At 43.6% G+C, this 70,353-nt stretch overlaps 6 protein-coding genes and 2 long non-coding RNA genes across 16 annotated transcripts; 1 reads left to right on the top strand and 7 right to left on the bottom strand.

The window, feature by feature from the left end:
- Window positions 1-14,464: 14,464 nt before the first annotated feature.
- On the bottom strand, window positions 14,465-16,580 carry LOC115140785 (zinc finger protein 37 homolog). Its single transcript, XM_029679127.2, has 2 exons — window positions 16,301-16,580; window positions 14,465-16,134 (listed from the first exon to the last, which is right to left on the bottom strand). The coding sequence occupies exons 1-2, from the start codon at window positions 16,494-16,496 to the stop codon at window positions 14,987-14,989; spliced, it is 1,344 nt and encodes a 447-aa protein (XP_029534987.2). The 5' UTR covers window positions 16,497-16,580; the 3' UTR covers window positions 14,465-14,986.
- Window positions 16,581-19,675: 3,095 nt separating this feature from the next.
- LOC135563869 (uncharacterized) lies at window positions 19,676-21,517 on the bottom strand. Its single transcript, XR_010460612.1, has 3 exons — window positions 21,196-21,517; window positions 20,728-20,791; window positions 19,676-20,411 (listed from the first exon to the last, which is right to left on the bottom strand). It is a non-coding gene; the product is annotated as an uncharacterized LOC135563869 (long non-coding RNA).
- An 854-nt stretch (window positions 21,518-22,371) lies between these two features.
- Window positions 22,372-26,539, bottom strand: LOC135559467 (zinc finger protein 426-like). The gene is made up of 2 exons (XM_029679131.2): window positions 26,170-26,539; window positions 22,372-23,754 (listed from the first exon to the last, which is right to left on the bottom strand). Exons 1-2 carry the CDS (start codon window positions 26,360-26,362, stop codon window positions 22,736-22,738), a joined length of 1,212 nt encoding a protein of 403 aa, XP_029534991.1. The 5' UTR covers window positions 26,363-26,539; the 3' UTR covers window positions 22,372-22,735.
- Window positions 26,540-26,998: 459 nt separating this feature from the next.
- LOC115140786 (zinc finger protein 37 homolog) lies at window positions 26,999-29,147 on the bottom strand. Its single transcript, XM_029679129.2, has 2 exons — window positions 28,865-29,147; window positions 26,999-28,681 (listed from the first exon to the last, which is right to left on the bottom strand). The coding sequence occupies exons 1-2, from the start codon at window positions 29,058-29,060 to the stop codon at window positions 27,537-27,539; spliced, it is 1,341 nt and encodes a 446-aa protein (XP_029534989.1). The 5' UTR covers window positions 29,061-29,147; the 3' UTR covers window positions 26,999-27,536.
- A 244-nt stretch (window positions 29,148-29,391) lies between these two features.
- LOC115140784 (zinc finger protein 260-like) lies at window positions 29,392-31,738 on the bottom strand. The gene is made up of 2 exons (XM_029679126.2): window positions 31,450-31,738; window positions 29,392-31,251 (listed from the first exon to the last, which is right to left on the bottom strand). The coding sequence occupies exons 1-2, from the start codon at window positions 31,619-31,621 to the stop codon at window positions 29,951-29,953; spliced, it is 1,473 nt and encodes a 490-aa protein (XP_029534986.2). The 5' UTR covers window positions 31,622-31,738; the 3' UTR covers window positions 29,392-29,950.
- Window positions 31,739-32,218: 480 nt separating this feature from the next.
- Window positions 32,219-49,880, top strand: LOC115140782 (DNA-binding death effector domain-containing protein 2-like). Of its 9 annotated transcripts, none has more exons than XR_003865287.2 (10): window positions 32,219-32,317; window positions 33,781-34,637; window positions 34,804-35,810; window positions 36,193-36,286; window positions 37,273-37,811; window positions 37,972-38,100; window positions 38,235-38,381; window positions 47,021-47,408; window positions 47,620-47,732; window positions 47,848-49,880. XR_003865287.2 is itself a non-coding variant. In XM_029679124.2 (9 exons), exons 4-8 carry the CDS (start codon window positions 37,325-37,327, stop codon window positions 47,706-47,708), a joined length of 1,191 nt encoding a protein of 396 aa, XP_029534984.1. In that variant the 5' UTR covers window positions 32,219-32,317; window positions 33,781-34,637; window positions 34,804-36,286; window positions 37,273-37,324; the 3' UTR covers window positions 47,709-47,732; window positions 47,848-49,880. The 9 variants fall into 9 exon arrangements, 2 of the variants coding, with proteins under 2 accessions (XP_029534984.1, XP_029534985.1); XR_003865288.2 differs by having other exon boundaries at window positions 36,196-36,286; XR_010460627.1 differs by having other exon boundaries at window positions 33,781-34,388; window positions 34,538-34,637; window positions 34,804-36,286.
- Window positions 49,881-51,267: 1,387 nt separating this feature from the next.
- LOC115142102 (tyrosine-protein phosphatase non-receptor type 23-like) lies at window positions 51,268-52,790 on the bottom strand. The gene is made up of 4 exons (XM_029681572.2): window positions 52,752-52,790; window positions 52,462-52,668; window positions 52,220-52,327; window positions 51,268-52,073 (listed from the first exon to the last, which is right to left on the bottom strand). Exons 2-4 carry the CDS (start codon window positions 52,665-52,667, stop codon window positions 51,458-51,460), a joined length of 930 nt encoding a protein of 309 aa, XP_029537432.2. The 5' UTR covers window position 52,668; window positions 52,752-52,790; the 3' UTR covers window positions 51,268-51,457.
- A 111-nt stretch (window positions 52,791-52,901) lies between these two features.
- Window positions 52,902-55,457, bottom strand: LOC135563897 (uncharacterized). Its single transcript, XR_010460640.1, has 3 exons — window positions 55,081-55,457; window positions 54,642-54,698; window positions 52,902-53,042 (listed from the first exon to the last, which is right to left on the bottom strand). It is a non-coding gene; the product is annotated as an uncharacterized LOC135563897 (long non-coding RNA).
- Between the last annotated feature and the right edge of the window lie 14,896 nt (window positions 55,458-70,353).

A 70,353-nucleotide genomic window follows, 5' to 3' on the forward strand; every position in this document is an offset into this window, starting at 1 on the left:
ATTACTTTAAGAAATGAAGGTCAGTCAATCCAAAAAATGTCAATAACTTTGAAAGTTTCTTCAAGTGCAATCGTAAAAACTATCAAGTGCTATGATGAAAGTGGCTCTGATGAGGACCAGGAAAGGAAGGGAAGACCCAGGGTTACCTCTGCTGCAGAGGTCCATTAGAGCTAACTGCACCTCAGATTGATCAGCATGGCTACCACAGCATTCTGCAGCGATACGCCATCCCATCTGGTTTGCGCTTAGTGGGATTATCATTTTTTTTTCATCAGGACAATGACTCAAAACACACCTCCAGACTGTGTAGGGGCTATTTGACCAAGAAGGATAGTGAAGGAGGAGAGTGAGTGCTGCATCAGATGACTACAATCACCTGACCTCAACCCAATTGAGAGGGTTTGGGATGAGTTGGACCACAGAGTGAAGGAAAAGCTGCCAACAAGTGCTCACCATATGTGGTGAACTCCTTTAAGGCAAAGCATTCCAGATGAAGCTGGTTGAGAGAATGCCAAGAGTACAAAGCAGTCATCAAGGAAAAGGGTGGCTACTTTGTAGAAATCTAAAATATATTTAGATTTGTTTAACACTTTTTTGGTTACTACATGATTCCATATGTGTTATTTCATAGTTTTGATGTCTTCACTATTTTTCTACAATGTAGAAAATATTTAAAAAATAAAGAAAAAAACTCTTGAATGACTAGGTGTGTTCAAACTTTATATAAAATTCCTCTCTTCTCCCTCACCCAACTGTCTCACTCCCTCTCTCCCTCTCTCTCTCCTTCACTCTCCCTTCCTCTCTCCCTCCCTCTCTCAGTCTCTCCTCCTGCCCTCTTCCTCTCCTCTCTCTCCTTCCCTCGCACCCCACCTTTCCCTTTCTCCCTCTCTCTTCTCCTCTCATCTTTCCTTCCCTCTCCTATCTCCCTCCCTCTCTCTCTCCTTCACTCTCCCTTCTCTCCCTTCCTCTCCCTCCCTCTCTCCTCCTGCCCTCTTCCTCTCCTCTCTCTCCTTCCCTCTCACCCCACCATTCCCTTTCTCCCTCTCTCTTCCCATCTCCTCTCATCTTTCCTTCCCTCTCCTCTCTCCCATCTCCCCTCCCTCTCTCCTCTCTTCTATCCCTCCCTCTCTCCTTCTCATCTCTCCTACACTCTCCCCCTCTCCTCTCCCCACCCTCTCTCCTTCCCTTTTCTCCCTCTCTCTGGGCGAGTGTAGCTAATAGTATACATATGTATGGGATGAGTGTGAGACATGAAAGTTGTGTAGCACCAGTGAGCACCATCCCTGTACAGCCAACATTCCAGACCACACTGTAAAAGAAAGAAGGAAACTAATAGGAGGAGCTGGAATCTTATGATTTATCGATGCAGTTAGAAGCTTAGGGCTGAAAGTTTTTGTAGGCTAAATGTGACAAATGCCTCTGTGCTGTTTAGACTACATGCTCCTATACTTTGTATTAATAATGTTTCAACCACAAATAGGCAACTTCATCCTCTTCATACAGTACATGTGATGGTGTGACTTACGATTCCCTCTTTATACCAAGTGAAGTTAAAACCATACAGTATTTACATGGTAATTGCATATGCAGCTGGACAGTGTGTTAACATGCTACGGTCTGACTGTTCACATAAAACTGTTTTACTTTGATCTCTATTTACAGTTAGAAACTGACAGTGTGGGTATTTGCCTTATAGTCTGTTTATAGTGCTGTATAGTCAGCCATGTTACCATTCAGAACAGCTACTGTACTCTGCATTAACCATAGGAATAACATGCATTCAACAAGAGTTCATTAGTAGTAAAGAAGTAAACAGAGGTATATTAGTGTCACAGTGTTTAACTGGCAAGTGCTATTAGCCTTCTCCTGCCCTCATGTTGAGCTGAGATATTCCATGGTAAGTTGGTTGTGTGGCGTTTAAAGTCACCTTAGATAAGTATGTCGGCAGCATTCTGTATTGTAGCATCTACAGGACGATCCTGAAATTCCATTCTGACATCACATCAGGGAGATATTCTTAAAGCCATCCTTCACCAGTGCGAGTGAGAAGGATGACGTCAAAGACATAGAAATAGGTTGCATAGAGTAAATAGATGTCATGGCCTGTCCATCATTGCAGCTTGGGTAACACACAGAAGTTCTACCAAACAAATTGTTACAGTGTAATTACCATTTTATCACGTAATATCTAAGAAAATTGTTATTTCTGTACCAGGCTTCTCTCGGCTTTCAATCAGGCAAGACTTTCTGTCAATGGTGCTGTCTGTTCTACCGGTAAGTGAACTACTTATGTGATCACAGAGCCATGGACTGACTGACAGGCTGCCTTGATTATATACTAATTGGAGTCACAGGCGTTTCTTGTTTTTGCCAATCTGGTGAAGTATTCTCAGTGTCAGTCAAAGGGGGAGGGCTCAGGCTGCATGACACTGAAATCTAATAACTACTAATAACTACTCCCTTAGTCATAGGAAAACACACATATAAACCCTCACTCATTAACTCACACAAGCTGAGAAATATGCTGACATGGTGCTCCATGTAATTAAGAACACAGACTCACTTGCACGTGCGCACACATAAAAACACACACACACACAGAGCCCTTTGTGTCTGAGAAAACCCGGAAGGCGACCAACACTACCTCCCAGACCAGCGACAGACACACATACCAGCGACAGGCAGAGAGACCAGCGACAGACACACATAGCAGCAACAGACACACATACCAGTGATAGGCACACATACCAGCGACAGGCAGACAGACCAGCGACAGGCAGACAGATCAGCGACAGGCAGACAGATCAGTGACAGACACACATATCAGCGACAGGCAGAGAGATCAGCGAGAGACACACATACCAGTGACAGGCACACATACCAGCGACAGGCAGACAGACCAGCGACAGACACACAGACCAGCGACAGACACACATACCAGTGACAGGCACACATATCAGCGACAGGCAGAGAGACCAGCGAGAGACACACATACCAGCGACAGGCAGACAGACCAGTGACAGGCACACATACCAGCGACAGACACACAGACCAGCGACAGACACACATACCAGCGACAGGCAGACAGACCAGCGACAGACACACATACCAGTGACAGGTAGACAGACCAGCGACAGGCAGACAGACCAGCGACAGGCAGACAGACCAGCGACAGGCAGACAGACCAGCGACAGACACATATACCAGCGACAGGCAGACAGACCAGCGACAGACACACATACCAGCGACAGGCAGACAGATCAGCGACAGACACACATACCAGCGACAGGCAGACATACCAGCGACAGGCAGACAGATCAGCGATAGGCAGACAGATCAGTGACAGACACACATATCAGCGACAGGCAGACAGATCAGCGACAGACACACATTCCAGCGACAGGCAGACAGACCAGCAACAGACACACATACCAGCGACAGGCACACATACCAGCGACAGGCAGACAGACCAGCGACAGACACACATACCAGCGACAGACACACATACCAGCGACAGGCAGACAGACCAGCGACACATACCAGCGACAGGCAGACAGACCAGCGACAGGTAGACAGACCAGCGACAGGCAGACAGACCAGCGACAGGCAGACAGACCAGCAACAGGCACACATACCAGCGACAGGCAGACAGACCAGCGACAGACACACAGACCAGCGACAGGCAGACAGACACACATACCAGCGACAGACACACATACCAGCGACAGGCAGACAGACAGACCAACGACACAGACAAACCAGTGAGCTGTCTTGACAGAGAAACCGCCTCACAGATACCAGTGTACATCGAGTTGACATGGAGCTGTGCAACAAGGTAAGAATCTGTGTCCCCCCTGCTGCCTCACTCTCCATTGAGTGTTAAGAACAAACATGCTAGGACCTTTTCAAATGTTCTGCTTGTAACCGTGGACTGATGTGCATAATGCCAAAGTTGCTTTACTGTGATCAGTGTGATTTTGACGGTTGTATGAAGGGTATTATCTGTGTTACATCGTTATGTGAAGGCTATAGTGTTACATCATAATACAGCCTATATGAAGTCTGTATGTATGGTCTATGAAGGCTATATGAAGTCTGTATGTATGCTATGTGAAGGCTATAGTGTTACATCATAATACAGCCTATATGAAGTCTGTATGTATGGTCTATGAAGGCTATATGAAGTCTGTATGTATGCTATGTGAAGGCTATAGTGTTACATCATAATACAGCCTATATGAAGTCTGTATGTATGGTCTATGAAGGCTATATGAAGTCTGTATGTATGCTATGTGAAGGCTATAGTGTTACATCATAATAGAGCCTATATGAAGTCTTTATGTATGGTCTATGAAGGCTATATGTATGCTCTGTGAAGGCTATAGTGTTACATCATAATAGAGCCTATATGAAGTCTGTATGTATGGTCTATGAAGGCTATATGAAGTCTGTATGTATGCTCTGTGAAGGCTATAGTGTTACATCATAATACAGCCTATATGAAGTCTTTATGTATGGTCTATGAAGGCTATATGAAGTCTGTATGTATGCTCTGTGAAGGTGTTACGTTCCCCAGATTATGTGTTGTAGTTGGTGTATTTGCATGTGTTTATTTCAGGAAATGGCTTCCTGAAATCCCTCAAGCAGCCGATTGGTCGACTCCATGGCTAATTGGAGAGCTGACCCCGCCCCCTCGTCAAGACTCAGCTGTCTCCAATTACCCATTCAATCTGAAGCTATATAAAAGCCAGTGTTCTGTTCAGGAGAGAGAGATTTTCTGGGAGGTCATTGCAGAGAGAGATTTTCTGGGTGGTCATTGCAGAGAGAGATTTTGATAGAGGTTGATTTTGCTGGGAGTTCATTGCTGAGAGTTGGTATGTTTTGTGAGTTTGTTGCTCAGATAGAGCTTATTTGATGTCCTTTGTTTCTTAGTTTGTTTGTGAAATTGTTTAATATTCTGTTTCATTTGTTCCCAGGGGGGAAGGGGAAGGCACCTAGGGAGTGCTTAGGCAAGAGGCCCGCGGGCATACATATACCCGTAGCATATTCGCTGTCTAGGCACACAAGGTAAGACCTGGGCGGACCACCCCCTTGTATTTTGGTTAGGGCACCAGGTGGTGCTAAATTAGGTAAGTATTGGTTAGGCAGGTAAGATAGGAGAGGGGGCTTTGAGATTTACTTTCTTTGCTTTGGTTCCGTCCAGCCCCTTTTCCCCATATTACCGTGTAAAGGAATAAAGTCCTTGTAAACGGTACCACATTCTGCCTGTTGTCATTCTTACTCGCACCTACAGTCCATACCTTTTTCGCTTCATGGAGAGTTTAGTTGTAGCAGGGTGTTGCGTTCCCTCTTCATAGAGGCGTGCGTAACAGAAGGCTATAGTGTTACATCATAATAGAGCCTATATGAAGTCTTTATGTATGGTCTATGAAGGCTATATGTATGCTCTGTGAAGGCTATAGTGTTACATCATAATACAGCCTATATGAAGTCTTTATGTATGGTCTATGAAGGCTATATGAAGTCTGTATGTATGCTCTGTGAAGGCTATAGTGTTACATCATAATACAGCCTATATGAAGTCTTTATGTATGGTCTATGAAGGCTATATGAAGTCTGTATGTATGCTCTGTGAAGGCTATAGTGTTACATCATAATAGAGCCTATATGAAGTCTTTATGTATGGTCTATGAAGGCTATATGAAGTCTGTATGTATGCTCTGTGAAGGCTATAGTGTTACATCATAATAGAGCCTATATGAAGTCTGTATGTATGGTCTATGAAGGCTTTATGTATGCTCTGTGAAGGCTATAGTGTTACATCATAATAGAGCCTATATGAAGTCTTTATGTATGGTCTATGAAGGCTATATGAAGTCTGTATGTATGCTCTGTGAAGGCTATATTGAGTGTATTGTGTGTATTCTCCTCCCAGGGCTCAGTGGCAGATGGAGCTCTACTTCTCCTACATTGAGACCAGTTACAGCGTCTCTGGTGATGAGGTGTGCCCTCCTACTGACCGCCATCACAGCCCTGGCTCTCCACTGTTTGCATTACTACAAATCAAAATCAAATCTAAGTTTATTGGTCGCATCCACAGATTTTAATATGGTATCAAAGGTGCAGCGAAATGCTTGTGTTTTTGGCTCCCAACAGTGCAATTAAAAAATGATGTTTTAAACTATAGGATGCGAGTGTAGAAAACATTAGTAACACCTGCTCTTTCCATGGCAGACTAACCAGGTGAAAGCTATGATCCCTTATTGTCACTTGTTAAATCCACATCAATCAGCGTAGATGAAGGGGAGGAGACAGGTTAAAGAAGTTTGAATGTGTCAAGAACTGCAACACTGCTGGGTTTTTCCCGCTCAACAGTTTCCTGTGTGTATCAAGAATAGTCCAGCACCTAATTGACATCGTGCCAACTGTGGGACACATTGGAGTCAATACGGGCCAGCATCCCTGTGAAACACTTTGACATCTTGAGGCTGTTCTGAGTGCAAAAGGGGGTGCAACACGATAATGTACACTCAGCGTATATTCAGTGTGTTACAACAGTTAAGACATAGTCCTGTGTCTTGGTGAGCATTTAGAATTCAGATAGAAGGCCAGGATCACGCAACACTGCCAGAGAAGATAGACAATAGCAGATAAAGAAACTTTAATAAACATTTTATCAACATGTATTTTTTGACAGTTGGATTGTCTGCAAAGGTGAACTCTTCTAGAATACATTTGGGGGTTTTCTGCAGCTGTATAACAAAGGTAGAGAACTGGGTCGCAGATCGACTGTATGTGGCAAGTTAATGTGTTGACTGACCTGTGACTTCTTTTCACATAAAAGGGTTATAAGGGTTATATTTTTCGTTACTTCGGAATCGGGACCCACAGCAGAAGCTAGCCAGCTGACTAGATTCTAGCTAGTAGTCAGCTAACCACTGCTAGCGGTCATCAGCTAACCTTTAGCTCTGAAAACTCTCGCCAGTTTGCACAACGCAATTATAACCAGAGCATACCGGACCTATTTTCTCTCCATATCCCCGGATTCCCACCGCAAGCCCTGAACATTTTCACTTGGATCATCGCAGCTAGCTAGCTGCAATCCGAGTGTCTACTCCTGTCTATTGTCTCTGTCCTGAAGCAAGCACCAATTAGCCAGGAGCTAGCCCATGTTAGGTCCATCTCCCGGCTGGCTGAAGAGTTCCATCAGCCACTCCTGGGCTACAATATATATTTTGCCAATTGGCCTTGACCCATTTTACTGCCAGTGCAGAGCCCCGCCGGTCCTTCACGACTGGACTACCGACGTAATCTGCCCGAGGGGATTATTCAACTGGCCCCTCCGTCGCGACGTCCCCTGAATGCCCATCTGCTAGCCGCAGCCCGCTAGCTGTCTAGAGCATATAGGCTGTTAGCTGAATCGGTCCATCTTACAATTTCTTGGGCCACTATACCTATTTTTGCCAATTGGACTGGTCCCCTTTACCACACGGAAACCTACTAATCCATCACGACTGGTCTACCAACGTAAATGCACGAGGAGGCTATAAACAGACTTCCTCCGACGCAACGTCCCTCTGAGGCCCTTCTGCTAGCCACGGCCCGCTAGCTGTCTGAATCGCCGTGTCTCCAACCAGCCTCACTACTCACTGGACCCTTATGATCTACGCATTCCTCTCCTTAATGTCAATATGCCTTGTCTTTAGCTGTTCTGGTTAGTGATTGTCTTATTTCACTGTAGAGCCTCTGGCCCTGCTCAATATACCTTATCCAACCCTTTAGTTCCACCACCCACACATGTGATGACATCACCTGGTTTAAAGGATGTTTCTAGAGACAATATCTCTCTCATCATCACTCAATGCCTAGGTTTACCTCCACTGTATTCAAATCCTACCATACCTTTGTTTGTACATTATGCCTTGAATCTATTCTAAGAAACCTGCTCCTTTTATTCCCTTTTCCGGACGTACTCGACAACCAGTTCTTATAGCCTTTAGTCACACCCTTATCCTACTCCTCCTCTGGTGATGTAGAGGTTAACTTCTTATGGCTGGGGGCCAGTATTGAATAACTTGGATGAATAAGGTACCTAAAGTAAACAGCCTGCTCCTCAGTCTCAGTTGCTAATATATGCTTATTATTAGTATTGGATAGAAAACAATCTAAAGTTTCTAAAACTGTTTGAATGATGTCTGTGAGTATAACAGAACTCATATGGCAGGCAAAATCCTGAGTTGAAATCAAAACAGGAAGTCAGAAATCTGAGCTTTGCATGTATTCACCAGAGTCCCCAATGAAATCCCCTTGAGATATTAATGATGTTGCACTGCCTAGGGGTTCCACTAGATGTCAACCATCAATAGAAATTATAATGAGACTTCTATGGTGTTGTGGGAGTGAATGATAGCAGAATTAGTCAGGTGTCTGGCAGTCAGCCATTTTCTGATCATGCTTATTCCTCATGGTAGTCACTTGCGTTCCATTGCTCACGAAGACAAGAAGGAGTACTCCGGTTGGAACTTTATTGAAGCTATATGTTAAAAACATCCTAATGATTGATTCTGTACTTAGTTTGAAATGTTTCTTCGCCCGGTAATATAACGTTTTGAAGTTTTTGTCCGATATAACTCTGACCAGAATTAGCGTTTGGATATGTACATCAAACGCGCTAACAAAAGAAGGTATTTGGATATAAATAACAGACATTTTCGAACAAAACAAACATATATTGTGGACCTGGGATTCCTGGAGTGCTTTCTGATGTCGATCATCAAAGGTAAGGGAATATTTATCATGTAATTTCTTGTTTATGTTGACGTCAACATGGCGGCTATTGTGACAAATATTTCTGAGCGCCGTCTCAGGTTATTGCATGGCTGGTTTATTCCGTAAAGTTTAAAAAAAATCAGACACAGTGGATGCATTAAGGAGAAGTATATCTATAATTCCATGTGTATAACTTGTATTATCATCTACATTTATGTTGAGTATTTCTGTTGAATGATGTGGCTATGCAAAATCACTGGATGTTTTTGGAACTAGTGAATGTAACACGCCAATGTAAACTCATATTTGGATAAATATGAACTTTATCAAACAAAACATACATGTATTGTGTAACATGAAGTCCTATTAGTGTCATCTGATGAAGATCATCAAAGGTTAGTGATTAATTCTATCTCTTTTCTGCTTTTTGAAACTCCTCTCTTTGGCTGAAAAAAATGGCTGTGTTTTTCTGTGGCTATGTGGTGAACTAACATAATCCTTTGTGGTGCTTTTGCTGTAAAGCATATTTGAAATCGGACACTGTGGTGGGATTAGCAATGAGAATAGCCTTAAAATGGTATGAGATACATGTATGTTTGAGGAATGTTAATTATGGGATTTTTGATGTTTTGAAAATGGCGCCCTACACTTTGACTGGCTGTTGTAAAATCGCTCTCGTTAACGGGATTGCAGCCATAAGAAGTTAACCCAGGCCCTGCAGTGCCTAGCTCCACTCCTATTCCCCAGGTGCTCTCATTTGTTGACTTCTGTAACTGTAAAAGACTTGGTCATCCCCCTCTTCAAAAGGGGGAGACACTCTAGACCAGTGGTTCTTAACCTGGGTTCGATCGAATATGGATTCACATGTATAACGGAACGTGATGGGAGTCAGCGTCCTAACTGCATGATTTGCAATGCCAAGTTGAGTAATTCTAGTCTAGCACCGGCAAAACTAAGAACACTTCCTTAAGCTGCATGGAGATGGAAAATACAAGAACACAACGCTCGCTGAATTCAAGGTGAAGAGAGCCAGATTCGATGTAAAAGCTACTCTGCCTGTTCTCGGCTTTGTACCCATCAACAAACTGATCCTCACAGCATCGTACGAAGTTGCTTACCTGATCGCAAAGCAGGGCAAACCACACACCATTGGTGAAACACTCATAAAACCAGCTGTGTTGAAAATGGTAAATATCATGCTGGGAAAAGAGGCTTAAGTTATCCCACATTCCTCTTTCAAATGACACCATCAGCGACAGAATAGAGGACATGAGCAAAGACATCTTGGCTCAAGTAGTTGCAGATCTGATTTCAAGCCCGGCAAAATTCTGCCTTCAACTCAACGAGACCACAGACGTTTCCAATCTAAGCCAGCTTGCTCTATTCGTGCACTATGTGAAAGACGACGTGATAAAGGAAGATTTTTTAATTTTGTAAGCCTCTTACAACAACAACTAAGGCAGCCGATGTGAAGAAACTTGTGGATGACTTCTTCAAAGACAACAATCTTTCGTGGGATATGGTTTCTGCAGTTTGTTCGGACGGAGCTCCAGTCATGCTGGGAAGAAAGTCTGGTTTTGGTGCGCTAGTGAAAGCCGATGTACCACACATCATTATTACGCATTGTATTCAGCACAGGCATGCGTTGGCAACAAAAACCTTGCCTCCAAAACTGGCAGAAGTATTAAATATTGTAGTGGAATGTGTGAACTATGTGCCAACTAGTGCTCTGAGGCACCGCATCTTCAGTGAGCTGTGTAAAGAAATGGGCTCTGAATTCGAGGTACTTCTGTACCATTCTAACGTTCGGTGGTGTCCCGGGGACAGGTGCTGAATCGTGTTTTTGCCGTGCGTGTGGAATTAGCCCTGTTTTTGCAAAAGCACCAACATTGTCATGCAGATTGCTACAAAAATGAGTTCATTCTCATTTTAGCGTACATGGCTGATATCTTCGCAGCTCTCAATCATCTCAATCAAAAGATGCAGGGCGGTGGAGTCAACATCATCGAAGCGGAGGAAAACCTGAAGGCTTTTCAAAAAAAGCTACCGTTATGGAAACGACGAACAGAGAACGATAACTTCGCAAACTTTCCCCTGCTGGACGACTGTGTAAGTAAGATCGAAGATGTATCTGGAATCGGAGACATTTCTGTACCTGCGGAACTGAAGCAAGCAATTGTCACACACTTAGATGAGCTTCCAAAGTCTCTCGACGGATACTTCCCTACAAGAGAGTCATATCCAGCATGGGTGAGACAGCCGTTCACGTTTAGTGTTGAGACAACAGATGTCAATGATGAATACCTCGATGAAATCATTGAAATTCAGCAGAGCCAGGTTCAACAGCAACTCTTCAGAACAACAACGCTTTCAACATTTTGGTGTCAACAAATGGTAACGTACCCTGTTATTGCTAAGAAAGCTCTTGAGAATTTCATACCGTTTGTTACAACATATCTTTGCGAGCAATCCTTTTTGAGGATGCTGGACATAAAAACGAAGAAAAGGAACAGACTTTGTTGCGAAAATGACATGAGAGTGGCACTTGCCAAGGTGAAGCCGCGCATTTCTGAACTGGTCTCTGAAAGGCAACAGCAGAAGTCACACTGATTTGCAGTAAATATTCATTATTATGTTTTTGTTTTTGTGTGAAAATCATGTTTTGATGATTTTGTTCTTTGAACACAGTGATGTTGACGCACGGTTCATTTTGTGCACCAGTAAAATATATACCTATGTTTTGAATTTGAAAAAAATCATAATTTATTTGTCCAATTAAGGGTTCGGTGAATGCGCATATGAAACTGGTGGGGTTCAGTACCTCCAACAAGGTTAAGAACCACTGCTCTAGACCCAAACTGCTACAGACCTATATATATCCTACCCTGCCTTTCTAAGGTCTTCGAAAAGCGAAGTTCACAAACACATTACCGACCATTTCGAATCCCACCGTACTTTCTCCGCTATGCAATCTGGTCTCTATGGGGGTGCCACAGGGTTCAATTCTCAGGCCGACCCTCTTCTCTGTATACATCAATGATGTCGCTCTTGCTGCTGGTGATTCCCTGATCCACCTCTACGCAGACGACACCATTCTGTATACTTCTTTCCATTCTTTGGACACTGTGTTAACTATCCTCCAGACAAGCTTCAATGCCATGCAACTCTCCTTCCGCGGCCTCCAACTGCTCTTAAATGCAAGTAAAACTAAATGCATGCTCTTCAACCGATCGCTGCCCGCACCTGCCCGCCCGTCCAGCATCACTGCTCTGGACGGTTCTGACTTAGAATATGTGGACAACTACAAATACCTAGGTGTCTGGTTTGACTGTAAACTCTCCTTCCAGACATCTCCAATCCAAAATTAAATCTAGAATTGGCTTCCTATTTCGCAAACAAAGCATTTTTCACTCATGCTGCCAGACATACCCTCGTAAAACTGATCATCCTACCGATCTTCGACGATGTAATTTATAACATAGCCGCCAACACTCTACTCAACAAATTGGATGCAGTCTATCACAGTGCCATCCGTTGTGTCACCAAAGCCCCATATACTACCCACCACTGCAACCTGTATGTTCTCGTTGGCTGGCCCTCGCTTCATATTCGTCGCCAAACCCACTGGCTCCAGGTCATCTATAAGTCTTTGCTAGGGAAAGTGCCGCCTTATTTAAATAAAAAAACATGTTCAGCCCAATTTTTCCGTTTTTGATTTGTGAAAAAAGTTTGAAATATCCAATAAATGTCGTTCCACTTTATGATTGTGTCCCACTTGTTGTTGATTCTTCACAAAAAAATACAGTTTTATATCTTTATGTTTGAAGCCTGAAATGTGGCAAAAGGTCGCAAAGTTCAAGGGGGCCGAATACTTTCGCAAGGCACTGTACCTCCTCTATGCAACATCAACAGCCCACGAAGACGTTCGTTCTCCTCTTTCGTACAAAAAACGTCTACCTGGTACTCTGCTATCGTTTTTTCAACGACCCCAAATATCTCCTCAGCAGCCGCTGTTAATTTCTGGTTGAGAAACTCTCTCAACAACTCTATTTTAGACATTTTTATTGTTTATTTGTCTCCATACAAAATTACCCTGCACTTGTGCAGAAGATAAACACAGAAGCGCATGCCCCTCTGTGTAGTGCATAATTTGTGATGCCCTCTGCTGGAGTGGAGTGCGACATCGTATTCTTCTTCTTCTATAATATCATGGCGGTCCGCAAACAAAAGTTTAAAGTGCATATGTCGCTATCTACTGTGCTGGAGAATGCGATCAATCATTTTATGCCTAATTCTGTACTACCAAGCAAATGAAATAAAACAATAAATCCCTACTAACTTCTACCCCCCAAAAAAACTGCCAGGCCACCACAACCCATTTAACTTGATCTATATCATGCTGAAACAATGCACCCTTAAGATTATTCAGCATGTCTACAACCATTTCAAAAGTAACATCTGTTACCCCCAATAACACTTTTGCCGTATCCACAATAACCTTCAACTTGGCATTTCTGCTTTCCACAACCTGAGTCGTGTTGATAACCTTACCAATGAAAGCTATGAAGTTAACTTTATTCACTATCAAAGTGTCCTTTAACACAGCACATTTATGAGCACAAGATTTCTGAACAGGTCTCGAAACCCTGCCAGATTCAGTAGAACCAACCCGACATTAGGTCCACTTAGTACAGTAGCGGCCATGGAAGCGCCATCATTCCGCACTGTAGTTCCACTAATCTGTCCTACAGCCTCTGCATACGATACATCATGACTGATTATATACCTCTGAGCCTCTCTCTGCACCTGGGATCCACCAAATGCTGCACTATGCCTAATCTGGCTAATCTTGACTTCACCCATCTCTTTCTGTACTGCATTGGTTAGTTGGATAGGGTGTAAATGAGGCCCTGTGGTCTCATGAAACATCATCACCACTCACACATTATTACTCTTGTTCCTTACCTTGGCCCTCTGTATGCTTTCTTTACTAGACCATCCACTACTTTCAGTGTCATTATCTTTATTCTTCCGATGTCTTTCCACTACCAACCATTCCATGACCCTCATCCTCCTGCTCCAGACCATCAGAACTGACACCCATTCTGTTTGCATTCCAGCACAGCTGTTGCTTCTCCAACCTTTTCTCCATTTCGTCCACACTACTCGCCTCCATTTCGGCTGTCAGACTTCCAAACTTCTCACGCGTCAGCAACTCATTCACCCAGTTGACTCCACACAGTTCTCTAGGCACAAAGTCATTCAAACAAACCTCAAATCTTGTGCATCACAACCTCCAAGCAAGCCCTTCCTCCTCCAGCTGACCGAACTCCTCTTGGGACGTCCCTACCCCATGGAAGTTCTTTGTTTCGTGCAACAGGGTCTGTGTCCACACCATTATAACTCACTAAATGATTAGTGTGTAGATGCAGCCATTTGATATACTGGTGTGGACACAGACCCTGTCTAATTCACTAAATGATGTGTGTACATGCAGCCATTTTGATAAAGAGCTCAGAGATATTTCCACTGCCTTTACAGAGAATTAAAATAGATTTTATTTAAAGATTGGAGCCTGTGCCCTTTTCCTAACACTTCTATTGATTTCATCAGATAATGTTTGCATGGTTGGTGTTCTCAACATGATTCTGAAACGCTGCCAGAGAAGAGCAAAGCTGGAAAAAAGACAATTCAATTAACACATTATCAGCCATTTATTCTGTAGTACTTAATGTATGTCTGGGAATGTACAATATCTGGGTTGGTTGAAAGAAGCAGCTCTCATTTCAGGTGGTATATTTAGATCCCATTGAACATAGCATAACTGTATCATACCAATTCTCTATACATGTAAATACACATTAAATGTATTTTTTTTCCCCTTGGTGGATTTTGGCATTAGGCTCAGAGGTAAGTACGACATTTGGTGTACGGAAGATCTTGACACATTAAACAGAAGGGAACAAACATTCTGAAAACTAGGCTGTTTGCAACATCAGGGCAGATATATAGTGACATATTACTCTCAAGACCAATGCAAGGTTTATATACAGACATAACAGTGGATCACATCATGTCCTCTGTGTCATCCTATAACTAATGAGCAGGGACTCCTGTTGCTCAGAAACCCACTAACTGCTCTCTGTTAGAACATGCTATTAATCAGAGAGCAGTGTCCTGAGGAGGGCTATGTCCTGATTCTCCTCTCACATGTCTCTCAGTCTGCTGTCCGATTCTCTCCCCCCACACAGGGCACAGTCATTTGTTCTCCTTCTTGTAAACCCTCTTCACGTGGCTCTGTATGGTCTGAAACCATTGTGGCATTGGCCACGTTCAAGACACCTATATGTTTGTGAGCTGTCTGATGCTTCTTTAACATACTTGATGTGGTAAAGCATTTTCTACACACAGGACACATGTATGGCTTCTCCCCTGTGTGAGTCCTCATGTGCACTATCAGAGATGTATTCTGGCTGAAACATTTGCCACAATCCTGGCATTGATGTGGTTTCTCCCCTGTGTGGCTCCTCATATGTAAGTTTAGGTGTCCACGCTGAGTAAATCCTTTGCCACAATCTTGACAGTGAAACGGCTTCTCCCCTGTATGACTCCTCAAATGCCTTTTCAGGAAAGTATCCCAAGCAAAATATTTACCACAAATATGACAACACTTTGCTCCGATGTGAGTTTGTAGGTGATCCATCATACTTTCTGTGGACTGACAGAATTTTCCACACACACCACAAAGATGTTCTTTATCCTGTGTGTGCATTTGCACATGATTTAATAAAGACGCCATGGAGTCAAATTGCTTTCCACATACCTTACAACTAGGAGCAGCATCCCAGCTTACACTGGGTCTCGAGTGTGATTTTAGATGGTTCAATTTCCTGTCCTTAACACTATGAGAACTTTGTCCTTTTACTGTCTTTGTTCTCTTTGATTTGAGTGGCTTTAACATTAGACCTGACAGAGGTCCTCCACACTCCATCCTGTCAATATGTCCTCTGTTTTCACTCTGAGCTGCAGAACACTCTGTATCTACTGCAGAGAAGGGCTGAGACTCTCTGGTTGGTTCTGATACACCATAGTCTTCTACATAAGGTTCTGTTTTGATCTGTTCAGTTGAGGTGCTGGGTAGAGAGTATCTCTCTCCATGTGAGGACTGAGTTGGGTCCTGATAATAGCCACTTGATACACAGCCGTAAGAATTGATAAACTCATTGAAATGATTCTCTTCCTCCTGACTGGTTCTTGGTTCATCCTGTTCATCTTTCATCCGTGTGGGTTCTGGGTCCTTCTGCCCCAGACTGGGGCTCCACTCCTGCTGCTCATCAGACACGGCGACAGTGAGCTGCTGGAGGTCTGGAGATAATGGATAAAAAATAATAAAAACTGACTTGAGGCGTAGCTAGGATTACAATTATTATCTTTTTACAGACCTTGGTTTTGTAAATAGACCCTACAAAATTAATTAAATTGAAAGCTAATCGTAACTCATATGAAATTAACGTTATTAAAACAAACACACCTGCTCGTCTATGTAACTTGATCGGTGGCTTAGAACGAATATCCAGCATGCTCCGTAGACGCCTGTTCTCCTCCTTTGTGTGAGAGACCTCCTCCTGGTACTCTGCTATCGTTTCTTCAACGACACCAAATATCTCTTCCGCTGCAGCTATCAATTTCTGGTTGAGAAACACTCTCAAGAAATCAATTTTAGACATTTTTTAATTAGGAAAGCTGTCAGCCAGCTAAGTCAGCCAGCTAGCTACCAACGTAAACAAAGTCAAGAAGACAAAGAGCGCTGTCAGTATTCGTGCGTGCACGGCATAGTACATTTTGCATTGTCGCCCCCTGCTGTAGCGGAAGACAGGTCTTCGCAATCCTACAGATTGGATAAATATTTCCCAATCTATTCTTGGAGGTCCTCCAGTGTCTGAATATTTTTATTCTAGCCCAGCACATAGACCTACATGTAGTAGACTGCAGAGCTGGTGGCGCTGCTACAGCACTACTGGTGCAAATCTGAAGTTTAGATCAATCATTGTCTCCCTAGATCACTAAAGTGCACCAAAAATAGAATACACCATAATGCTATCACTAATCCAACATTGTCATGTCTGCAATTAATTAAAGGAAGAGGAGATTAATGTACCATGCCTTCAGAAAGTATTCATACCCCTTGACTAATTCCACATTTTGTTGTTAGCCTGAATTCAAAATGTATTACATTTTTGAAATACATTTATTATCTCACCCATCTACACACAGTACCTCATAATGACAAAGTGAAAATATGTTTTTAAATAAGTATTCACACCACTGAGTCAATACGTTGTAGAAGCACCTTTGGAGGCGATTACAGCTTTTTTGGATTTGGGGAGTTTCTCAAGCTCTGTTAAGTTAGATGGGGAGCGGAGATGAACAGCAATCTTCAATTCTTTCCACAGATTTTCAATGGGATTCAAGTTTGGGCTTCGGCTGGGTGACTCAATAACTTCTATTGTTCTGAAGCCATTCCAATGTTGCTGTGGCTGTATGCTTAGGTTCACTGTCCTGTTGGAATGCAAATCTCACCCCAGTCCAAGGTCATTTGCACTCTGATCAGGTTCTCAAGTATTTGCCTCTATTCATTGTTCCCTCTATCCTTACCAGTCTTCCAGTCCCTGCTCCTGAAAAGCATCCCCATAGCATGATGCTGCCTCCACCATGCTTCACGGTAGGGATGGTTTTTGACAGGTGATAAGCTGTGTCTGGTTTTCTCCAGACAAAGCACTTTGCATTCAGGCCAAAGTGTTCAATTTGTCTCATCAGACCACAATTGTTTGCCTTATGATCTCAGTCTGTCACATGCCTTCTTGCAAACTCCAGGCATGCTGTCCTGTGCCTTTTTCTCAGGAGTGGCTATCATCTGGCCACACTCCCATAAATCCCAGATTGGTGAAGTAATGTAGAGACTTCTCCCATCACAGCCAAGGAACTCGGGAGTGTTCATTGCATTCTTGGTCACCTCCCTGACCAAGGTCCTTCTTGCCCGGTTGCGCAGTTTGGTTGGACGGCAAGGTCTAGGCAGAGTCTGGGTCGTTCCATATTTTTTCAATTTCCCAACGATGGAGACCACTGAGCTCTGGGAAACTTTCAACACTCTACATTTACATTTACATTGTTCTATACCCTTCCCCAGCTATATGCCTCATCACAATTTTATCTCAGATCTAGAGAGTTCCTTGGACTTCATGGTCTAGATTCTGCTCTGACGTGCACTTCTACTTAAAGTTTTTATTGGCGAATCGCAACCAGAACCTACTGTTCTGGAGTGTGAGGCCGGTCACGATCTATATATACCACTCTATTCTCTCAACTAACCCTCCTACTGTTCTGGAGTGTGAGGCCGGTCACAACCTATATATACCACTATATTCTCTCAACTAACCCTCCTACTGTTCTGGAGTGTGAGGCCGGTCACGACCTATATATACCACTATATTCTCTCAACTAACCCTCCTACTGTTCTGGAGTGTGAGGCCGGTCACGACCTAACTAACCCTCCTACTGTTCTGGAGTGTGAGGCCGGTCACGACCTATATATACCACTATATTCTCTCAACTAACCCTCCTACTGTTCTGGAGTGTGAGGCCAGTCACGACCTAACTAACCCTCCTACTGTTCTGGAGCGTGAGGCCGGTCACGACCTATATATACCACTATATTCTCTCAACTAACCCTCCTACTGTTCTGGAGTGTGAGGCCGGTCACGACCTAACTAACCCTCCTACTGTTCTGGAGTGTGAGGCCGGTCACGACCTATATATACCACTATATTCTCTCAACTAACCCTCCTACTGTTCTGGAGTGTGAGGCCGGTCACGACCTAACTAACCCTCCTACTGTTCTGGAGTGTGAGGCCGGTCACGACCTATATATACCACTATATTCTCTCAACTAACCCTCCTACTGTTCTGGAGTGTGAGGCCGGTCACGACCTATATATACCACTACTATTCTCTCAACTAACCCTCCTACTGTTCTGGAGTGTGAGGCCGGTCACTCTCAACTAACCCTCCTACTGTTCTGGAGTGTGAGGCCGGTCACGACCTATATATACCACTATATTCTCTCAACTAACCCTCCTACTGTTCTGGAGCGTGAGGCCAGTCACGACCTAACTAACCCTCCTACTGTTCTGGAGCGTGAGGCCAGTCACGACCTAACTAACCCTCCTACTGTTCTGGAGCGTGAGGCCAGTCACGACCTAACTAACCCTCCTACTGTTCTGGAGCGTGAGGCCAGTCACGACCTAACTAACCCTCCTACTGTTCTGGAGCGTGAGGCCAGTCACGACCTAACTAACCCTCCTACTGTTCTGGAGCGTGAGGCCGGTCACGACCTATCTATACCACTATATTCTCTCAACTAACCCAGAATTTCTAATAAAATAATTCCCTACAAACCTCACTACTCCCGTTATCCCCACATAAAATACCACCTACTCCCCATTTCTATCGAACCTCTCTGAACCTGTCAAACAACCTCTCCCTTTCTACATCACACGTACCATACAGCCATTACACATTCCAGTATCATGCTTCCCTATCAATTTCAAAGAGGGATTCAATCCCATATGCCCTAATCTGATCCTACACAACATAACTCTATCCCTTCTGTTCCCATTATAACACTATCTCCCGTACAGATTTCCTTGTAATATAAAAATGTCTGCCCTTACTACTTTCATCCCATTGTCTCTGCCAGCAATCTAACCCATTTTTCAAATCAATGTTTTAATTCTCTCAACCCAACTGCACCTGTATATCCATAATATTATTTTCACTGCTTTTTTTGGCTATTATATCTACTATATAATTTCCATTAACTCCTTTATGAGCTGGAATCCAACAGAACTTAATTTCAATACCATTTATTTGTAAGCCCAACAGCAGCATTATTTCTACCCATAAATCCTCATGTTCTGACTTTCAAAACAAAATCTAATTATGTCTCATACACGTTTAGCACATGTTATTGCAGGTATAGCGAAATGCTTTCCAGATCTTAAACTAAACTGATGCAGTCTGAACATATTGCTACTCTTCTTGGTTGCACCTCCTCTATCCATTGCAATCAAACAACTAATGCAACCATTTGTTGAATCGACAGATAAATAATTTGTTAGTCTCTTGCATAGATTAACATCGAACTCAGGAATAAATGCACCTGCTGCCATCTTCCCATTCATGGGATCCTTTGAACCATCTGTATGCACTGCAAGACAAGAATAAAACTTATTAGTAATATATTGATCCACTATTGTTGCTACATGATCTTCACACCACTTTCTTTTCCTCCATCAGGCTAAAAATCGACATGTGGTACTTCCTATTTCCACAGATGGCCCTATAAAAAGGTCCCGGAGTCCATCTTTATAAACCCCTCTCTTGACATTTCATATTCCCAGCAGTCTTCCAATACTGTCAGTGTAGGATGAGCTACCGTACTAACCTTCAGTCTTGCCCAGTACGCCAGGGCTAGCTTAACTCATCTAAGGGACAGTGGCATTTCCCCAGTGTCTACTTGTAAAGCCCCAACCGGTGTAGTTTTAAATGCACACTCACATATCCGGAGTGCCCTCGCTTGCATCCTATCAAGGGGAAAAAACGATATAAAAGCCACAGGACCATAAACAAAGCACCCATAATCTAATGACAATAGCATCAAAGTACGATAAATATTCAGGAAAGATTGCCTATCTGCCCCCTCTGACATGCACTGTCAACTGTGGGACCTTATATAGACAGGTGTGTTTCTAAATCATGTCTGAACAATTGAATTGGCCACAGGTGGACTCCAATCAAGTTGAAGCAACATCAAGAATGATCAAAGGAAATTGGATGCACCTTGTAACGGTTTTGACTTGAGGTTAATGTTTATAGGGGTGCCAGGTAGGTTGTGCCTACCAGATAAAATATTGGTTTCTCCTTTTGGTTTGGGAGGGAATGAGTCCCATCTGGTCCGTCAAGTCTACAACAATACAAAGGACTCAGGTAAAAGTCAGGATGGACATACACTTTTCATAAACCCTTAAAACACTGGAAATAACTTCAACTGTATTATTTTGCGTGAGTTGTAATACCAACATAAATCTCACACACACACACAATAATGAGTTCTGGTTCCTCCAGAAAAGTCCTGTACCTCGGGCCTAAAAGAGTCCAGCCCGGTAAAGGAGTTCAGGGAACTCAAGTGACCTTAGTCACGCAATGTTTGTCCGTTCATACAAGTGTAGCGTAAACCCAGTATCAATCATAAAATCAAAATAACAATTATTTTACAACACCTATAAAAGGTATCAAATCTTAAGTCCTCAACGACAACTAACTACATAAATCATCACGGTATACATCACACCAAAACAAATGAAATACCGTATACAAAAAGGTTGTGGTCAGTCAGACAATCCAATCCAATCCGACAACAGATCCCCAGCGGAGAAAGGCCACGAAGAACAACGGAGAGGTGTAGTCCAACAGAAGCAAAGAGAGATCCGATCCTGGGTAAACTTGCTAATAGGCTACAAAAGCACACTTTTGAAGGCAACAAAAACAAACGGAAACGTAAATGAGGGTTGAACACATCCTCGTTCGTGTCTCGATCACAATTCCACTTTTGCGCAGCTGAGGCAGGCAATTTAATTAGTAATTAAAGCGGAAGCACCCTATTGGAAGGAGAAGCAGTATTTAATTGCGAATTAAAGGGGAAGCGCCCTATTGGAAGGAGGAGCACTGAGACGGTTCAGACATATTCAGGGCCGTCACAATCTGAGCTAAGGAGTGTGATTATGTCAATGACATTTCTGTATTTCATTATCAATACATTTCTAAAAATATGTTTTCACTTTGTCATTATGGGGTATTGTGTGTAGATGGGTGTGAAAAAATGAATCAATTTTGAGTACAGGCTGTAACACAACAAAATGTGTAATAAGTCCAGGGGTATGAATACTTTCTGAAGGCACTGTATTTTATAGAAATAAAGCCAGTAGATTGAGAGAACGACATGTTTTAATGCACCTCTTGTACTGTCTGAAACACTCTCCCTACACAGGGGACAACTGCCATGTTGTCAGGAGGATTCTCATCAGGTTGTTATTATGGTTTATCCCTCTTGTGAATGTTCTCAGACCTTCTAGGGGACTTCATCCATTTGAAGCATTTAGCAGCAATCAAATCAAATCAATTTTCTTTTTGTGACACGCTTTATAAGCAACAGGTGTAGACTAACAGTGAAACATAATTGCATTGTCTTACCCAGAGTGACTTACAGTCAGTGGATTCAAAACAGGTAAAACAACCACATATTAACAGTCACTGCATGTAAAAACTTTCCTCAATAAAGCGGCTGAGTGAAACATGTATCACAAACAAGGTCTACAGTCAGTATTTTCTACACTAAAGTATTCTGTGCATTGTCATTATATGTCCTCCCAAACTTCCAGTCTATGCAAAGCCTCTGCCAGCCTTCTCTTCCATGTGAAATCTCATGCCAGGTTGACTATGTCACAATCGTCGTCAGGGAAATGACCGGACCAAGGTGCAGCGTCGTGAGCGTACATTTATTTTTATTAAGAATGTCTCCAACAAAAACAACCATAAAGCTGACTCGGGCTATACAGGCCACTAACAAAGACAACTACCCACAACTAATGTGGCAAAAGAGGCTGCCTAAGTATGATTCCCAATCAGAGACAATGACAGACAGCTGTCCCTGATTGAGAACCATACCCGGCCAAAACATAGAAATAAAGAAACTAGAATGCCCACCCTAGTCACACCCTTGCCTAACCAAAATAGAGAATAAAAGCCTAGCACCCAGGGTGTGACAGACTGGGTCACGCCCTAGACTGGGTGCTAGTGCTGAAATACATGTCACAAAGATGGCAATGATATGGTTTTCCCAAGTGGATCTTCATGTGTAGTTTCCGGTGATAATTCTGCTTGAATCCTTGGCCACAATACTGCCCTTATATGGTTCCACTCCTGTATGAGTCCTGATGTGCACTGTAAGATCAGGGTTTCTGCTGAAACATTTGCCACAGACAGGGCAGCGATGTGGTTTCTCCCCAGAGTGGCTCTTCATATGCACAGCCAGGTTTCCACTCTGACTGAATCCTTTGCCACAATGATGACAGCGAAACGGCTTCTCCCCTGTGTGGCTCCTCAAATGCCTTTTCAGGAAAGCATCCCAAGCAAAATATTTACCGCAAACATGACAACACTTTGCTCCAATGTGAGTTTGTAGGTGATCCATCATACTTTCTGTGGACTGACAGAATTTTCCACACACACCACAAAGATGTTCTTTATCCTGTGTGTGCATTTGCACATGATTTAATAAAGAAGCCATGGAGTCAAATTGCTTTCCACATACCTTACAACTAGGAGCAGCATCCCAGCTTACACTGGGTCTCGAGTGTGATTTTAGATGGTTCAATTTCCTGTCCTTAACACTATGAGAACTTTGTCCTTTTACTGTCTTTGTTCTCTTTGATTTGAGTGGCTTTAACATTAGACCTGACAGAGGTCCTCCACTCTCCATCCTGTCAATATGTCCTCTGTTTTCACTCTGAGATGCAGAACACTCTGTATCTACTGCAGAGAAGGGCTGAGGCTCTCTGGTTGGTTCTGATACACCATAGTCTTCTACATAAGGTTCTGTTTTGATCTGTTCAGTTGAGGTGCTGGGTAGAGAGTATCTCTCTCCATGTGAGGACTGAGTTGGGTCCTGATAATAGCTACTTGATACACAGCCGTAAGAATTGATAAATTCATTGAAATGATTATCTTCCTTCTGACTAGTCCTTGGTTCATCCTGTTCATCTTTCATCCGTGTGGGTTCTGGGTCCTTCTGCCCCAGACTGGGGATCCACTCCTGCTGCTCAGGGGAAACCACCTCATCAGACACAGTGACAGTGAGCTGCTGGAGGTCTGGAGAGAAGGATGAAATAGAAAACTCAAGAGCTGACTTGACATACGCAGCTAACAACAAATGTTCCCACAACTTTATTTGAATATTTCCTTAAGCGTCTCATTCGGTCATTAACTAACGTTTTCATAGGAATGTTCCCAGGATGTACAAGGCATGTTTCCAAGAGACCATTCCCTTAATGTCAGATAGAAAGTCATATAAATGTCATAGACATGTTTCATGGGAATGTTGCAAGAACATTCATGTCTCCAGTTTTTGCTGGTTAGGAGAATATTCCATCAACATCCCACCAAACATACACAGACCATGGTTGCCATGTTCTCAGAACATGAAATATTAATGCCTGAGACATGTTTAATAGGAACATGTGTCCACAAAATAAAATGTTTTACACATCACGTCTTGTTACTGTTGCCAAGCCAATTAAGGCCCTGATTGGTGAACCACTGATTGATTGACAACTCTTTGGCTGTTGGCAAGGTTAGGGATACTCACACACACACAATGCTTTTAACATACTGTGTTTTCAACTTCCATATTTGACATACATGATTATATTGTGCATGTTCAATTAATCAGTAATTATTATTCAACATGTCCACACCTGGGATTTGAACTCTCAACCCCTTAATTCACGGTACTCCAATCTTCCTGCTACACCATCATGTCTGTGTAAAGTAGGCTGTCAGTTAATCTGATTAGTCTCTTATCTTTGATTTTTTATTTACTTTTTCCAGCAATTTAAGGGCTTTCTCTATAGTTGTCTAATATTGATGGGTCATATTAACCTGTTTTAATGATACTTCTGAATCACTATGATCAATAAAATATTTTATTGGGTGTACTTTTAACAGAGATTTACTTCAAACATGGGTGTGTTGTAACTGTTGCCAAATAATGACTAACATATTGCTAAGAATGTGAGAGTAGGTTGCCTCTTCCTGCGGGTCTCAAACCAAGACCACTAGCACCAATGAGGAACAACCTAACGACTGTCCCAATGAGGGTTATTTCTAGGGCAGGGCTCTCCAACCCTGTTCCTAGAGAGCTACCCTCCTGTAGGTTCACTCCAACCCCAGTTGTCACCAGCCTGATTCAGTGTATCCACCAGCCAATTAGGATAAGTCAGTATGCTAGATTAGGGTTAGAGTGAAAACCTACAGGATGGTAGCTCTCCAGGAGGAGTTGGACAGACATGCTCTAGGGCATGTGCTCATTGGGAAAGGGAGATACCTAGTCAGTTGTACAACTGAATGCCTTCAACTGAAATGTGTCTTCCGCATTTAACCCAACCCCTCTGAATTAGAGAGGTGCGAGGGGCTGCCTTAATCGACATCCACGTCTTCGGCGCCCGAGGAATAGTGGGTTAACTGCATTGCTCAGGGGCAGAGCCACCGATTTTTACCTTGTCAGCTGGGGATTCGATCCAGCAACCTTTTGGTTACTGGCCCAACACAAACCAATAGTTAGGCCCTGTCAAGAAGAAACCCCAACCCTCCTCCCTAGACACTTGTGTAGACCTGAAACAACGTGATATGTGTAAGCAATAGGGTGAATGAACTTTTAAGTAACTCTCAGTTCTGTTAAAAGTACACTCAAGAAAAACATATTGATCCTAGTGATTGAGGAGTATCATTAAAACAGGTTAATATGCTGCACAAACATTAGATAATATAGAAAGCCATTCAATTGTTGAAATAAGTCAATCAAATCAATGAGAGAATAGTCCAATTAACTGATAACTGACACAGGCATGGTGGTGTAGCAGGAAAATCTGATTGCCGTGAACCAAGAGGTTGTGAATTCAAATTCCAGGTGATGAAATGTTAGGGGGAGAACGTTTCTTTCTGGACAAATCAGGCGACTGCTGACAACTGATACACAGAAATGCCATTGCAATGTTCCCATGAAACGTGTCTAGAACACGAATATCTTACATTCCGAGAACTTGGCAACCATGTCCCGTGTATAATTTGTGGGACTTTGTTAGAATATTCCCCTAACCCTCAGAAAACCGGACACATAAATGTTTTTGCAACGTCCCATATAGCGCGTCTAGAACATGAATGTTATATATTCTGATAACATTGTAGCCACGTTCTTGATAAGATCTGTGTGACATTAAAAAGGGAATGTTCTAACTTTAACATCAAAACATGCTAACGGGTTCTCAAAATGGTTTTTGCTAACATAGATATAATGTTTCCATAACTAACGGAAAACTGGACAAACAAACCTGGGACGATTACGGGTAACATCAAAATATATATAAATCCTCACCCTAGAATTGTTAGCCGGGTTTAAGATTGAGTAATCTTTTACAGACATTGGAACTATCTACACTCTCAACATTTTATTACATTGATAGCTTAATCGTGTCTCATATTAAACGAATGTTGAAAATACAAACACACCTTGTCTATGTAACTTGTTATCTGGCTTAGTAAGGATATCAAGCGTGATCAGTAGACGCCTGTTCTCCTCCTTTGTGCGAGAAACCTCTTCCTGGTACTCTGCTATCGTTTCTTCAACGACACCAAATATCTCATCAGCTGCCGCTATCAATCTCTGGTTTAGAAACACTCTCAATAACTCTATTTTAGACATTTGTACAGAAGGAACGTTTGCTAGATAGCTACTAAAGTCGAAAAAATAAAGAGCGCTGATGCGAAGCCAGAGGGTTTCACTCTCCCCTAACTCTGTCCGAAACTAGGCCAACGCGTTTACATGGGCTTATTTTTGACCCAAGGTTGTCGCCTACCTTCCCACTGTAAGGGCGGAGACATGAGCATCTCTTCATTATGTAGTCTTTGTGCGTGCACGACATAATACATTTTGCTCTATCGCCACCTGCTGGAGCGGAAAGCGCAGGTCGTGAAGCTCCTGCAGTTTGCACCAGAGTTGATTCTAATTTTAAGAAGGACACTGATTACTGGGCAAAATTAATTATTCTCTTGTCATTGATCAGATTGATTAAGTATTTCCCAATCTATTCTCCAGTGTCTGTATATTGTTATTCTAGCCCAGCACATAGACCTACATGTAGTAGACTGCAGAGCTGGTGGCACTGCTACAGCACTACTGGTGCAAATCTGAAGTTTAGATCAATCATTGCCTCCCTAGATCACTAAAGTGCACCAAAAATATAATACACTATACTGCTATCACTAATCCAACATTCTCATGTCTGCAATTAACTAAAGGAAGAGGAGAGGAGTGATGTATTTCAGAGGAATAAAGAACTCAGAGAACTACATGTTTAATGCACTTCTTGTATTGTCTGAAAGACTCTCTCTACACAGGGGACAACTGCCATGTTGTCAGGAGGATTTTTATCAGGTTGTTATTTGTGTTTCTCCCTCTTGTGAATGTTCTCAGACCTTCTAGGGGACTTCATCCATTTGAATAACACAAGTATATGGCTTCTCTCCTGTGTTTAATTGGACTGTTGGAGTACTGTTCTCGCATTTACATTTGGGTCATTTAGTTGACACTCTTACCCAGAGCAACTTACAGTCAGTGGATTCAAAACAGGTAAAACAACCACATATTAACAGTCACTGCATGTAAAAACTTTCCTCAATAAAGCGGCTGAGTGAAACATGTATCACAAACAAGGTCTACAGTCAGTATTTTCTACACTAAGGTATTCTGTGCATTGTCATTATATGTCCTCCCAAACTTCCAGTCTATGCAAAGCCTCTGCCAGTCACTGCAGTGAAGTCTTCTCTTCCATGTGAAATCTCATGCCAGGTTGATTGGGTGCTAGTGCTGAAATACGTCACAAAGATGGCAATGATGTGGGTTTTCCCATGTGGATCTTCATGTGTAGTTTCAGGTGATAATTCTGCTTGAATTCTTGGCCACAATACTGGCACTTATATGGTTTCACCCCTGTATGAGTCCTGATGTGCACTGTAAGATCAGGGTTTCTGCTGAAACATTTGCCACAAACAGGGCAGCGATGCGGTTTCTCCCCAGAGTGGCTCTTCATATGCACAGCCAGGTTTCCACTCTGACTGAATCCTTTGCCACAATCCTGGCATTGATGTGGTTTCTCCCCTGTGTGGCTCCTCATATGTAAGTTTAGGTGTCCACGCTGAGTAAATCCTTTGCCACAATCTTGACAGTGAAACGGCTTCTCCCCTGTATGACTCCTCAAATGCCTTTTCAGGAAAGTATCCCAAGCAAAATATTTACCACAAATATGACAACACTTTGCTCCAATGTGAGTTTGTAGGTGATCCATCATACTTTCTGTGGACTGACAGAATTTTCCACACACACCACAAAGATGTTCTTTATCCTGTGTGTGCATTTGCACATGATTTAATAAAGAAGCCATGGAGTCAAATTGCTTTCCACATACCTTACAACTAGGAGCAGCATCCCAGCTTACACTGGGTCTCGAGTGTGATTTTAGATGGTTCAATTTCCTGTCCTTAACACTATGAGAACTTTGTCCTTTTACTGTCTTTGTTCTCTTTGATTTGAGTGGCTTTAACATTAGACCTGACAGAGGTCCTCCACACTCCATCCTGTCAATATGTCCTCTGTTTTCACTCTGAGCTGCAGAACACTCTGTATCTACTGCAGAGAAGGGCTGAGACTCTCTGGTTGGTTCTGATACACCATAGTCTTCTACATAAGGTTCTGTTTTGATCTGTTCAGTTGAGGTGCTGGGTAGAGAGTATCTCTCTCCATGTGAGGACTGAGTTGGGTCCTGATAATAGCCACTTGATACACAACCGTAAGAATTGATAAACTCATTGAAATGATTCTCTTCCTCCTGACTGGTTCTTGGTTCATCCTGTTCATCTTTCATCCGTGTGGGTTCTGGGTCCTTCTGCCCCAGACTGGGGCTCCACTCCTGCTGCTCATGGGAAACCACCTCATCAGACACGGTGACAGGGAGCTGCTGGAGGTCTGGAGAGAAGGATGAAATAGAAAACTCATGAGCTGACTTGACGTAGTTAGCGAGGCTTACAATAATAATATTATTACAGACACTGGTTTTGTAACTAGCTAGCTACACTCTCAAAAAGTAAATACACATTGATAGCTTAACATGTCTCATATTAAACGAATGTTGAAAAAACAAACACACACCTGCTCGTCTATGTAACTTGATCGGTGGCTTAGAACGAATATCCAGCATGCTCCGTAGACGCCTGTTCTCCTCCTTTGTGTGAGAGACCTCCTCCTGGTACTCTGCTATCGTTTCTTCAACGACACCAAATATCTCCTCAGCTGCCGCTATCAATTTCTGGTTGAGAAACACTCTCAAGTACTCTATTTTAGACATGTTTTTATAAGGAACGTTGTGTAACTAGCTAAGTTAGCCAGCTAGCTACCAACGTAAACTAAGTCAAGACAAAGAGCGCTGTCAGTCTCTGCGTGTACGGCATAATACGTGTTGCACTGTCGCCCCCTGCTGGAGCGGAAGACGCGGGTCGTGGCGTTCCTGCAGGTGGCGCCAGAGTCTGCTGCTTTTGAGAAGAGGACATTGAAAATGAATTCATATCTCGTCCTTCATACTACTATTTACTGATCAGATTGAATAAGTATTTCCCAATCTATTCTCCAGTGTCTGTATATTTTTTATATATTTCCTAGAAATAAAGAATGACAGTAGATTTAGGGAATGAAATGTTTTAATGCACTTCTTGTATTGTCTGAAAGACTACACGGGACGACTGTCACGTTGTCATGAGTTTTTTTTTTGGGTTGTCATTATGTTTTCTCACTCTTGTGAATGTTCTTCTCATATCTTCTAGGGGAGTTCATCCATTTTAAGCATTTAGCAGCAATCATTGGCTTATGTATGTTTTTTATAAAACAATGACACAATTTCTCTCCTGTGTCAATTTAATTTCTTGCATTTACATTTGGGTCATTTAGTTGACACTCTTACCCAGAGCAACTTACAGTCAGTACATTCAAAACAGGTAAAACAACCACATATTAACAGTCACTGCATGTAAAAACTTTCCTCAATAAAGTGGCTGAGTGAAACATGTATCACAAACAAGGTCTACAGTCAGTATTTTCTACACTAAGGTATTCTGTGCATTGTCATTATATGTCCTCCCAAACTTCCAGTCTATGCAAAGCCTCTGCCAGTCACTGCAGTGAAGTCTTCTCTTCCATGTGAAATCTCATGCCAGGTTGACTGGGTGCTAGTGCTGAAATACGTCACAAAGATGGCAATGATGTGGGTTTTCCCATGTGGATCTTCATGTGTAGTTTCCGGTGATAATTCTGTTTGAATCCTTGGCCACAATACTGGCACTTATATGGTTTCACCCCTGTATGAGTCCTCATGTGGACTGTCAGATCAGGGTTTCTTATGAAACATTTTCCGCATAAACGACAGCTAAATGGCCTCTCCCCTGTGTGAATCTTCATGTGTGTGTTCATATAAGATTTACTGCTGAAACATTTCCCACAAACAGGGCAGCAATGTGGTTTCTCCCCAGAGTGGCTCTTCATATGCACAGCCAGGTTTCCACTCTGACTGAATCCTTTGCCACAAAACTGGCAGCGGTACGGTCTCTCCCCTGTATGAATCCTCTTGTGCGCTGTGAGATCTGGATTTTTTCTGAAACACTTGCCACAATCAGGACAGCGAAACGATTTCTCCCCTGGGTGAACCTTCATATGATCATTCAGCTCAGCACTCCCAGGGAAAAATGTACCACAAACATGACAAACTCTAGCTCCAACGTGGGTTTCTAGATGATCTAACATGCTTTCTGTGGACTCTAAGTGTATTCCACACACACCACATAGACATTCTTTGTCCTGTGCATGCTTTCTTGCATGATTCACTAAAGAAGCTAAGTAGGAGAAATACATTCCACAAAATTTACAGTGGATATAGGCACTTTGTTTTCTTACTGTCTGTGATCTCTTTGATTTCAGTGGCTTTGAATCTGACAGAGGTCTACTCTCTACCCCTTTGACACATTTCATGTTTTTACTCTGAGCTGCAGAAGACTCTGTATCTTCTGTAAAGAGGGGCTGAGACTCACGGGATGGTTCTGATATTCCATTGTCTTCTGCATTAAGTTCTGGTTTGATCTGTATCATGTTCTGTTCAGTGGAGGTGCTGGGTAGAGAGTAGCTGCTCTGTTCAGTTAAGGTGCTGTGTAGAGAGTAGTTCCTCTGTGCAGTTGAGGTGCTGTGTAGAGAGTAGTTCCTCTGTGCAGTTGAGGTGCTGTGTAGAGAGTAGTTCCTCTGTGCAGTTGAGGTGCTGGGAAGACAGTACGTCTCTTCATAGTCTTCACTTTGGGTTTCATAAAGAAGTGAGGACTGAGTCAGGTCCTGGTGGTTGGAGTCATTTTTCAAAGATGACTCTAGTTCCTCCGGTTCCTCTTTTATCTGTATGTAATGTGGGTCTTCCTGCCCCCGACTGGGGCTCCACTCCTGCTCAAAGTGTTGCTGCTCAGGGAGAACCTCCTGTTCAGATACAGGGTGAGTGGGCTGTTGGATGTCTGGAGGGAAGGATAGAGAATTAAATAAAACATCTAAAACGTTAACATGAATAGTATTCTAGTTAGATAGCTAGCTATTTCGATAGATACTAACATAGCTACATTGTCATTGGTTTTGGTTGATACATCATGACATTGACCACTTGACACATGCAAAGAACGTTTAAAATATAACAGCTAGCAGCCTCAGTCACACACCTATTCTGTGTAATAGTATATCTGGTTTAATAACTACATCGAGCATGCTACGCAGACGGCTGTTCTCTTCCTGGTACCCTGCTATCGTTTCTTCAACGACGCCAAATATCTCCTCAGCTGCCATTGTCAATCTCTGGTTGAGAAACACTCTCAATAACTCTATTTTTGACATTTTCAGAGGAGAAAAGTTGTGTCAGCTTGCTAGCGGATAATCACAGGTACATTTACAACAACATAGCGTAGACACCGTATGCGTTAAACAAAGGAGGACGTTCCTTTGAGCACAGCGGCAAACACATTTCGCACTATCGCCACCTGCTGGAACGGAATGCGACTTCGGTCTTTCAATTTCTTGTATTTTTTTTCTCGTCCAAAAAGCTTATATGGGAAGGGGAAACAGTCAGTTGTATGGGGTCAATTTCACGCCAAATGTATTGATTCTAAATAAAAAATAAAACATGAACATTTAAAATAAAGTTGAGAATGTAAACATTATATTTTCGAGGACGGGTGAAATAATGGATGTTGAAATCAAAAACCAAACAATTGAAAGCAAAATGTATAGAATTATGAACACAAATAAGACATCGAAAGCAAAATCCCAAAACTTGTAGGTGTAGTAACTGGTTCGCCAAACACCTGCACCGAAAGTTGTCCAACAGGTAAACCTGTCTGTCATGTTCATCGATTAGGTTAAAACGAACCGTCGCTCCAAAACTAGCGGACCAATGGAGACTCATTGTCTAGGCCTCCCTCTAAACCACGCCCTTCAGGGAAAAATAATGCCAAAACTCGCAATCGAAAAGACTGGCAGTGAAAGCAAAGAAACAGACATCGAAAGCAAATATACAGGTAGCGTAACCAAAAGGTAGGCAAGAGCGTAGGCAAAATGGATTCAATAGGGTTGGTTGCTGGGAAAGTTGAACCGAAAACGATTTTTTCATTCGTTTTCAAATATATATATATATTTTATCATTTGTCATAGAGCTTTGTTCTCACTTAAAAAATATTTGCTTACACGTTTTTGGGTTTTGCTCTTGATGTTTATTTTTTAAATAATTCTATACATTTTGCTTTCAATTGTTTGGTTTTTGATTTCACCCGTCCTCGAAAATATAATGTCAAATTCTCAACTTTATTTTTCATGTTCACGGTTTATTTTATTTTAAATTCAATACATATGGCGTGAAATTGACCCTATACAGTTGCACATTTGAATGCATTGAACCGAAATGTGTCTTCCCCATTTAACCCAACCCCTCTGAATAAGAGAGGTGCGAGGGGCTGCCTTAATCGACATCCACGTCATCGACACCCGGCCCTTACGAAAAAAGATGCAGTATACTGCAAATACTGCCTCCACAATAACAGTTTTTTTTTTTTTTACTGCAGAAATGTTGCCTGTAATTGCAGTTAGAGTTCTGTATAACTACAGTCCAACTGCAGTTATTCTGCATCCAAAATACCACATTGAATTGCAGTTACTGCACTTTCAAAACTGCAATCATTTTTTGTAAGTGGGGAGCAGTTGTTGGGGGTTAATTGCCCTTCTCAAGGGCAGAACAGCATATTTTTCCACCTTTCCGGCTCAAGGATTCAAACCAGCAACCTTTTGGGTACTGGACCAACTGCTTAACAGCTAGGCTACCTTGTTTTTTCAATCAATGAGCTGTATAATGCTTCTTATTTTAATAGGTCTGTGTTGCCCCTGGTTACTGCATTATTCCTTTTTTTTAAACTTCCACCCTTTTTCTCCCCAATTTCGTGATATCCAATTGCGATCTTGTGTCATCGCTTCAACTCCCCAACTGGCCTGGGAGAGGCGTAGGTCGAGTCATGTATCCTCCGAAACATGACCTGTCAAACCGAGCTTCATAACACCCGCCCGCTTAACCCAGAAGCCACCCGCACCAATGTGTAGGAGGAAACACAGTTCAACTGATGACCGAAGTCAGCCTACAGGTGCCCAGCCCGCCACAAGGAGTTGCTAGAGCACGATGAGCCAAGTAAAGCCCCCCGGTCAAACCCTCTCCCAACCCAGACGACACTGGGGCAATTGTGCGCCACTCTATGGGATTCCAGATCGAACCCGGGTCTGTAGTGACGCCTCACTGCTATCAATCCTAACCATCTCAGGTCTATGATTACAGGAGGACACAATAGGCATATTCTTCATCACATCCTTATAGGCCTTGGCCATTCCAGAGCCATGTATTTAGAATATCTAAATACATGGCTCTGGGCCTCACTATAACCTTAAAGGCAGCGTATACTAAAACAATCTGCTGTACACTAATTGTTAACACTCATACTTTGTGTCCATCTCACCAGATTACACAGCTTCTATCAGTTGCACCTTACTGGCGGCATAATTTCAGTTTCTGAGGGACAACTACGACACCGTCCTCACAGCCTAGAACCAGATCTGGATCCAAAATTATGCTTTCACTTCAACTCAAGCTGAGCTACAGAAAATGAACAGCTATGAAGGCTGTGGTTAAGGACCAACTGGAGAGAGACTACATGAAACTTGTCGCGTCCAAGTACCAGTCAGAGAGGCAACACAGAGACCTTGCTGCTTCTCATAACCAATTAGAGAGTATGAAGGCCTACTGACATCCAACAACAAATTGCAAAAAAACTATAGACCTGACAGCATCTAAAAACAACTACAGAGAGAGATAAAAGATCTCACATGAACCAGGGAACGTCACAGTGACAACCCCTGAACATCAGTGCAGCTTAACGCCTCGATCACACCAACGCGTCATTGCATTTTGGTACACCAGAAGTACATTCATTTCCAATGGAATGCTGCGTTTGCCTTCCAGCATTGTAGAGGCAGTTGTAGTGCGTTTTGTGTGGTGCATACGGTGGATTTATCCAATACATGCATCAAACTGTATGCCTAGACGGCTTGACAGAAATGGTAGCAGAAGGTAAATGTTGAACTTTTGTTGCAAACATATCCAGATGATGCTGAATGAATGTGTTCTCATGTGTGTGTGTCTGTGCGCGTGTGTAAGTGTTTGTGTACATCATCGCCTCACACACCTTGTCTTAAGGGCTGGAAGATTCTCTCCTCCAGGTGTTACTTCTTCTCCACTGAGAGGAGGAGCTGAAGCAGCGGTCGGGTCGACTGTGTTCAACAGGGCGGAGACCTGGTGGTCATTAGTCCAGAGGAACAGGTGAGAGACATTGTATTGGAGATGCGCAGAGGTGGGTTAGATCTATGGTGCAAGGTGGTTGGGCCTCAAGACAATCTTTACTCTAGTATTAATACAGGATATAATACGCATATATTATGGGCATTGGATGTGTAGAAAATCAGTGTATCTCTGTGGAATCCCCCAGGTAGAAAGAGTGCTGTGAGTGTGAGGGGAGAGAGTGTGTGCCTCCACCCTTCTCGGAGCTGGAGAGAAGAGACCTGCAGCATCATGTCTGGATGGATCTGTGAGAGCCCAGTGCTCATACGGTCATAATTTGTATTTTACCTTTATTTAACCAGGTAGGCCAGTTGAGAACAAGTTGTCATTTACAACAGCGACCTGGCCAAGATAAAGCAAAGCAGTGCGACACAAACAACACAGAGTTACACATAAACAAACGTACAGTCAATGACACAATAGAAAAAAATCTATATACAGTGTGCAAATTAGGTCAAATTAGGGAGGTAAGGCAATAAATAGTCTGTTGTGGCAAAGTAATTACAATTAATTAATGTGAGTCTGGAAGGAGTGTTTATAGTCTAACCAGACACCTAGGTATTTGTAGTTGTCAGAACCGTCCAGAGTAGTGATGCTGGATGGGCGGGCAGGTGCAGGCAGCGGTTGAAGAGCATGCATTTAGTTTTACTTGCATTTAAGAGCAGTTGGAGGCCACAGAAGGAGAGTTGTATGGCAGGTTAGTTAGTTAGGAGGTTAGTTAACACAGTGTCCAAAGAAGGGCCAGAAGTATACAGCATGGTGTCGTCTGGGTAGAGGTGGAGCAGAGAATCACCAGCAGCAAGAGCGACATCATTGATGTATACAGAGAAAAGAGTCACCCCGAGAATTGAACCCTGTGGCACCCCCATAGAGACTATCAGAGGTCCGGACAACAGGCCCTCCGATTTGATACACTGAACTCTATCTGAGAAGTAGTTGGTGAACCAGGCGAGGCAGTCATTTGAGAAACCAAGGCTGTTGAGTCTGCCGATAAGAATGTGGTGATTGACCGAGTCGAAAGCCTTGGCCAGGTCGATGAATACGGCTGCACAGTATTGTCTCTTATCGATGCCAGTTATGATATCTTTTAGGACCTTGAGCGTGGCTGAGGTGCACCCATGACCAGCTCGGAAACCAGATGGCATAGCTGAGAAGGTACGGTGGTATTTTAAATGGTTGGTGATCTGTTTGTTAAGTTGGCTTTCGAAGACCTTAGAAAGGCAGGGCAGGATGGGTATAGGTCTGTAACAGTTTGGGTCTAGAGCATCTCCCCTTTGAAGAGGGGGATGACCGCTGCAGCTTTTGCCATATAGACACACAGAACACATTTATATGTAGCCTTAAAATCCTCCAATAAAATAAAACATTAATTCTCGATGGGACGTGATTTCTTGTGGTAATAGCATAGCGGTGCTGGTCATAGTACAAAGTGAAAACAACAGGATATTTATTAGATATTCCGGGAAAATAATCTGATAGGTCACTATACTGTCATCAGCAATACTGCCTCATTCACATTCTTCATGTATACAATTAGTAGGTCTGACAACAGCATCTTCGTCTCTTCGCTACCTACCCACTGTTGTCCTCCTCATCATGGCGGTAGATCACTGCCAACATGTCTTAAAAAAGTAAGTGCAGTGATTGGTTACTGCCTGTTGTTGTTCGACTGCCAACTCTGCGTGCGAGACGAGGCGTATTCATTAGTGGATTCAGTTGCAAAACGTTTTGCAACGAAAACGAGTTTCTATTGGATACATTTAAGCAGGTCCCTCCCCGCTTCGTTCCTGTTCCATTTTTTCTGTTTGTTTCCGTTTGGTTCCTAAAGCAAACGGTTTCCGTTTTGCAACAGACAGCACGTTTTAGAACCAAATCTGACTAATGAATACACCCCAGCTGTGTTGACAACATTGACCATCTTCGAACAACGAAGGCGAGTTTCACAAAATAACACATTATTTAGCTTGTTGCAACGATTAACAATATTATATTGACAATGAATTACCGCCTTTAGTCTTTACATGTATTTGAACGTCTTGATTCATCTTCATGGTATAGTCAGCTGTTGTCGTTGCTGGCTAGCGATAATTTCGTAGCTAACGATTAGCTATCTAGCTACCCAAATGGTTCTTCCAGCTGCAACTAATTATTTTGATGTTTCCACCTAGCTTTACTATCAAATCGAGAAATGTAGCTATGTATGAGGGACCATCTCTATTTTGGACCGTTTTCAAGGGCTGTCAATCTAAATGTAAAGTGCAGTTTTTTTTCTTCTAGCAGTGGAACGTCTGTTACGTAACGTAATTTGTTGCACTGTCAACACAGTTTGAACTTGCAAGGTATGGTGGCTCGGCGAGATTTCGAGCTCTCCAACGTAGCTACAACGAAAACGAAGTAGCTTTGTGGTTCACACCTCCACATCGGTTATTAATTAGACAGTTGCTTGCATTTTCAAGCCTGTAACTGTCCATGTCAATATCGTATGGTCCATTCGCGTTGTGGCTGCTATCTGGCTTGTTATTTGATAATCTGAGGAACCTAGCCAGTCCTGTTGTTTAGTTTGTCATTACTTCATTGCTAATCACATTGTCTAATTAACTTTATTCTTATCACATAGAAACGTCTGGCCAATGTGCATTGGGAAAGGATAGCCAGCTAGCTTGTTAACAATGGCAACCATGCGTCGTCCAAGGTACTCTCTCCGAGACTCTCTGTATTGGGATGAGACTGAGTGCCTGACGTACTATGGGATGCTCTCTCTACACGAGATGTTTGAAGTTGTCGGTTCTCAACTGACAGAGACAGACGTTGAGGTGCTGTCGTTCCTCTTGGATGAGACCTATCCGGCTGGAGGGCACCCCTTGGACCCAGCTGGCTGGACCAGCGAGCCCTGTGAGGAAGACCCTGAGGCCAGTAAAGGAGTCTCCCCCAGCCCAGTGCTCCTGGAGGCCTGGCGGCGGTTACAGCCCAAGGTTCCTGCTTTGGCCTGCCCTACCGCTGCCCGCCACAAGCCCAAGAGTGGGCTAGAACTGCTGCTGGAGCTGGAGAGACGTGGGTACCTCAGTGAGGGTAACCTGGAGCCCCTGTTGCAGCTGCTGCGAGTCCTGACGCGACACGACCTCCTGCCTTTGGTGTCCCGCAAGAAAAGGAGGACAGGTAACTGTAACAGAGTGCTGTTCATAACTGGAAGCCAACATGCAGTAATAGAGACAATGTTGTCATAATCACCTGTAGGCCTACTCCTCCCAGCTGTGTGTTATCTGCCTGTCCGTCTACACTCTGCTGTGTCAGTGTCTGACCTTAATCTACCTCTCAGTATCACCAGAACGTTTCAGAGTGAACTACGGGACAGAGGACAAAAGACAGGTGTGCACATCTGGACTGACTGACCCCTGTGCACAGACAGAATCACATGACGAACACGCCACCCAGCAATGGAGGGGGGGTAAGCTACACTCCGGTACAATCTGTGCATGCCTGAACTTGTCTCTAAGAAATGTCAGTGACTGTTTCTGAAATTGTCTGGATTTGCACCAGTTAAGCATTGCTGATTGACTGTTTTTTGTGTCTGTCTAATAGGTGTTGACTCTGCCAGGCCAACACCCGCCCCCCTACGGAAGAAGAGGGGTAAAGGCCGCCGCTGGACCAGCAAGCCCACCTCCCACAGGAGAAGAACGGGAATCCCTGAAACTCCTCCCCCACCTATACCTGAGAAAGTGACCTGCGGTAAGACCCGCCTCCATGTCTTTCTCTTTCTCTCTAGTTTCCCTTCCATCTCTATTTTCTTTCCATCTCTCTCTTTAACCCACTTGCTCATTCACCACACTCTCTCTGGGTTCCTCTCTTGCCATTATACTTGTGTCTGAGTCTCTCTCTCTCTGGCTTACATCCATTTTATATCTCACTTCTAATGAGAAGCTGTAAGCACCATCTCCCCAACAGCCCTTAATAACAGTGATGATACTAAAAATGGACCGTCCCACCGTTGCTGGTTTGAGAATGGTTTGCATGGGCCTCCTGGGAGATCAATACTACCCTGCAGGCATGTTGGACTGAGTGGGCTGTGCTGTAACAATACTGTCAGAGCAGAGCATGTGTGAATGAGTGACCGCTCATCAGTAAATACAAACCATACTGACTGGCTGTGTTTGACCTGACTTAACCCCTCAACCTGGTCATCATATGCTCTCTGTGGTGGTCAAAGTGTCTCACACTCAAACATTATCACCAGGGTTTCAGACAGCGTTTTACACACTCCCGGGGTCTTTGATTGTGTGCTTCCTGCTACACTAACAAAAATAACAACCAGAAACTGAATGAAATGAAATCTATCTGGTCTGTTATTTCGTGATGACCATAGCACAGAGGGGAATTGGGTTGGCTTGCCTACAACTCCCATCTATCAAATATACTATGCCTATGTCAGCCATTGTCTTCACCATTAGCCACTAGTGTCTCAAACTAAATAAGCATCCAGCCTTAATACTTGCCCTTGACCTATCCTGGCCATTCAGATAATGGGGAGGAAACAATGGAAGGAAGCCTCTTTAGATTATTGAGATGCACCCTGAGAGGAATTCACACACCCAATGCACAGCAGTGTGAGTCGGCGTTTCTGTCTGAGCTCCGCACAGCAGTGTGAGTCGGCATTTCTGTCTGAGCTCCGCACAGCACAGCAGTGTGAGTCAGCATTCTGTCTGAGCTCCGCACAGCAGTGTGAGTCGGCATTTCTGTCTGAGCTCCACACAGCACAGCAGTGTGAGTCAGCGTTTCTGTCTGAGCTCCACACAGCACAGCAGTGTGAGTCAGCGTTTCTGTCTGAGCTCCACACAGCACAGCAGTGTGAGTCAGCGTTTCTGTCTGAGCTCCACACAGCACAGCAGTGTGAGTCAGCGTTTCTGTCTGAGCTCCACACAGCACAGCAGTGTGAGTCAGCGTTTCTGTCTGAGCTCCACACAGCACAGCAGGCTTAGTGTAGTAGTAGGACATGGCATTTCAATGTGGCATTCAACCTTAGATTCACAAGCGTGTTATGTTTCAATGGGACATATCGGTATCAACCCACAAGCTCCTTAAACGGAACAATTTAGTCTGTTCTGTGCAGACCAAAATAATGTGAGAGCTGCCTTGCTCTTGTGACAATACTTGTGGGACAAATGTATGATTTCGACCTACATACTATAGCTGCCACACATGGTTGGAATGCTGCCTCGTAATAACTAGCCTGTGGTCCAGACTGAGGCCCAGGGGAAGGACAGTTAGAGTGTAGAAGACAGTAAACCACCTGTCTTTCACTTATACGTCTGCTATACGCTTGTCAGCCGAGCTTGTCTTCTTCATATAGCATAACTACTAGCCTGGTCCCAGATCTGCTTGTGTGATCATGCCACTGGTTGTCACTCATTTGGCATGACAAGGAATGGAATGATATCTCAAACCGACTGGTACCCAGGCTACATAACTACTGCCTGTGCTATCCCTTTCTCAATTTTTCTTCTCTTACTTTTCATCACCCCCGACATATCTCCCTCTCTCTCACTTACCCAGTTTTTTTCAGCTCCTGTTCTTAAGAACCCTGCCTGGTAGGTCTCCTGTCTCTTATGTTGGTAGTACTGTCTGTCTTCTCCGATCCCTAACAAAGTTTAGAGAAAGTCCCACTGAATTTCTGAATGTGTACTGAAGATATAAGTTGAATTGATAACCTCTCACTTGCTGACATCTTCCCAGACCAGGGTCCGGTTTCCCAAAAGCATCTTAAAGCTAAGTTTGTTAGAACCTTCGTCGGGGCATTATTAAATCTGAGCTGTTTCCCAAAACCTTCGTTATTAACGTTACACTTGTAATCTAACGCCTGTCACAGACCACTCATAGAACAGCTAAGTGGTTCGTTAGATGCTTTTTTTTGCCCTCCCGCGTCACTTTACACACAGAAGAGCTCCGCTAAACATAGAATCACATGGTCTATCTGCATCTGTGACCGCTGAAAACTTCCCAACAAAGTGGACAACAAATACAAAATTGACAATGTCTTTGCAATTGATACAAGCAGCTTATACACATTTTGGTGAAATTAAAACTTGAGGTGTCTACTTTAAAATATATTTATTTCAATCATTTATGGAGTTCTATTTTGCTACTTGTAATTTTGTATATATTTCATGCCTAATATGTGCAATGATGTGCCAAATCTTGATTTTCACATGTTTTATATAACTAGGCAAGTCAGTTAAGAACAAATTCTTATTTACAATGACTGCCTTGTTCAGGGGCAGAACGGCAGATTTTTACCTTGTCATTTGTCATCTCTGAGATTCGATCCAGCAACCTTTCAGTTACTGGCCCAACGCTCTAACCACAAGGCTACCTGCCGCCCCTAATGTTAAGTTAAGATTAGAATGGAGAAAGCTGATCCGAGAGCAGCTTTGCCTTTCTTTCAATACTATCAGTATGGACACAAGCCTCAACGACACACGTGGTGAACATACTCTCTGCGTGGTGTTTTTGGAAACATGTTACATCTTTGGCCGTTATAGGAAAGATGCATCGTTAAAACACTCGTAAACCTAAGTTCAATCGCTATCAGGAAACCGGGCCCAGGTCAATAGGCCCTTAGCCCTTCCAGTTCTGTTGCTGTACCTAGCCGACCTGACAGCCAACTAACCCCTCGTACTGTGGCTATCCCAGACACAGCCACTCCCACAGCCTGACACCTACTAATGAACGATACTGCTTATTTATCAACATGATCTGATTTCAACAACTTTTCACAATCCTTGAAGTCTCTTCTTCAGGGAGACAAAGATGCTTATGATTATCCACTGGCTTCGTAGCGCTCAAACATGACACTGCAACCCTTTGAAATGTGCCATTTTGTCCCCGTCGATCAGAACAGCCTTCTCTAAATCAACTGCACTAAGTGCCCTGTGATCCAACCCTAAACAATCTACCGAGGGATACCAGCCCCTTGCCCTCTGCAGTAGCCTTGCCCTCACAGTCCCAGCCATGTACCATACACAGTGTTGTTGCTTTGCCTCTGAACATGTTGCTGTCTTGACTCCGCATTTGATCCCCACCAGGTTGACTCAGGATTGTGACTCAGATCGAGTAACCTAGAGAGAGGACCTAGAGAGCGGAGAGAAAGGTTGGACAAAAAAAAAGTCTGGTCTGGCCTTTCACTCTGTCCGTACGATCTGCAGTGTGTGCTCACCTCAGTCGCTCTCTCTCTCGTCAGTCTGGCCCGATGCCCAAGGTAAAGAGGCCCTCCCCCTCAGAACGAGGGGGGGCTGCCACTCTGCTCTGTGTTCAATGCCTGTGTATTATTCTAGCTATCCTGTTCCTCCTTACCCCATTCAGAAAAAACAGAATGCTCCCCACAAAGTGTTCTGGAATGTTCCATGATTTGTCTATTACTCTAAAGAGGGGTGTTGGCCTCAATGTTTCACAGAACTGACCAAAGAGTCCTTGGAAATATGCGTAGAATATTCCAGAAGTTTCTTAATCACCGTAATGCGACCTTGAACCTGACCCCTCTTCTGAATACCATGCTCGGACTCTCCAAACGACTCAAAGCTCAAACTGACCTGAAAAAAATGTTCTTAAAGGGGTAGTTCACTTCAAAGCTAAAGTTTGACAGATGTTTTCCTCAAAAGTGATAACTGAGTGCATATTCCACACTGTCTAGTCTGGTGTATATCCCACTAGATGCATACTGAAAACATCTGATTAACTTTAGTTTTGGGGTAAACTACTCTTCTAAAGCAGCCATCAAAATGGAGCCTTTTAACTGAGTCCCAGTGGTTCTTGTGGCATCAACTTCAGTAGATACCTCTGGTCAGTGATCACAAATACCTTTCTCAGAATTCAAACAACTCAACTGATTCTGGTTTACTAAAACAAAAAGAGACTAAACCCATTCTGGAATCTCAATTAAAAAATGTCAAACTGGTCTCAGAGATCCATTGATCTCAGTCCTCTTGTCAGTCTGAACTCGAATTCTATCTTTATATGAACATAAAATGGCCGCCGACAGCTTCTCTGGAACCTTTGCTCGAGCAGTTCTGAGGAAAATGACCCAACAGTGTTGTGTTAAGGGCTGTGTAACCGCATGCTGTATCTCATCTCTGACCCCTGAATGAGCTCCCAGTGTGGGGAGCAGAGATAGATGGGGCAGTCCAGTCCAATGCTGCCTCACAGCATTCAGACCAAACCCATTACTACCTCTATCTTACCAGTCAGTTTGTTTTCACATCAGTTCCTTTTCTCAGTTCAAGCGTTTCAGTTACAGTATTTCAGTTATTTGTGGTTACAATTTCTTATACCAAACTGTAATCTACGATTAGAAGCGACGTAAAACTGTCCACCTAAACCGTAATGTTAAACAGTGGACTTGGAGGCATCAAAAACAATTCAAACTCCAAGTGATTGCCTTTGAACCAGTGTTAAACTTGCCTGCTTGATCTTGAGAAACAACCAAATTGACAGATATCCAATCCAACTGTGCTTGTCTCTTTCTCTCTCTTTCTCTCCTTTCTCTATGTTCGCAGTTCAAAACAGACCGACTCGTGTGTCAGGAAAAAACATCCTCTCACACACACTGAGAGGGAGAGAATGAACACTAAACGCTCAAACCACACAAACCAAAAAAAGAAAGAGCTTTGGTCAAAGGGGAATAGAGAGAGGTCTCTCTACCTGTCTCTCTCTACCCCTCCCTCTCTCCCTCCCTCTCTTGGTCTGTCGTTCAGCAGAAAAACGGATCGATAAAGAGTTGAAGCTCTTCGCACCAAGTGACTCCTCGTAAATGGGTACTTTTCTGTGGGGTGAATGGAGAATCTAACCAACTCCTTGTTTTAAAGGGAGAAAATGAAAGTTGTGCCTCCTAATGTTCTGTCTAAATGGATCTATCTGTCTCTGATGAAGCGTAAAGGACTCTGTAACCTTAACAAAATCACTATGTTCCCATTGTTTTTAAGGGCCTTCCTTCCCTGGTGCTCTCAGCAAGTCCATTTTTCACAAGTAGGTAGGAAGGAGCAGTCATTTAGAAGTATGGGGACATTGTGTAGTAGGTGTTGATGTCACAGTCCCCACACAGTATATGACCCATGTCGCTAGACTTGTACATTGCAAAAGTGCACAATTGTTACAGTTTTACTCAGTTTATTATTTATCTGACATGTTTTACCATATCGACAATTGACAGGGGTATTATGCAGTCCTGGTAACTTTCAGATGTTATTAGCTTGAAGCTGACTTTCAGTTTCCTCTCAGAGCAGTACTGTGCCTTGTCAGCTGCACATCCTGTTTTAGTTGATTTGACACCCTGCTGGCAGGGAGAGATAAATGTATCCCCTAGAGCAGGGTTTCCCAAACTGGGTCCTGGGGCCCCCCCTGGGTGCACATGTAGGTTTCTGCCCTAGCACTACACAGCTGATTCAAATAATCAGCTAATCATCCAGTTTTGATTATTTGTGTCAGCTGTATAGTGCTTGGTCAAAAACCAAAACGTGCACCCCTTAGGGTCCCCTGGATCGAGTTTGGAAACACTGCCTTAGGGACAAACTATGTATTTTCTGATACGAAATGCCCCCAAATTGACAATGTATTTCCTGAAATGGTCCATGATTTTACATGCAGAAACATCTCCCCAGAGTAACAATGTGGAGATGTTGGTGAGACATTGGAGTAGTGATGAGGGAAGGCAACTCTTATATTATTTTTCACAACATGTCAGATTATGGGGCTGTGTGCATTTAGTCTTATTTTCGGGACTGTATGCGTCTTACTGTTCTCTATCAACCTCATTGGCAAATGTCCTAAGAGCTGCTGTATCAATAGAGACAGAAATGTTCCTTGTACCATAACTTTGCCTCCTGGAGAAAAAAAAAATTCTAAACACCTTCTGTATCCGATTTCTTTGTGTGCAAACTAACAGTTGACCTTCATGAAATATGATCATGATTATCATATTTGGCCTGATGTGATATAACACATATTTTAGCTATCTACAAATCTACTTGCAGTTGATCTTAAGATACATTTTTGATAAATCAGAGCATGTTTTCAATGTTGGCAGTACATGTAGGAGATCTGTCTAACCTGAGGATGTCTAACCTCCCCGATGGTCCAAGTTGTACGTGTTTGTATTGCAACCTTATAAAGCAAAGAAAGAAGGAACCAGTGTTTGGTTTTCTCTCTTACAAATGTTAAGAAATTCATAATCAATTCAACATTTGCATTTCTAATGTTGGCATTTTCCAACGCTGCCCCCTCCAGAGGCTGTCCCCCATGGGCCTGAACAATAATGTGGATGGAGACAAAGAACTCAAATGAATCACATATTCTAAGGCACAGTCATGTCCCTGGTTCATTTGGTACAACATTCCAGTTTAAATTGTCTGGTTCTATTTCTTGTGTCCTCGTTAGAGGAAGCAACTATTTGTCAGTTTCTCCTTTACCCAAACCTGTCTCGGTGTCTTCAGAGACCAAGGTATGTGTAGGTACCCGGTTCCCTGTGTATGGTACTACACATAGCTTTCCCTCTTATTCACATCCACAGGTGTTTTGAGAGATAAGACTGTGGTCTAATTTTCAATGTGAGTTTTTGGGACCTCTGGTCCCCCCTTTCCTTTCTGCCCTTTCCGTTCCATATTCCTTCTCTCTCTCTTTTTAAATCCAGTTCTACTCTATCGTTCCTCCATTTTCTGTTACATGAAGTTGGGGAGGGCAAGGTGGGTGGGGTAAATCCAGATATACAGTTTGACAAACTATCCTCCATGTTGGCAACAAACACTCTTTGACAAGAATATTCTAATTTGAATAATTGTTTTCTTGGAATGTTTGGTGCTACATGTTTCTGTGAAAGTAGTCTCAAACAAAGTTTGCCAATCTATTTGCGTCTCTGGTGGGGTAGTGTGGGACTGGGAAGGTTTGGATTTTTTGTTGCAGCAAAGTCGGAAGGACGCTGGTTCTGCTGGGCGCTTGGTGAATAATGGCAGTAGAGGAGGATGAGACAGAGGTCTGCTTGCCTTTGCTCAGTACAGTATGTATCTCCTGACCCTTCTCACTGTGCTGTTGCTGCATGACCGCTAATTATCCTGTTGCTGAAACAGAACAAAAACATGTCACTGAAAGGTTGCTATCCATCCCAAGGGCTGTTTACAGTGTTAAAGAGTGACCTAACAAAATCCTACAACCCTCACAACAAGTAGCATTTTATTTATGCCTGTTTTGTGCCACCTATAACTAATTATTACTGTAAGTACAGTGTAACAAGCTTTGTAATTACTCAGAGAAATGGATTACATAGTTCTAGCTCTAGCTTTCAGTGTGTAGAGGTTTTGTGTAGATTACAGTGCCTGGCTGAAATCTCCTGGGTGAATAATGATGGGGAGTGGACTATTAGAACTGTACAGAGTGGTGTGGTGGTGTTCTTCCCTGATGAATATGCTTGTTATCCATCCTCTGATTTCACTCTAGTACTACAACAGCCGCTTTTGGTAGTGGGTGTTGTGAAAAATAGATCTGTTTAGTCATACAGTAAATCCTCAGTGATGCTCTTCTGGACCCGAACAGGTCATATTTGTTCCCACTGTCAGGTTAGTGATGGTAGACGGCCTGGTTGGTATTACATTCACCTCTGTGCTCCACAGCTGTCTTCAGTTCTGCCTCACCTGTATCACTCTTAAAGACAGACTTTTGTTATCAACTGTAGTTAATAACACAGCAGTGTCCTACACCAAATCAAGCTTTATGTGTCACATGTACCAAATACAACAAGTGTAGACTTTACCATGAAGTGCTTACTTACAAAACCGTAACCAACAGTGCAGTTCAAGAAGAGTTAAGAAAATATAATACCAGTAAGTATTTCTATGTGGTATCCTACTCTAATCACTACTTTAATGTCAGATACAGTCCTGTTGAATGTAGTATGCTCCCCCTAAATATTCTTTACTTTGGCACTTGTCTATCAACCCTCCCATAGCCTGTTCTTGACAATTTTTCAGATAATATTCTGTGATTACGGCTTTATTTGAAACGTTTTCTTATTTTCTTTTGTGTTTTTGTCTCTCTCTTCCTTTTGTTCTGACTCTGATCCCACCCTCCTTCTCATATTTGATTTTCACTCTCACGTGTACATGATATATTTCATCACGCTCAATCTCCTGCTTCTACCATTTCCCTCTGTCCCTTTTTGAATATATCTGACCTCTTTGCACCCTAAAATCACCTCTCCTGTCCCTCCTCTACATCTACCCTTCCTCTTCTCTCCTCCCCTACAAATTCCCCTCCACCTCTCTCTCTCTCTCTCTCTCTCTCTCTCTCCGTCCATCCCCTTTCCTCCCTCCATCTCCTCCCCCTCCCTGCAGACATTCGTCTGCGTGTGCGAGCAGAATACTGGGAGCATGAGTCGGCTCTGCGCGGCGGCGTCTCCTCGGACAAGCAGCAGCCCCTGGAACGGCAGTTTGAGCTGTTCAGTCGTGCCACCTCCGTGCTGCGCGCCCGCGACCTGGGCTCCATCATCTGCGACATCAAGTTCTCTGAGCTGGACAACCTGGAGGCATTCTGGGGGGACTATCTGAGTGGAGCGCTGCTAGAGGCCCTGAAGGGGGTGTTCATCACAGACTCTCTGCGGAGGGCGGCGGGGAGTGAGGGGGTCCGGCTGCTGATTAGTGTGGACCAGGATGACTACGAGGAGGGTCGCAGACTGCTGCTGGACGCACAGGAACAACAGGCCGGCTGCTGGGGACGAGACAGGTGAGCCTCACTGCTCTCTCCATTCTGGTTCTGTTATACTGTGTTAGTAAGCTGTTTGATTAAAGTACTTATCCACTCTGTGGTATGTATTGGGGCCATGCTGACCGCTACAGGGGGTGGGGGTCATAGATGTGGACTTGACTGGTGGTCATGAATTGGAATAGCTATGTAATGCCACCAATAACCACTAGATGGCAAACTTTGCCCACAGGCATCAGAGCCATATACACTACCTGGTCTCACGTTGTCATACTCCCTAGACCCAACCTGAGAAAGCTGGTTATGGACGTTCGGCTCTGACAGACAGACAGGCAGCTGTGCGAGGTTGTGTTAATCATTTCCGGCTCACGTCAGTTCACACAACAGTTCTAGAATCCTCAGAGACAGTGAATAATAGTTGTAATTCTAACTACCGTCCTCCACTATGTTCCCTCTGCAGGTCATGAGCCCAAGGATAGAGGAATGAAAAGGAGAATAAAATATGAAGAGGAACATTTTTCTTTTTTCTCTCCTTTTTAAGTCTCTCATGCTGAGAATAGAGGATACAGCCACTCCTAGGTCAGGGGAATGAATAGTCCCCAGGGAAAACAGCCAAACTTGAAGTGAAGGCAAACTGGACTAAAAGACTTGACACACTGTTCTGTTTGGAATTGATAACACAAGTTGTACTGAGCCTAGATGCCCTCACGGCACTGAGGAAGAGACTGCCTCTGAGACACACACACACACACAGACACACACACACACACACACACAGAGAGAGAGAGAGAAACTAAACTTCCGCTGTAACACACACAAACTACCACTGTATCTAACATACACGCTCTGTAAAATCATCCACATGATGAACCATTAGCACTGCCTATAAGACTCATTGAAGCCAAGAGACATTTCTTGCTAACAGTGACAGCCCAGATACCAACTAGACTGTGCGCTAATGCTGAGCATCTCTGGTTATGTTTGAAGAGCGTGTGAGATGCCCTGCAAGGCGAACTTCACCCATCTTAATATTAGTTTGCGTTTCCATTGAAATGTATGATTTTGAAAAGATGAGCGAGACTGCAGCTCTCAGACACCGAGGGAGAGAGGATGGGGAAATTACTAAAGCATGAGATTATGTTTTTACCTTTTGGGAGAGAATTTGAAATAGATGGCGAAGTGAAGACTACCTGAGGACAGTGTAGTGGACAAATTGCTGGTCCTTCGAGAACTCGTCCACACACACACACACACCATGATCACAAGCCACTGGTAGTCCAATCACTGTGCCATGCTAACCCAGGGCCTGATAGCTGTAGTCAGTGGCCATCTCATCTCAGATGATTGGAGTGATTACCTCTCATCCTCAGCCAACCATGGAGAACTCATCACATCACCACAAGTTGTTGAACAGCAGCTGGGAAACACACGACTAGGCTGTGCTCACCCCGGTTTCCAGCAAGGCAAGGCCACTGCCTTTCCCATTGGAACTGAAGCACAGGACAGTGCTTCAGTCAATAAAACTGATGTAGAGGAGATCAAAATCAGAAGGATACATCCTAGTTCCACTCAGCCCTGACTTGTAGGCCCCACTAGTGGCTCACAGAGCGCTGTCTGTCTCTAGTCTAGTCACCCTGGTGGAACTAATGCCTGAACTCCTCTGAGTGGGATCAATAACCCCCTCTGTCTCTCCACCACCACCATGGGAGGAGAAAGAGTAAGGGGGGAGAGGTAGGAGAAGGGGAAAGAGAGGAAGAGGGAGAAGGATCCCCACCTCCATCCCGCCTTTCAGCTCCTGGACAGCCACCTCATCCTCTGGAGGATAAGTCCCCTGATACAACCAGGCTGCCTGGTCTGCTACTACAGCACTGTGTCTGGTTCACACAGCCCTATGGGACCAGGGATGGAGGACTAGGGAGGCACTCAGGAAAACCTTAGTAGTGTTTTGCTTTTTCCGTGTTTTGGTATATGGATTCGTTAGTGTAGCTTTGTATTGTCCATAAGAGAAAATAACAAAAATACTGTGTGTTCTAGTTCATTAACTTAGGGTGAACTTTTGTTTAAGTATCTGGATATTTTTATTTAGGCACTGCAAAAGTGCTGTATATTAGTTTAATATATCAGTGGAAAGTTGGATTTATTTCAAATAAAAATAAATGATTTATCAAAGGTTTATTGCGTCTATGATGTACCCATGCCTTCAGAACATATTCACACCCCTTGACTTTTTCCATATTTTGTTGTTACAACCTGAATTTTACATGTATTAAATTGAGATGTGTCACTGGCCTACACACAATACCCCATAATGTCAAAGTGGGATAATGTTTTTACAAATGTATTAAAAATTAAAAGCGGAAATGTCTTGTCCATAAGTAATCTGGATAAGAGCGTCTGCTAAATGACTTAAATGTAAATGTAATCAACCCCTTTATTATGGCAGACCTACATAAGTTCAGGAGTTAAACAATAAAAAATAATTATGCAATTGAACATGTTTAACATGACTTTTGAATGACTACCTCATCTCTGGACCACACACATACAATTATCTGTAAGGTTCCTCAGTCGAGCAGAGATTCAACCACAAAGACCAGGGAGGTTTTCCAATTGGTAGATGGGTAAAAATAAAAGGCAGACATTGAATATCCCTTTGAGCATGATGAAGTTATTAATTACACTTTGGACGGTGTATCAATACACCCAGTCACTACAAAGATACGTGTCCTTCCTAACTCAGTTGCCAGAGAGGAAGGAAACTGCTCAGGGATTTCACCATGAAGCCAATGGTGACATTAAAACAGTTACATAGTTTAATTGCTGTGATAGAACTGGGAATGGCTCAACAACATTGTAGTTGCTTCACAATACTAACCTAAATTACAGAGTGTAAAGAAGGAAGCCTGTACAGAATACAAAATATTCCAAAACATGCATCCTGTTTGCAATAAGGGACTAAAGTAAAAATGGCAACAAAATTAACTTTGTCCTGAATACAAAGTGTTATGTTTGGGGCAAATCCAACACATCACAGAGTAGCATTTATCATATTTTCAAGCATGGTGGTGGCTGCATCCTGTTATGGGTATGCTTTTCATCAGGAAGAGCTAGCAAGATTTACTTATAAAAAATAAACTGAATAGAGCGAAGCACATGCAAAATGAGAGGAAAACCTGGTTCGGTCTGCTTTCCAACAGATACTGGGAGACAAATTCACCTTTCAGCAGGACAATAACTTTAAACACCAGGCCAAATATACACTGGAGTTGCTTACCAAGACGACATTGAATGATCCTGAGTGGCCTAGTTAGTTTTAACTTAAATCAGCTTCAAAATCTATGGCAAGATTGAAATGGCTGTCTAGCCATGATCAACAATCAACCTAACAGAGCTTGAAGAATTTTTAAAATAATGTGCAAATATTGTACAATCCACATGTGCAAAGCTCTTAGACTTACCCAGAATGTCTCACAGCTGTAATCGCTGGCAAAGGTGATTCTAACATGTATTGACTCAGGTGTGAATACTTATATACATTTATTTAACCAGGCAAGTCCGTTAAAAACAACATTTTGCCTTCATCATTATGGGGCATTGTGTGTAGATGGGTGAGAAAAATCGATTTTTATACGTTTTGAATTCAGGCTGTAACAAAATGTGGAATAAGACAAGGGCTATGAATACTTAAGGCACTGTGCATGGTTGTTTTATGAGTTCATCTGTCTTTGTAGCATTGAAAGATACTGTTTGGATCACTGTTAGTTGTAAGAACAAGAACTGTAAAGTAATGTACAAAGTTCACACATTTGAAAGAGGCATATTTGTTTTTTAACAATGTATTTAATATGTCAACTTAAACAACATGAGGAAAAGGGATTTTAAGAAAATGTAGCAAACTTTTCAACTTCCTTTTTATGCAAAAACACCCACAAATGAAATATTTATTATTTAATGCATGTATGCCTGAATTCTACTAAAACCATATGAACTAGGAATTGAAAGTGGGCTTTTTTGACCACAAACCATTAATATCTCATGCTGAAGCTCCAGACCCACATATTTGACAACATTTAAGAAAACAGACTGAAGATGACTTCCTCGTTCCACTTGTGAGTCTTGTGCCAGGCCCTGAAGCAGTTTCTGCCCGGTATGAGACAGAGGGCCACCTGACAGGCCTCACACTGCCAGATGGTCTTCATCCACTCTTTCTCCTGTTTACACCACACACAGGCCTTCCTGCCCTGGGTGGCCCTCTTCGACCGACAGACAGACAAGGGGTTGTTCAGCGGGACAGGGCAGCACCTCGCCCTCTTCTTCATCTTCCTCTCAGGGGGGGTGGGAACGGCCGCACCACTGCACCTGGCCCTCTTCCTGTTCTTCTTCCTCTCAGGGGATGTGGAAAAGGCTTCACCGCTAGATGGGGATGTGACTACACCTGACTTCAAGGTAGGGCTTGTCGCTACCTTCGATCTCAAGGTAAATGTAGTTACACCTATCTCACAGGTAGGAGGTCTGGCTGTAGGTGTCCTACGTCTAGTCTTCACTGGGTTAGGGGTCCAGGGGCTGGGAGGAGATCTGGATCTCTTCACTTGCTGAGTGGCAGGTGGGCCAGGGATTATTTTCTTCTTCTTTGACTTTCTGGTGTCTGGAGGTTCAGAGAGAGGGGCTGGAGTTGGCTCCAACTTCCTGAGGTAGAACATGATAGAACAGACACAAATTAAACTGAAATCTTAGAACAAAAAACAATGTGGACAATAGAATCTGAAAAAAAGAAATTGAGATTCAACTGACTACATAATAGTGTGACAATAATATGAGAACTAGAGAGTGACCTGGTCCTCTTCAGTCTCTTTGTGGCAGGTGGACCTGGGATCTCCATTTCCTTTGACTTCATGCTCTCTGGTGGCTCAGAGAGAAGGCCTGGGGCTGGCTCCAACTTTCTGAGGTAGAATTGACACAAAAGAAAATCTTAGAACAGAAAACAATATTGACAATGTGGAATTAGAAATTGGGATTAAACTAACTAATGGTGTGAATATAGTATGAAATAACTATGACTAAAGTGTAACCTGACCTGGTCCTCTTCAGTCGCTTTGTGGCAGGTGGGTTGAAGATTCCTGCCTTCTGCTGGGGCTTGCTGGTCTCAGCTGGATCAGAGAGAGGTACTGGGTCTGGCTCAGAGAGAGGGACTGGGTCTGGCTCAGAGAGAGGCACTGGGTCTGGCTCAGAGAGAGGCACTGGGTCTGGCTCAGAGAGAGGCACTGGGTCTGGCTCAGACATCCTGAAGGAGGTGGTCAAATGCGCAGTCACACTCACAAATCATGAATTGTTCATTTAATTTAATTGTGTAACTCTGTTACTCACAGGGTTGGGAAAAGGCGCCTTCTCTTTGGGATGGTTTTGGGGCTAAAACAATGGAAATTAGTTTAGATGCATGTCAGGTGAGTTAATTTGATTTTTTTTATAACAAAATACGAGAACTGAGCATTTAGAATGTTTGATACTTGCCTACTGGTGTTAGTTGGGCCATCATGAAACTTCTCTGCATCCTGTGTGACAGGTAGTCTGGGGAAAGTCTTCTTCTTCTTTGACATCCTGGTCTCTGGTGGTTCTCTGGTGGAGTCAGACACAGGGACCGTAGCTGCATCCTCCTCCCTGAGAGAGGAAATGTATTACACAAACTGAGTTAAAGGTAGACTCAGCGATATGACGTAGATGCAGAAAGTAAACAGCATAGTAGGTCAATTTCCACAACAACTAAGCGTTGAAGCGCAAGGCTTAACTTCTTCTGCTGTTTTGGTCCCCTGGCTACCACGCTGTAACAGTGTGAAGGAAACCTGTGCAGATACTGTGTGTGACTGTTTGAGAGCGTGAAGCCAAGTGCTCTGCTGGTCAGCTACTGCATAGCAACCTAGCGGTGCCAAAACCCCTGGTCTGCCTTAGAAAGCCTATATAAAGTATGATAGCTAGAATGGCCAAACATTTTTTTTAAAACAGCTGGTTTTGCCTCTAAAATTTGCCTACAATGATCAAGTTCGATCCCATAGTGAATTATTTTAAAATTCGATACAAATCGATATATGAAATTAAATACTGATCCATTTTGACTACTAGTCCTCACACTGGACCATGTTTAAATAAATAAACAATATTTAACTAGGCAAGTCAGTAAAGAACAAATTCTTATTTACAATGATGGCCTACCCCAGACAAACCTGGACAACGCTGTGCCAATTGTGCACCACCCTATGGGACTCCCAATCACCGCCGGTTGTGATACAGCCTGGATTCAAACCAGGGTGTCTGTAGTGACGCCTCTAGCACTGAAATGCAGTGCATTAGACCGCTGCACCACTCGGGAGCCCGACACAGACCAGACCAGTGTACTGACACAGACCAATCACAGGCCGGCAGGCTACGGAGAGGCGTGCGCCCTCATGCTCTTTGCACGTGTCTCTCATGCAGGATGAAAACGACTACATCGAACATGATCCTTTGCTAATTCTGGCCACTTTCTCGATGATCCTTAGCAATGTTTGTGCCGTTCAGCCCAATGGGGCGGCAGGTAGCCTAGTGGTTAGAGTGTTGGGCCAGTAACTGAAAGGTTGCTGGATTGAACCTGACAAGGTAAAAGTCTGTCGTTCTGCCCCTGAACAAGGCCACTGTTCCCTGGTAGGCCGTCATTGTAAATAACAATCTGTTCATAACTGACTTGCCTAGTTAAATTTCAGTGCTAGAGGCGTCACTACAGACACCCTGGTTTGAATCCAGGCTGTATCACAACCGGCCGTGATATAGGAAGGTCATGACTAGAAGGGATCCAGTTTTTGACAAATTAACATCAGATTCGACATTGTAGCAGGTTAGGAAAAATTACAAAGCAGGTTAGGATAATTAACAGCTGGTTGGGATATAAAGTAAGGTTAGGAAAAGGGTTAGAGTTATCTAAAATCCCAAAATATTCAACTTTTGATGTTAATTTGACAAAATCTGGATACCATCTAGCCTTGACCCATTCAGCAATATGGGGCGTTTCAAATTCAAATATTTCCCGATTTCATGAGCCATCGGGATTTTTCCATAGGGATACGAAGATGACGTCGGTGCTATCGAACGGTTTTAATGTCTATGGGGAGGAAAGTCTTGCATCTGGCTCATCTCAATATCTGTGGTGCTGCTTGTGGCAAGGTCATTTCACTTTTATATAGGAAACAGTACAGTACAGGCACGTGTAGCCTATTCATTCACACTTACAAGTCAAGAGGTGGGAAAAGCCAAAGGCACCTTTTCAGTCTTCTGGTGACTTTTGGACTAAAACAAAGTAAATAGATTTAGATACATGTGTAGAGTATACCTAAAGGTGAAGGTCTTTAATCATAACTAATTTAGTTAAACAGGAACTATTTAGTGCCAAGGCATCCACTGTTTGATGAGATATCGTCAGAGGATCCAGAGCACCTGTGTGCAAACGTCTTCTTAAAAAACAGATGTGCTTAAAACATGAATGTTGGTTGCAATTTCCTACAAACTCGGCATTTTCTAAGTTCCAATTTCATACCCAACATTTTGCTCTTTTATTTCATCAGTTCTGGGCATGTTTGGTCCGAGCCGAGACGCATGCAAATTGGAGCTAACAGGTTTACAATGCATAAAAAAGGATAAGATAAACATAAATGTATATTTCATAACTCACCTCTTGGACTTATTCTGTACATTATGCTTGGTCTGTCTACTCTGGTTCTCGCTTTTCATCTCCAGAAAGGACGTGGGCTTTTTCAGCCCGCGCTCACAATGGTTGGGGTCTCGGTTTTCAACTGGTGCCAACAGGAATAATATCCGACGTCCAACAAAGATACAATTAATCCGCGCGGACTCACTGATGTTGGTCAATTAGTTCCACGGCGTTTCTAAAGTTCAACATAGGCTACTATCTAAAGTTAGAAAGACTAAAATAATATTGCAGCATTCTTTAACTCAAGGTACTGAAATCTATATGATGCACTGTTCAAATATAAACAACCAAGGTTGAAATATAATCTACCCATCTCTTCCAGGTGGGCCTGTGGTCATTGTGCGAGTGACTAGTGAATTTGAAAAGGTAGGAAGATCCATCAATTTTGTGTGTACATTTACGGTGTAAATTTAGTTACATATAAATAGAGACCCAAAGCTCCTGATTTTGCCTAAAACCACCTTTCTATGTGCCTGTTCTAAAGTAGCATTTAGTTATAGTATGAAGCTACGAAAATAGCCTAGGCTACCACATTAACATTTATTCTGGCAATTTGGGTAACAGGTAGGCTATGTTGTGTGTGTTCTGCAGCGGTGAAAACATGAATTATTTTCCTATTCTCTCAATTTCCGCCATGACGGTATATCTTAGAACCGTGAAACACATTATGACGTTTTTCTCGGTTCACAGTTATGATGACTACCTTGTTTTAATGTGGATCACAACGTTGATGTAACAATGTTATATGTAATAATGTTGAGTTCTGACCACGCCCACCCTTAATAAAGCCTAGGAATTTTCAAATGTCTTCATAGTTTGATCAGCAGACATGGAGAACAGCAAGGGGGACCAACCCCCAGAGAAAAATCTGATTGGGCCTTCACTGCCTTTCTCAGAGGCGGTATTATTCGATGGCCAGCCAGACTGCCAGAGGAATCCCTTGATGAGCAGAGAGATGTTTGGAGGCCTGTCCATCTCAACACCAAGCCAGGAACCAGGGACACCCAGGCTCATGCGCACCAACTCTGACTTCTGCAGAGAACTGGACGATCAACTGAAAGGCTGCTTCGATGGTCCAGCTCTGAGCAGTGACTTCCTCAATGAAGACCCTGTCTCTCTAAAACATGATTTTTTCAAAGAGTTAAGGGATCTAGGCCTGGAGAACTCTGGGGAAACATGTTCAACCATGGAGGAGCCCCAGCCTGCTGTGACCAACACCATGCTCCTGGAGACCACCACCCCTGGGCCTGACTCTCCAAGCCAACCGCCAACTGTCTTCCCTGTGGACCTGGACGCTGAGACTGCTCCTTCCCTTCAGGAGCTCTTCCAGCCACAGATGTTCCCTGAAGTGTTCGGACCAGGCTGTGGTATAAGTAGCACTGACCTGCTGCTACCTACCAGCACACCCCCTCCTGGTTACTCACCAGCCTGTGGATCCACCCAAGGTGATGATGGACCCAATAGGGGCTCTATGAACAACCTCAGTCTGGACCCGAACTCAGCCCAGACAACACCGCTACTATCCCAGCATGCCCTGCCACAGGTGGAACAGGCTCAGCGCTCTCAGCTCTGCAGTGACTCCATCTTTGAGCCAGGGTTTAGCCCAGCCCACCCCTGGTCCCAGGTGGTGAAGTTTGATGCTACCCCCCAGGCTCCCACCACCGTGCATCCTTCTGACCCCATGGAACCCACTGACACCACCACTCTGCTCTCCCAGCCCAGCAGCCCTCTGCCAATGAGCACTAGGGACGCCGGCCAGATCCACATCCATGTCACCGGGGTCAATGAGATGGTTGTCATGGTGACAGAGGTGGAAGGAGAGGAGGTGGAGGAGCTTCAGAGCCTGATGACCATAGCGCCCCAGTCATCGTGCTGCCAGCTGGTGATGGAACAGCCAGAGAATGCAGTGAGAGAGGAAGAGGGGGATGAGAAGAAGAAGGAGAAGCCTGGACGCTGTTGGAGTGGAGGGTGCTGTTTCTTCTCTTGCATGTCGAGCAAAACAGAGTAATGAATAAAAAGCAGTATTCATTTTTTAAATTACATTTCTATCTGTTGTGTGTTTTTATACTGTATGATTTACACTGAGTGTATAGAACATTAGGAACTCCTTCCTAATATTGAGTGGCACCCCCTTTTGCCCTCAGAACAGCCTCAATTTGCCAGGGCATGGACTCTACAAGGTGTCGAAAGCATTCCACAGGGATGCTGGCCCATGTTGACTCGAATGCTTGCCAAACTTGTGTCAAGTTGGCTAGATGTCCTTTGGGTGGTGGACCATTCTTGTTACACACGGAAAACTGTTGAGCGGGAAAAACCCAGCAGCACAACCCGGTGCGTCTGGCACCTACTACCACACCCTGTTCAACCCGGTGCGTCTGGCACCTACTACCACACCCTGTTCAAACCGGTGCGTCTGGCACCTACTACCACACCCTGTTCAAACCGGTGCGTCTGGCACCTACTACCACACCCTGTTCAAACCCGTGCGTCTGGCACCTACTACCACACCCTGTTCAAACCGGTGGCTGGCACCTACTACCACACCCTGTTCAAACCGGTGCGTCTGGCACCTACTACCACACCCTGTTCAAACCGGTGCGTCTGGCACCTACTACCACACCCTGTTCAACCCGGTGCGTCTGGCACCTACTACCACACCCTGTTCAAACCGGTGCGTCTGGCACCTACTACCACACCCTGTTCAACCCGGTGCGTCTGGCACCTACTACCACACCCTGTTCAAACCGGTGCGTCTGGCACCTACTACCACACCCTGTTCAAACCGGTGCGTCTGGCACCTACTACCACACCCTGTTCAACCCGGTGCGTCTGGCACCTACTACCACACCCTGTTCAAACCGGTGCGTCTGGCACCTACTACCACACCCTGTTCAACCCGGTGCGTCTGGCACCTACTACCACACCCTGTTCAAACCGGTGCGTCTGGCACCTACTACCACACCCTGTTCAAACCGGTGCGGCACCTACTACCACACCCTGTTCAAACCGGTGCGTCTGGCACCTACTACCACACCCTGTTCAAACCGGTGCGTCTGGCACCTACTACCACACCCTGTTCAACCCGGTGGCACCTACTACCACACCCTGTTCAAACCGGTGGCACCTACTACCACACCCTGTTCAAACCGGTGCGTCTGGCACCTACTACCACACCCTGTTCAAACCGGTGCGTCTGGCACCTACTACCACACCCTGTTCAAACCGGTGCGTCTGGCACCTACTACCACACCCTGTTCAAACCGGTGCGTCTGGCACCTACTACCACACCCTGTTCAAACCGGTGCGTCTGGCACCTACTACCACACCCTGTTCAAACCGGTGCGTCTGGCACCTACTACCACACCCTGTTCAAACCGGTCTGGCACCTACTACCACACCCTGTTCAAACCGGTGGCTGGCACCTACTACCACACCCTGTTCAAACCGGTGCGTCTGGCACCTACTACCACACCCTGTTCAAACCGGTGCGTCTGGCACCTACTACCACACCCTGTTCAAACCGGTGCGTCACCTACTACCACACCTGTTCAAACCGGTGCGTCTGGCACCTACTACCACCCTGTTCAAACCGGTGCGTCTGGCACCTACTACCACACCCTGTTCAAACCGGTGCGTCTGGCACCTACTACCACACCCTGTTCAAACCGGTGCGTCTGGCACCTACTACCACACCCTGTTCAAACCCCTGTCTCTGGCACCTACTACCACACCCTGTTCAAACCGGTGCGTCTGGCACCTACTACCACACCCTGTTCAAACCGGTGCGTCTGGCACCTACTACCACACCCTGTTCAAACCGGTGCGTCTGGCACCTACTACCACACCCTGTTCAAACCGGTGCGTCTGGCACCTACTACCACACCCTGTTCAAACCGGTGCGTCTGGCACCTACTACCACACCCTGTTCAAACCGGTGCGTCTGGCACCTACTACCACACCCTGTTCAAACCGGTGCGTCTGGCACCTACTACCACACCCTGTTCAACCCGGTGCGTCTGGCACCTACTACCACACCCTGTTCAACCCGGTGCGTCTGGCACCTACTACCACACCCTGTTCAAACCGGTGTGTCTGGCACCTACTACCACACCCTGTTCAAACCGGTGCGTCTGGCACCTACTACCACACCCTGTTCAAACCGGTGCGTCTGGCACCTACTACCACACCCTGTTCAAACCGGTGCGTCTGGCACCTACTACCACACCCTGTTCAAACCGGTGCGTCTGGCACCTACTACCACACCCTGTTCAAACCGGTGCGTCTGGCACCTACTACCACACCCTGTTCAAACGGTGCGTCTGGCACCTACTACCACACCCTGTTCAAACCGGTGCGTCTGGCACCTACTACCACACCCTGTTCAAACCGGTGCGTCTGGCACCTACTACCACACCCTGTTCAAACCGGTGCGTCTGGCACCTACTACCACACCCTGTTCAAACCGGTGCGTCTGGCACCTACTACCACACCCTGTTCAAACCGGTGCGTCTGGCACCTACTACCACACCCTGTTCAAACCGGTGCGTCTGGCACCTACTACCACACCCTGTTCAAACCGGTGCGTCTGGCACCTACTACCACACCCTGTTCAAACCGGTGCGTCTGGCACCTACTACCACACCCTGTTCAAACCGGTGCGTCTGGCACCTACTACCACACCCTGTTCAAACCGGTGCGTCTGGCACCTACTACCACACCCTGTTCAAACCGGTGCGTCTGGCACCTACTACCACACCCTGTTCAAACCGGTGCGTCTGGCACCTACTACCACACCCTGTTCAAACCGGTGCGTCTGGCACCTACTACCACACCCTGTTCAAACCGTCTGGCACCTACTACCACACCCTGTTCAAACCGGTGCGTCTGGCACCTACTACCACACCCTGTTCAAACCGGTGCGTCTGGCACCTACTACCACACCCTGTTCAAACCGGTGCGTCTGGCACCTACTACCACACCCTGTTAAAAGGCACTTCAATATTTTGTCTTGCCCATTCACCCTCTGAATGGCACACATACACAATCCATGTCTCAGTTGTCTGAAGGCTTAACAATTATTCTTTAATCTGTCACCTCCCCTTCATCTACACTGATTGAAGTGGATTTAACAGGTTACATCAATAAAGGATCATAATTTTCACCTGGATTCACCTGGTCACTCTATGTCATGTAACGAGCAGGTGTTCCTAATGTTTTGTATGCTCAATGTACTGAGACAGTTGACTGTATACTGTATCTCCATGATCCATGGAGATCGAGTTAATTCTTAAAAATATGATTTAGTTATACATTTTTTGTATTGTATTTGTTGACTCATTGGTAAATTGGTTTTAAAGAATTGTATTTTGTTTGTATAGACCTTTTATTGAATTGTGCAAGTTACAAACAATCACAAAAAGTCTGTTTGATGAGACATTGTCGGCATCATCAAAGGATCCAGAGCACCCGAGTCCAAACATCTTCATAAAAAGCAGACATGCTTAAAAACATGAATGTGGGCTACAATTTCCTAAAACTTGGCATTTTCGTAGTTCTATGTAATTTCATACAAGGTAACCTTGAACTGAAATGGAAGCATTGCTCTGTTCTTTCATCAGTTCTGGACATGTTTGGTCCGAGCCTAGATGCATGCAAATTGGAGCCAACAGGCCTGGTAGCTACCTCCACCTTAGGCTTACAATGCATAAAAAAGGAGAAGGATAAGCTCAACATAAACATACATTTATATGCATATTTCACAACCGACCTCTTGGTCTTATTCTGGACATTATGCTTGGTCTGTCCACCCTGGTCCCCGCTTTTCATCTCCGGAAAGGACAGGTGTGCTTTTTCACACTGCGCTCACAATTGTTGGGGGCTAGGTCTTCCACGGTCTAAAGATAATAGAGCTGGAGCTCTCTGGGGAAGGGATTACTGTATGTCCACCTGAAGCAGGCTAGGCTGTCTCCCATCCAGTTCGGAGGTCAATTCTGCTGTGTCTATGTTCATGCACACGGATGTCTACCATTATTATTAAGGAATATTTTACAAAAATAAGTAAATCCACCAAAAACAAGGTGCTCATTCATTCTTTTTTTATGTTAAATAACGCTGTTTCTGGCCTGCAGATGGCAGCATGAGGTGAATAGTCCATTTGAAGAGAGCTGCATAGAGAAAAAGCCCCACCGAATATCCAGAGTTAGGCCTATATGTCTGGTATTGGAACTGTGGATCTAACTTCTGTTCCAGGTCATTGCGTTTTAGGAATTGATGGACCATGAATATTGACAATTTAATGTTAATTGATTGCTAGGCTATTAATAGGCTATTGTCTATTAATTAATCAGCTTTTAAGAGCCACTGGCCCTTCAAAATGATCTGTGACAACAAATGTGTCACCTCTCATAAGCATGTTAGGACACCTTTTTCGTATACCTTTTATTTTATATGCCTTCTTTATACTGTATGAAATCATACTATTCTGCAGAATACAGAATACAGCCAACACTGATGATTTTACTGTGTGTTATTACCATATTATGAAATGTTCATTTTGAATTAGATTTCTTAGAAATTTCGAAATCTGTCCTCACACTCTCTTAAATGACAATCTCTGCCTCTCTCTCTCACACACACTATCCCTCTTGCTCTCCCGGTCTCACATGCACGCGCCTCTTTCTCCTCAGCAGCAGCACCACAAACACCACGTCGCCATGGAAACCGCTGAGAGACGTCGAGAGTGAAAGATGGGAAGGGAACGCGAGCTGTGGAGAGAGAGGAGAGCAGAGGAGAGAGGGGAACACAATTAGGACAGCAAGGGAGACATGAAAGGTTAGGGTGTTACCTACCATAGAGGGCGGGCGCGTGCTCCCAACCCCCGCACCCCAAAACCCAGCCTTCACCTCTAACCTACCCCCAATTTCTAATTCACAGCCCCCACCCCAGATTATGTTCCCCTTATGCCCTTCCTTCTTCCCCTTTTCCCTGGCCCCCCATACACACACCTCTCCCCATCTCTGCACTCCATCCCTCTCGTGTTCAGACAGGCAGCTCGCATGGCGGGGATAGAGACGTTCACCGATGGAAGCACTGGTAAATTTTCACCTCCAAAAAAAGATAAAGATTTCATATAAGGGCTCAACTTTGCATAGTGATAACTTATCTTTGCATTCTGCTTCCCATGTATCCCCCCCTGCCTCTTCCCATGTATCCCCCTGCCTCTTCCCATCCTCTCTAAACCCTCCACCTTCTTATCAAGTATATTGCTTTTCTGTTTTAAATTCACAACCAGAAAGACTTTAGTCAAATTTCGAGGCCAACTTGCCTGTGTCATTGAGAGGTAGAGAGAGAAGGAGATGGACAGAGAAATAACGGCCTTAATGATTTCTTGCGCGGGCAGGGATTTTCTTTTTATTGATTAGAACATAAATAAATGAATGTGGGCAACCCTTTCCCTCTATCCCTCTCATACCCCCGCTCTCCTTCTCTCGGTGGGCGAATCGCGCTGTCATTCACCTGCTCTGCATGCTGTATTTCTGCTTGTGAATCGCGCGAATATTTGATTTGGAATATGAGTTCGCTCTACATTATGTATGCAGGTGCATCATGCGTCAGTCTGCGCTTGCATTCGTTGAATGGGAACATTACATCAGAATGTTTCCTCTTATCGTTTATTGATATGATATGCTGTGTGTTGTGATTATAATGGCATATGTCTATTTACATAGCAAGAGTACATGACTGGGGTTTGCGATGAGTCATTTGATTCAGATGTCTAGCCGGAACATCTGAAAGTCGTTTTTTAAATAGGCTACAACCCGAATTCAGTGGAATCCCTTGATGCCGCTATGAACCTTTTGTTGTTTAATGTTTAATTGTGTATAGTCTTCAAATATCTGCCATGAGAGAAAAGCCTATATGTTCACCCACTCAGTGGACACGAATAGGCTATTATTTGCCCTTGACTGTGACAGTATAAAGACTATGTGTATTTAGTGTTATTGGGTGGGATTGTTAATCAATTTGGTCGATATTGTTCGGCAGCTTGCCCGATCGCCGCAGATAATAGGCTACCTTCCACAATAACACGGCCCCTACACGGCCAGTAGGAGTGTTAGTGCCGTTGTAGGGCAGATAGACCGCAGAAGGGAAATCGATGGACAGAGTGAGTTAATTATGAGAAAATCAATTAAGAGGAGGGGATTGGGCCTTTATAAGGCCGAGCACAGACAGAGCACCCGCAGAGGAGGAGAGCTGGGGACGGGCGGACACACTCAGCCCGCAGGGCTGGCGGAGGTTCATCCTCTGTCCGTCCGGCTCTGCTCTTCCATCTCGCTCCTGACTCAAGCAAACTGAGCGTTCCATGTGATGTCATTGAACAAAGGCAATGTGATCTTATCTCTTGTGACCAAAATCTATTCATGAAATACTGTGTTGAAATGATGATTGTCACCTAGGCTAGCTGTGTTTTGTGTTTTTATGTAATGTAATGTAATATTAAGGATTGCATCAACTTGGGAATCGTTGCTATTTGAAACACATTCTTCTCACACAAACAGCAACTGGGCAGCAGTGTGTGCCTCCAACACACACCACACCTCTGCTGCCCAGTTGCTATGTGTGTGCGTGTATGTGCAAGTGTCCATATATTACTGGTGTTGGGCGGCTAACATTCGGAGACCCTGTTGCCATTTAGAGGTCATTATGTGGCTCCACGTGCAGTGGTTGATTCAAGGACCACGCGCGGTGTAAATAGAGGAATAGAGGGACCAAGAACTTGGAGCGACAGACAGGCACGAGAAGAAAAGGCACAGGAAGACACGATACACAAAATATGCCCCCGAAGACATGATACACGAAAAATGCCCCCGGCATTGGTCAGATATAGATGTTTCAGACAGGGTTTGAGCTGAGACAGAGAATCATTAGAATAGGCCTAATTGTCAAGCCGCATCCACACGTTTAATCAGATATTGGGTGATAGTTTCTTAGCTGGATAATAATGTTTAAATATGAACGATCTTGTTTCTATGGGCTATATTTCGGTAAAATCCACACAACACACAGGTGTACAGGCCTCCAATATTATCTAATAATGTGGTTTAAAATATATAGAATGTTCGCGTGTAGTGCCGTGCGTATTAGTTATTTGGTAAAAATTGAGAAAGAATTGTGTGCACCTAAAATATTCAAATTTGATTTAATACATTCCACATAAAGTAGGCCTATACTGTATAGCTCTCTCATTTTTTAAATCTCAGAGTCGTGATGATGATGAGTTTTAACAGTATTTAGTTAGCCTGCAGAAACATAGGCTATTTATTCAATAAGCATATGAAGCAAGTCTGGTTAGCGTTATTCCCCAATCTCTTTCAAATTCGGTAAAGGGAAAGCCTACTCTGCTCTGTTCTTAATCCAGTCAATTGACCAACGATGATAATTCGAGGGTTGGTTGTTTGATTAGGCTATACATCTCTCTTTAACTAGTATGAATACAATATGTAAAGTTTAAACGTCAAGTGAAAAACGGTGGTGTGTGTGTGTGTGTGTGTGTGTGTGTGTGTGTAAAGCACTTAAATATGTGCACCGGAATGCAAATAAACACGATTTGCTGAATATGGTTGTGTAATAGCATATTCATATTTGCATTCAAAATTATATTCATATTTTCATTAAAAAAACGAAAGGAAAGTCTTACAATTGCACTACCCTATAATAATAATAATAATAATAATAATAATAATAATAATATTTTAATGCAGAATGTAATGCTCTTAATACGATAGGCCTGTTTGAACGCAAATGAGAGATAAGACAAGGAAAGTCATTGAATGTAATATAGTTTCAAGAACTCCCAGAATTTTCAGAATGTTCATATTATTGTGGTTTTAGGACAGTCATAGGAACAAAGTAGGCCTCTCTAAAATGACGACCTAACCCTAAACCAGAGACCGTTAGGATTTCCTCGTCATGCTTTTATGGAACGATATTGCGTTTGAAAAAGCCCTTTTTCGCTGGAAAACTAAATGTTCTTTATAGCTTGTCTTCAAATGCTTAGGCTGTTTCTTTTTTATGCCTAATGCAAAATCCATTGACATGTAAAATGTCTGTCAAGTGAAAGATATATTCCTTAGCATTAGCTATGTAGGCATATATTCATTTTGTATATTTATATGTATTTCTTCTTGTGCACTGGGCTACATTACGTTTCATTCTGCTTATTCATTTGCGTTTTGTAACTTTGACACTATCTGCAAGGTGTTTTGCACCATGTGACCCCCCGCGGTCTTTCGCACGCGTTCAAAGACATTGGACTTTTCTTAAAAAAGCAGATTGTTCACATAGGCTTCCCTATAATTATTAAATTTATCCTGCATGACGTCAATTATTGCATGAAGCTCAGATGCTGCAAAAAGCCTATAACGTGAAAAAGCCTGTAACACGTGAAAAAGCCTATAGCATATCGGAAGGAATCTGCATTAGTTTAGCATAATGACACAGGAGAGATATTTCAAAGAAAACATTTTTGGAGGATGAATGGAGAATTGTTCATACATAATATTCAAATCTACATATATATATATTTTAAATGCTTTCATTTTATATTGCCCACTTGCAAATTCATGGGGACATTTACACAGGCTGTACTAATTTATTGTTGCTCGACTATCAAGATATACACCATGCATAACGGGACAAAGTTGAACCACTTTGCAATGAAACTTGCATATAAAATGTAAAAAATCAATTAAAAAAAACATTCAAGAAGGAATATCAGAGAGTCTTCATTCTCTTAGTCAATCGATCTAAACATAGTTTTAAATTAAACACAAACTCCATATACCTCAAACATTAACTAAAATGTGTTGATACGTCGTTTACAATAGATGCTATCGGACCAAATGTCTTTGAACTTGAACTAATGATCTGAATTAAATAAACTACGATATTATAATTACAATAACCAAAAACTGTGTAGCCTACAAGTCTACTTCGCTATACATCCCATACGACATGAAATATTCAATCAAACTGTTGTGAAACAAACTGTTGTTAATCTATTTTCCTTGTCCTGTTCTTTTGTAAATATGTTCTCTAGGCTTACTGTCTGTCAGAGAATACTTCGGCTACCTATCCAAGTATAGGGTAAACGTAGCCTGTTGTGTTAGAGGTTACACATGTTTTTAAAACGGTCTTTCAATTGTATAGTCATAAGTTATATTTGATGTTGCTAAACGAAACCCTAAATGTATCTAAAATGGTGGTTATGGTTGGTGAGTAGCCTAAAAGGATTGGGCTATGCAATGTGCCTAATATCTGAAACCAAGTCCTAAATCGTTTCTTGGGACCTTGTTAGAGCTCAGTTGGCAGGTGTACTTCACAAATACTCACAATTTTCAGTGTCTCAACTTTACAAGTCATAGGCTAAGATACCTTATAAAACGAGGATACATTGTCTATAGATTTTTCGTTATAGTTCCAATCATTGTCAGCACCACAGGCCGTTTAAAATGAATCGATTTTCTGCGCACGATTCTCCCCCCAAATGGTGTTGGGTCTCTCCGCGGCCCGGAGCACAATGCAGTAATGACCCGCGGGTCAAAGGCCGCTTGGCCAGTCCCTCAATTAAAGCGGAAAAATTGCAATTGCACGTTGCTGCCTTTCTGCGACAAGAAGGGACCGTATTTCGGGATATGTGCCATTTTGCTATACGTTTTTTTTCCACCATACTTCTCCACATTGTTCGACTTAAAAATGCAATATAACATGGGTTAAATCAATTCGTTTTGTTGGATTGTATTTAACATAGAGCCCATATTTTACTGCAGTAGGCCTATTTAGAGAGGCATATATATATTTTAGAAGTTGTGCCTTTATAAAAGCTGCTACATACCCTAGTCAGTAGGCTATCGTTGTTTTTAGTTGGAAATATTTTTCGGGAAATATTAAATAGGTAAAGTGGATGAATGAATGACAGTGGAAATATTACGCACATGTTTTGGGGGGAATGTAAAGCTATATGCCTATTGTAATATATGCTAATGTATGCTCGTGGAGCTTTTGTTTTTGTGATAATTTGATGCTGCGGTTGTTTAAGATATCGCTTGTTATTTTTCTACTCCACACCACATGATAGAAATGTCATGAACCCTCCAGCGTCAGTGGCTATTGAATAGTATCCGATTCCTAGCAAATTCATAACTCAATCACGATCATTGCTCGATCGATTGGCTTGATTGGCTTGATATATCCTTGTAATCACCCGAAATGTTCACATTGGCAAAAGCGTTGACTTTCTTGCCAAACGAGCTTTATCTGCCAATAGGTTTTCAGTAAGTGACAGGAAAGAAGTGATAAATTGATCAACAATGACCACAGTGAAACGGACTCTTGTGAGGACACACATGCCCTTTCTGTGAGTGTGTCTGTGGTCTGTGTGTGGTTAGAATATGATCAAGCCTGGGGTCAGAGTTCAGGATCATCCCAGACAGACAGGACCCTGGAAGACAGAGTGACCTCTGCATTTAAACTGGGGTGGGGGAGGAGAGAGAGGACAACCGGGAAGGAGAGACGGACAGGGGAAGGAAAGAGGAGAGAGGGGAAGAAGGAGTGAGTTAGGGACTGAAAGGTGGCGAGAGAGGGAGGAAGAAGCGAGATGGGGAGTTGAAGGGGAGAGGTGAGAGAGAGAGACAGACAAATCCACCCACAGGGATGATCATTGAATATAACTTGGTTTGTCCATGTATGTTCCAGCAGCGGTCTGGTCTGGATGTGGTCCCTCCTGCTCCTGCTGCTAGATGCAGTGAATTAACACCTGACCCTGGATTCTGACCCTGCTCCCCTTCCCACTGCTACCCCCAGCAGCAGCAGAAAATGTGTGTTATCTAGCCTGGACACACACACACACACACACACACACACACACACACACACACACACACACACACACACACACACAGTGTAGTGAATTATATAGTGAAAATATGAGGAAGTGGATTGAGAAGATGTTCTCTTTACACATAACCCCCGGATCCTGCTTTCTAATCCCACAGCCACAAACCCCTGATCCTGCCTTCTTATCCCACAGTCACAACCCCCTGATCCTGCCTTCTCATCCCACAGTCACAACCGCCAGATTCTGTCTTCTAATCCCACAGTCACAACCGCCAGATTCTGCCTTCTAATACCACAGTCACAACCGCCAGATTCTGTCTTCTAATCCCACAGTCACAACCGCCAGATTCTGCCTTCTAATACCACAGTCACAACCCCCTGATCCGGCCTTCTCATCCCACAGTCACAACCACCAGATTCTGTCTTCTAATCCCACAGTCACAACCACCAGATTATGCCTTCTAATCCCACAGTCACAACCGCCAGATTCTGCCTTCTATCCCGCAGTCACAATCCTGAGAGATCTCAGTGTCACTGCCTTAGACCATAATGACCATGAAATAATAGTCTTATCTCCACGCAACTCCACCAAGTCCCGTCCCTTGCTCAAGCCCTGGGTTCAATATGCCCTTCCTCCAACCCCAGCCCCAGTCCAGTCTCCTAACCTCATTGTCTTCTGCTGGATGGATGGTTACACTGTGTGAGAAACGGTCCAATGGTCCCTCGGTCATTACAAAGTACAGTACCGGCCTCTGACCTGTGAGTGGCAGTAGAGAGCAGGTGGTCTGGCTCGTTTAGGTTTCCTAACGATCTTCCCAGTTAGACAGAGAAGGGAGTAAAGAGGTAGGGAGCAGCGCAGAGGAGATGAAGGAAAATAGATGAAGCAGAAAAATACCTATTTTTATCCCTGCCCTCTCTGTCAAAGCTCTTTGTCTGTCTCTTCCTTCACTCCTCCTCTCACTTTGTCCTTTTCTCTCCCACTCCCCTAATCCTCGTCCTTTTCCACGCACTTGTTCCTTAATCCCAAATATATCTCTCTCACCACCCCTCTCTCAATTGTTCTGATTCTACCTCTCTCTACTCCTCCTCTATCACTCCCAAACATGCCACCTCTCAGTATAACCCCTTTTAAACACTTCAGATATAGTGATGCTGATGATTGGATAGTACAAGTACTGCATATATGTTATTATGATGTTTTTTTGTGTGGTAGTTGTACTAGTAGTGTAGCAGCAGTTAATGTTGCTGTACTAAACTAATTCGTCTATTTTTTTAAACATATTTCTTTATTTTTCTTTCTCTCTCTCTTCTACTGTCTACTCCTTTCAGTCTTTAATTTTCTTCTTTGTCATCATCCATCCATACTGTTTTGGTCTCTTCTCATCTGCTGCTTACCTCTCGTATTCTTCTGTTTCTCCATGTGTAGTTCATATTACTCTGTTAGGCTGTGACAAATTGCCACCATCACCATTGACTGTTGCTATTTAAGTGAATTAAATCATACCAATTATAACATTTATAAATGATTATAGAGTTTGTTACCACAGTCTGAACCTCATTCTCTTCAGTGTACCTGCTAGGGGAGAGTGTTCTTATCTTGGCCTGGCAATATCGAGCTCACACCCATTTTAGACTCTGCAGCCATTTTGTAGGATGTGTTCCATTTTCTGTGATTTGGCTGCAGTCGTCAGTCTCTCCAGTTGGCCAGTGTTTCTTTCTATTGTGTTTGGATTCTGTTGTGGTACAACGATACGTAACTATTGATATTACAGTGTTCTTACCTTTATATAATCAATTATGTGAACGTAAGATATGTATCATTGGGATTAAATATCTATACTCTTCTAAATGGCCACTTCAAAAGGGTTAGGGTTATGGTTAGGGTTAGGGTTAGGGTTATGGTTAGGGTTATGGTTATGGTTAGTGCCAATACACTGTATTTAAACATATACCTCAGCTCTTTTTAAATTGATTCGGTGGATCCGTGGCTCTGTCAGTCTGTTATCATATCAAATGGAATGTTGTTTTTAAAACCTGTCAGTGATTTCAATAGTGCAGCATTTCATTGTGTAAAGCAAAGCAATGAAAGACTCGAGACGAAAGAGCTTCGGAGAAAGACGCTTAAGGGGAAAATATCTCTGAGAGGGATGAGAGAGAGCCAAATACTGAGTCTGGATCATTTCCCCATATCCTCCTACTTTGTATGGTGCAGATACTGGACCTAATGTGAGAAATGTGGATTCTGTTTCCTTATAATGGCAACATGTGTCTGTCAGACTGAAATAGGTCTGTTATACGGAACCAATGCATCCAGACTACTCTACCCTTCCTCTCAGTAGG

This window comes from Oncorhynchus nerka, linkage group LG3, assembly GCF_034236695.1.
Source record: "Oncorhynchus nerka isolate Pitt River linkage group LG3, Oner_Uvic_2.0, whole genome shotgun sequence".
Lineage (NCBI taxonomy): Eukaryota > Metazoa > Chordata > Actinopteri > Salmoniformes > Salmonidae > Oncorhynchus > Oncorhynchus nerka.

What these genes read in the sequence shown, in the direction of transcription:
- LOC115140785 (XM_029679127.2), bottom strand. Translation starts at nt 16,496, where the DNA reads ATGTCTAAAATTGATTTCTTGAGAGTGTTTCTCAACCAGAAATTGATA. An exon ending in CAAGTTACATAGACGAGCAG is followed by an intron (nt 16,135 to 16,300) that starts GTGTGTTTGTTT and finishes CATTATCTCCAG; the next exon opens with ACCTCCAGCAGCTCACTGTC.
- LOC135559467 (XM_029679131.2), bottom strand. Translation starts at nt 26,362, where the DNA reads ATGTCTAAAATAGAGTTATTGAGAGTGTTTCTAAACCAGAGATTGATA. An exon ending in TAACAAGTTACATAGACAAG is followed by an intron (nt 23,755 to 26,169) that starts GTGTGTTTGTAT and finishes CCTTCTCTCCAG; the next exon opens with ACCTCCAGCAGCTCACTGTC.
- LOC115140786 (XM_029679129.2), bottom strand. Translation starts at nt 29,060, where the DNA reads ATGTCTAAAATAGAGTACTTGAGAGTGTTTCTCAACCAGAAATTGATA. An exon ending in CAAGTTACATAGACGAGCAG is followed by an intron (nt 28,682 to 28,864) that starts GTGTGTGTTTGT and finishes CCTTCTCTCCAG; the next exon opens with ACCTCCAGCAGCTCCCTGTC.
- LOC115140784 (XM_029679126.2), bottom strand. Translation starts at nt 31,621, where the DNA reads ATGTCAAAAATAGAGTTATTGAGAGTGTTTCTCAACCAGAGATTGACA. An exon ending in TATACTATTACACAGAATAG is followed by an intron (nt 31,252 to 31,449) that starts GTGTGTGACTGA and finishes CCTTCCCTCCAG; the next exon opens with ACATCCAACAGCCCACTCAC.
- LOC115140782 (XM_029679124.2), top strand. Translation starts at nt 37,325, where the DNA reads ATGGCAACCATGCGTCGTCCAAGGTACTCTCTCCGAGACTCTCTGTAT. An exon ending in CCGCAAGAAAAGGAGGACAG is followed by an intron (nt 37,812 to 37,971) that starts GTAACTGTAACA and finishes TCTACCTCTCAG; the next exon opens with TATCACCAGAACGTTTCAGA. An exon ending in CACCCAGCAATGGAGGGGGG is followed by an intron (nt 38,101 to 38,234) that starts GTAAGCTACACT and finishes TCTGTCTAATAG; the next exon opens with GTGTTGACTCTGCCAGGCCA.
- LOC115142102 (XM_029681572.2), bottom strand. Translation starts at nt 52,667, where the DNA reads ATGTCTGAGCCAGACCCAGTGCCTCTCTCTGAGCCAGACCCAGTGCCT. An exon ending in AAGCGACTGAAGAGGACCAG is followed by an intron (nt 52,328 to 52,461) that starts GTCAGGTTACAC and finishes ATTCTACCTCAG; the next exon opens with AAAGTTGGAGCCAGCCCCAG. An exon ending in AAGAGACTGAAGAGGACCAG is followed by an intron (nt 52,074 to 52,219) that starts GTCACTCTCTAG and finishes GTTCTACCTCAG; the next exon opens with GAAGTTGGAGCCAACTCCAG.